The sequence below is a fragment of the Vigna angularis genome, chromosome 11 (assembly GCF_016808095.1).
Source record: "Vigna angularis cultivar LongXiaoDou No.4 chromosome 11, ASM1680809v1, whole genome shotgun sequence".
NCBI classification, from domain to species: domain Eukaryota; kingdom Viridiplantae; phylum Streptophyta; class Magnoliopsida; order Fabales; family Fabaceae; genus Vigna; species Vigna angularis.
In genome coordinates this window covers 25,717,588-25,789,089 of record NC_068980.1, presented here as the reverse complement: position 1 = coordinate 25,789,089, position 71,502 = coordinate 25,717,588, and the positions used below count along the sequence as shown (strand labels likewise).

General features: G+C 33.5%; 6 protein-coding genes across 14 annotated transcripts; 2 read left to right on the top strand and 4 right to left on the bottom strand.

The window, feature by feature from the left end:
* Positions 1-12,923: 12,923 nt before the first annotated feature.
* Positions 12,924-16,418, bottom strand: LOC108334452 (ATP synthase subunit O, mitochondrial). The gene is made up of 6 exons (XM_017570307.2): positions 16,191-16,418; positions 15,983-16,033; positions 15,351-15,594; positions 13,743-13,855; positions 13,347-13,433; positions 12,924-13,251 (listed from the first exon to the last, which is right to left on the bottom strand). Exons 1-6 carry the CDS (start codon positions 16,302-16,304, stop codon positions 13,123-13,125), a joined length of 738 nt encoding a protein of 245 aa, XP_017425796.1. The 5' UTR covers positions 16,305-16,418; the 3' UTR covers positions 12,924-13,122.
* Positions 16,419-20,477: 4,059 nt separating this feature from the next.
* LOC108333235 (uncharacterized) lies at positions 20,478-23,646 on the bottom strand. Of its 2 annotated transcripts, none has more exons than XM_017568623.2 (6): positions 23,357-23,646; positions 23,034-23,089; positions 22,804-22,859; positions 22,212-22,712; positions 21,372-21,546; positions 20,478-20,847 (listed from the first exon to the last, which is right to left on the bottom strand). In XM_017568623.2, exons 1-6 carry the CDS (start codon positions 23,508-23,510, stop codon positions 20,695-20,697), a joined length of 1,095 nt encoding a protein of 364 aa, XP_017424112.1. In that variant the 5' UTR covers positions 23,511-23,646; the 3' UTR covers positions 20,478-20,694. The 2 variants fall into 2 exon arrangements, with proteins under 2 accessions (XP_017424112.1, XP_017424111.1); XM_017568622.2 differs by having other exon boundaries at positions 20,480-20,847; positions 22,804-22,862.
* Positions 23,647-32,078: 8,432 nt separating this feature from the next.
* LOC108332547 (E3 ubiquitin-protein ligase BIG BROTHER) lies at positions 32,079-40,418 on the bottom strand. Of its 4 annotated transcripts, none has more exons than XM_017567868.2 (9): positions 39,952-40,418; positions 37,004-37,035; positions 36,643-36,832; positions 35,425-35,653; positions 35,330-35,364; positions 34,338-34,382; positions 33,221-33,348; positions 32,426-32,534; positions 32,079-32,338 (listed from the first exon to the last, which is right to left on the bottom strand). In XM_017567868.2, exons 3-9 carry the CDS (start codon positions 36,784-36,786, stop codon positions 32,297-32,299), a joined length of 732 nt encoding a protein of 243 aa, XP_017423357.1. In that variant the 5' UTR covers positions 36,787-36,832; positions 37,004-37,035; positions 39,952-40,418; the 3' UTR covers positions 32,079-32,296. The 4 variants fall into 4 exon arrangements, with proteins under 4 accessions (XP_017423357.1, XP_017423352.2, XP_017423356.1 ...); XM_017567863.2 differs by having other exon boundaries at positions 36,643-36,772; XM_017567867.2 differs by lacking the exon at positions 39,952-40,418 and having other exon boundaries at positions 36,643-36,846; positions 37,004-37,056.
* Positions 40,419-40,571: 153 nt separating this feature from the next.
* On the bottom strand, positions 40,572-44,154 carry LOC108334256 (ADP,ATP carrier protein 1, mitochondrial). The gene is made up of 4 exons (XM_017570006.2): positions 44,038-44,154; positions 42,384-42,894; positions 41,870-42,241; positions 40,572-41,188 (listed from the first exon to the last, which is right to left on the bottom strand). Exons 2-4 carry the CDS (start codon positions 42,882-42,884, stop codon positions 40,892-40,894), a joined length of 1,170 nt encoding a protein of 389 aa, XP_017425495.1. The 5' UTR covers positions 42,885-42,894; positions 44,038-44,154; the 3' UTR covers positions 40,572-40,891.
* A 4,468-nt stretch (positions 44,155-48,622) lies between these two features.
* On the top strand, positions 48,623-52,987 carry LOC108333371 (uncharacterized). Of its 4 annotated transcripts, none has more exons than XM_052870312.1 (8): positions 48,623-48,808; positions 48,912-48,979; positions 50,246-50,347; positions 51,254-51,327; positions 51,414-51,474; positions 51,550-51,651; positions 52,097-52,214; positions 52,770-52,987. In XM_052870312.1, exons 1-8 carry the CDS (start codon positions 48,720-48,722, stop codon positions 52,888-52,890), a joined length of 735 nt encoding a protein of 244 aa, XP_052726272.1. In that variant the 5' UTR covers positions 48,623-48,719; the 3' UTR covers positions 52,891-52,987. The 4 variants fall into 4 exon arrangements, with proteins under 4 accessions (XP_052726272.1, XP_017424285.1, XP_017424286.1 ...); XM_017568796.2 differs by having other exon boundaries at positions 50,228-50,347; XM_017568797.2 differs by having other exon boundaries at positions 48,624-48,808; positions 50,228-50,347; positions 52,103-52,214.
* Positions 52,988-53,789: 802 nt separating this feature from the next.
* On the top strand, positions 53,790-63,370 carry LOC108332445 (Holliday junction resolvase MOC1, chloroplastic). 2 transcript variants are annotated; one of them, XM_017567710.2, is made up of 6 exons: positions 53,790-54,268; positions 55,384-55,495; positions 56,470-56,522; positions 56,773-56,904; positions 62,530-62,602; positions 63,196-63,370. In XM_017567710.2, exons 1-6 carry the CDS (start codon positions 53,870-53,872, stop codon positions 63,291-63,293), a joined length of 867 nt encoding a protein of 288 aa, XP_017423199.1. In that variant the 5' UTR covers positions 53,790-53,869; the 3' UTR covers positions 63,294-63,370. The 2 variants fall into 2 exon arrangements, with proteins under 2 accessions (XP_017423199.1, XP_052726271.1); XM_052870311.1 differs by lacking the exon at positions 62,530-62,602.
* The last annotated feature ends 8,132 nt before the right edge of the window (positions 63,371-71,502 follow it).

Below are 71,502 nucleotides of genomic sequence, written 5' to 3'. Positions count from 1 at the left end.
GCCCTTTTTTTTTAAAATTCAAAACTTGAAATATTACAAAAATACAATTACGGTAACACCCCGAACCTCAAGCTCAAATCTATACAAAAGTTTACAGCTCAGACAAAACAGTACAGATAACATTGAATCCTTCTAATACATTCTTCCATCTCTTCCTGCACTTGCGCCAGATCACGCGACATCTCGTCATCTGCTCCCGTATAACAAAAATGTTATACGATCATCGCAAAAACATGATTTTCCAATACATGCACAAATAAGTAAGGGTGAGCTAACATGCAATATAACATTTATAAAAATATGCATAATTGTTTTGATATAAACATCATATAATATTTAGGTTAAACATCCCCATACACCAACATACCAAAATTTCTACTAGACACTCATACGGAAGATACAATGATGAGCTACTGGACAAAGCTATTCCCCAAACATTCTAACCGGATACTATTTGGACAGATGCTAACTGTTGAACACTATCTGCCGAGCGCTATCCGCCGAATGCTATCTAATGGATATTATTAGACTGAATTCCATATGAACGAACGCTAGGTGATCATGCACAATTGAGTCGAACACTAAACTCAGGAAACCATAATGACCGAACACTCTCATAATGAACACTGAGATCAAACACTAGGCCGAACGCTAGAAACCGAACGCCAGATCGAATACTGATTGCACTAACAATAAGGTTGATTACTTAGGCTCGACACTAAACACCAAACGTTATTAGACCGGATACTATTAGGTCGCACATCAAGAGACTGAATGCTTAGCAAGATCAAACACTTAGACTTCACGCTGAGACAGCGTACTCTACTAGAACAATTACCATTATTTCGAACACTATTCAAACGATCGCTCAAAGATCAAATCTCGCACACCACAGATTAAGTACCATTCGGACGAACGCTTAATTGATCACTTTACTGGATTTAACACTATCTGAAGGTAACCTCATCGAGGCCGGATGTTCCCTACGTACTACCGCTAACCGTTAACAATCCTTGTATGAGACAAGCGTCCTACAGACCGAGCACTACCTATGAATGATCACTGTCTGAATCATGCATCAACACGACCAATCACTATTTATAAATAGATCGCTACCTCAACGAATATCAAGGCCGGTCACCCCCATAAATGATTGCAACCTCAAAGTAACATCACCAATAAAGATCATTCTCTAAGAACCATCGCTACAAGACAGAACACTAGAATAAAGAACGCTTGAGTCTGGGTTAAACGCCTAGAGTACTCTACTGAACACCTCAGTACAGACCGAACGTAATCAAACTAAACCACAGGGTACCAAATTAAGATCAGACGCTAGCTACCTCAGGACAACTAACATCAAGATCAACTGTTACATAATAACGCTTGCTACCTGAAAATAAATAATACCAAGACCGGACGTCACTAATAATAACGCACGCTACTACCTATAGACCCAACAAGGTTTACTTTCCGTCTCTCTCGAAGAATTATTCCAAATCCAGCTTTATCTCCATTACCATTTTTCTCGTACCAGTACGATCATCACGGTTGGAACCCACAGCCACAACGTGCAAGATGAATAATCAGAAGTATCACTTCATAAACTCATTACATATAAACTATAACAATTCCCATGATAAATCGACCCACATGACGATGCCAACTAGATTTTCATAAACTAATGTCGTTTACTTGTAATTCGTCGTCATAACCTGCTCTCAATAACAGGCGACCCGAGCCGTCTTCCATCGCGACTTCAGACCTATCTCCCCGACTCCTCAAGGACTAACGAGTAAAAACATCGATACTACGCGTAACGATGCACTATACTCAACACAAGCCGAAGTCATTGGGCGAGACATTCACCTCCTCGCGTAGAAGAAGGTGACACTCGAATCTCAGTCTCACGCGTGAGACTAGCAAAAATGCTCAAAAGACAGACGAAGTTACAAATAAATAACATTGTGTATGTACCACCTCTAATAGAATAAACGTGCTCAATCACGAATTCATACATATTCTCAATAATATGTATAAATAAACCAATATTGGATCAAGGAAATAACCAACAATTCTCAATAATTGCTTCAAAATACCCCACGGATTCATGCATTAATGCCGAACGCTATTTCCCACTCTGATGCTATCTGAACGAACGTTCTGAAATCAATCATCATCAAAGGCCGAACGCTGCCGATGAACACCAAACCTTATTAACCGAGCTCCAAGGACGAACGCTCGAGATCAAGTCCAGTCATACCTTACCTCAGACGAGTACTTCCTGAGGATTAACATCATCGAGAACGAACGCTCACAAACACAATTAAACCAAGGTCGAACGTCTAAGATCCAAACCGAACACTTAAAGCCGAACGCTCAAGATTGTTACCCAAGACTTCCATGTTAAGAACGAACGCGTCAATTCAAACACCATTAATCCGGACACGATAAGGACGAACATTTTGATACTTAGTCGAACCCCTAGGTCACTTGGCCGAACGACATTAAGAAACCAAGATAACTTAAACTACTTCCTCGTCTGAAATCAAAACGTGGTTTACATGTAACAAAAAGACGAACGACTAAGGGGAGAAGACTTACCAGCTCAAACTGGAAACCCAATCGGTTCAAGATGAAGCTTGAGACGCTGGGAATGCTTCCACGGTGCCTGAACGGTGATCAGAGTAGATGAAACGGGTGTTTTCTTAGAGGGAAGGTTAAGAAAACGCAGAGAGAAGGAGGAGAGAAAGGTTCTCTTCAGAAATCGGAAAAAGGGGTTGCGTGCAGAGAGTGGAGCGTTTTTCTGAGAAATTTCAGTTTTGCTTCCAGCGCCGAACGAACGTCCTCTCTTCGGCGGACACGTGCTTTCCACTACCGATTCCCGACTCCCATCGGCATGACACCTGGCGTTCATTAATGAAATGCCACGTTCTCCGAGTGACACGCGGACTGCACTGCGCTCGTCACTCCAGACTCCATGCAGCGTGACACTTGGCGTCCGTTGGTGAAGTGTCTCGCTCTGCGGTCGCCACGTGCGTTGCTGAGGTGTTTCGCTCTCCGGCTGCCACGCGTACTTGTACGTTATTTTCCAGGGTCTGACAAACCTTTTTCCCACTCTCTCTGCATGCACCCTTAGTCTTCCAAAAATCTGATATTTCATTTTCTCCTCCTTCTCACTAGAAATCCTATCTTCTCTGTAAGAAAACTAACCTTTCCTCTTCCCCGATCATCATTCAGAAACCGTAGAAGTGTTCCCGGCCCCAAGCTTCATCTTGAACCGAACAAGTTTCAAGTTCGAGCTGGTAAGTTTTCTCCCCTTAGTCGTTCGTTCTTTTGTTACATGCAAACCAAGTTCTGGTTGCATGCAGGGATATAGTCTAAGTTATTTTTGGTTCTTTATGTTGTTCGGTTTAGTTTGGAGAATTGTTGATCGTTAAGGGTAGAAGTTGTAGTTGGACGAACCAAAAACCCACTTTTAGACCGTTCAATCACGTATCCAGGTAAAGGAAGGAAAATCATCTATGGTAAAAGTCATGAGTGTGCACCCTCATTCTCTTATCAAGACATTTTCTGTTCTTAAAACTTCTAATTAGATACACACCTTACTATATAGACTCGGAAGAAATGGTAAATCATACCATTTACACTTAATTCTTCACAGAGAAGACACGGTAAACCCACAACACAAAGGTCATCCTAAGGATGAACTGCTCTGATACCATTAATGTAACATCCCAAAAAAAAAATTTACCCTTTTAAAATTCAAAATTTAAAATATTGCAATAATACAATTACGGTAACACCCCGAACCTCCAACTTAAATCTATACATAAGTTTTAAGCTCAGACTTAACAGTAAAGATAACATTGAATCCTTCTAATACGTTCTTCCATCTCTTCCTGCACTTGTGCCGGATCACGCGACATTCCTTCATCTGCTCCCGTATAACAAATACGTTATACGATCATTGCAAAAATATGATTTTTCCGATACATGCACAAATAAGTAAGGGTGAGCTAACATGCAATATATCATTTATAAAATATGCATAATTACTTTGATATAAACATCATATAATATTTATGTCAGACATCCTCATATACCATCATACCAAAATTTCTACTAGACACTCATACGGATGATACATTGATGAGCTACTCAACGGAAGGTTCTCCACTTGTGATACTATTCTTAGTCCCCTCAATATCCAAAATCGGCCCACAGATCAAGACATCCGACTACAGTACCCTCAACATCGATATATACACAGATACCGTAACATTACTGAATCTCTTCCCGAGACTCATACCATACTCATATCATGATCACATGTAAAATTCCATGTCAACATCATAAAATTTATTCGTCACATCCATTTTATCATATTTCATGCATTCATATATATTTTTCCCATAAACCACCTCAAAATATATATCTTCAAAACACATTGCACATTTAAACAAGAGAGAAAAACTTTGGAACCGAACCCTCTTTGCCGAGCACCATTTGGCCGAACGCTATCTGGACGGACGATACTAGACAAACGCTACTGGACAAAGCTATTCCCCAAACATTCTAAGACCGGATACTATTTGGACGGACGCTATCTGCCGAACGCTATCCGCCGAATGCTTATCTAATGAATACTATTTGGCTGGATCCCGTTTGAATGAACGCTAGGTGATCATGTACTATTGAGCCGAACGCTAAACTCAGAAAAACCATAATGACCGAACGCTCTCATAATGAACACCGAGATCAAACACTAAGCCGAACGCTAAAAACCGAACGCCAGATCGAACACTATTAGCCCGAACGTTATTTGCTTAAACGTCACAAAAACGAACGCTAACTCAACGAACTTCCTATTTATCGAATACTGTTTGCACGGGCGTTAAGATTGATCACTTAGGCTCGACACTAGACACCAAACGCTATTAGACCGGATACTAGTAGGTCGAACACCAAGAGACCGAACGCTAAGTAAGATCAAGCACTTAGACTTCACGCTGAGACAGCCCACTCTACTAGAACAATTACTATTATTTCGACACTATTCAAACGATCGCTCAAAGATCAAATCTCGCGCACCACAGATTAAGTACTATTCGGACGAACGCTTAATTGATCACTTTACTGGATTTAACAATATCTGAAGGTAACCTCATCGAGGCCGGATGTTCCCTACGTACTACCGCTAACCGTTAACAATCCTTGTATGAGACAAGCGTCCTACAGACCGAGCACTACCTATGAATGATCACTGTCTGAATCATGCATCAACACGACCAATCACTATTTATAAATAGATCGCTACCTCAACGAATATCAAGGCCGGTCACCCCCATAAATGATTGCAACCTTAGAGCAACATCACCAATAAAGATCATTCTCCAAGAACAATCGCTACGAGACAGAACACTATAATAACGAACGTTTTGAGTCTGGGTTAAACGCCTAGAGTACTTTGCTGAACACCTAAGTACTGACCGAACGTACTCAAACTAAACCTCAGGGTACCAAATTAAGACCAGACACTAGCTACCTGAGAACAACTATAATCAAGATCAACAGCTACCTAATAACGCTCACTACCTAAAAATAAATAATACCAAGACCGAACGTCACTAATAAGAACGCTCGCTACTACCTATAGACCCAACAAGTTTTACTTCTCGTCTCTCTCGAAGAATTATTCCAAATCCAACTTTATCTGCACTACCATCTCTCCCGTACCAGTACGATCATCACGGGTGGAAACCACAGCCACAACATGCAAGGTGAATAACCAGAAGTATCACATCATAAACCCCTTACATATAACTATAACAATTTCCATGATAAATCGACACACATGACATTGCAGACTAGTCTTTCATAAACTAATGTCGTTTACTTGTAATTCGTCGTCATAACCTGTTCTCAATAACAGGCGACTCGAGTCGTCCTCCATCGCGACTTCAGACCTATCTCCCCGACTCCTCAAGGACTAACGAGTAAAAACATCGATACTACGCGTAACGATGCACTATACTCAACACGAGCCGAAGTCATTGGGCGAGACATTCACCTCCTCGCGCAGAAGAAGGTGACACTCGAATCTCAATCTCAAGCGAGACTAGCAAAAATGCTCAAAAGACAGACGAAGTTACAAGTAAATAACATAGTGTATGTACCACCTCCAACAGAATAAACGTGCTCAATCACGAATTCATACATATTCTCAATAACATGTATAAATAAACCAATATTAGATCAAGAAAATAACCAACAATTCTCAATAATTGTTTAAAAATACTACCAAAGAAATTACGGATTCATACATTATCGTCGAACGCTATTTTCAACTCGAATACTGTCTGGACGAACGTTCTGGGATCAATCATCATCAAAGACCGAACGCTGCCTATGGACACCAAACGTTATTAAACCGAGCCCCAAAGGACGAACGCTCAAGATCAAGCGTAGTCGTAACAATACCTCTGACGAGTACTTCCTGAGGATTAACATCATCGAGATCGATCGTTCCCTACGAACGATCACTTTGGGACAGGACGCTATAGGGACGAACGCTAGGGTCGAAACTCATTTATTTGAATATTTAAAGATCGAACGATAGAGTCTTGGCCGAACGTCTAGATCATTTTGCCGCTCTCTTATAGTACTGGCCGAACGTCTGCAGTATTGGCCGAATGATTACAACTTAACCGAATAGTATGATATCAAAACCTGACGAACGGTATTAAGCCCATTCTGACCGTGCGGTATTAAATCAAATCCTGGGGTACTACTATTATTCGAACGCTACAATTTCTAATACACCAGAAATGTTCAAGACTTAAACTTAATAATATCCAATTAAGACTGCACGTTCCAATCACTAATACAACAAAACCGAACGTTCAAGATTCAAACCTAAGAATCCATATTAAGGACGAACGACTGCAATCACTAATACTCAATACCGAACGCCCAAGATTACTTCTTGTGGATGCCAATTTAGGGACGAACGCTCAAGTTGAAACCTAGAATACCAATTGATAACGAACGCTCATAATATGTACAATGCGAATACTAAACTAAGTACGAACGTCTAACATCTCTAATTCACTGGATAATATCTTTGACGAACGTCTAATATTTAACTAACTCAAGGACGAACGCTAACGCTCGTTACATGAGAATACAAGACCGAACGCTCATATTAGTTTGGCCGACCACTAATTGGTCGAGTAAATTGGACGAACGTCCAATTTTGACTCACCAAAATTGGACGTACGCGCGTTCTGCAGAATTCTGCAAAATCGCACCAGATTCCAGAGAAAACCCAAAAACCCCCTTTTCATCCCCTTCGGTCCAGATTTTACCCAGATTTACAGCAATTACATAATATCTCAACAATCAAGGAAATAAATCGAACTCCCCTTACCTCTTGAAGACTTCCTTTGTAAAATTTGTGATCTATCTCCTCCCAGACATGCAGCTCAAGATCTCCTAGCAACTTCAGCAGCTCTCCACTTCCTCTCCCAGATCTGGCTGCAAGGACTCCACTCTCACCAGATGCCCAACCCAAATCCTCTTCTCAGCCCTTCTAAAGTTGGTATTGCTTCCCTTGGGTGCTCTTTGGACGGTTGAAAACGGAAGAAAGGGTTCCCTCCCTCTGTGCTGCTCTCCCTCATGCCAAAAATGAGACCCTCTCCTTTGCTAAGCTTCAGTAATAATGCATCTCCAATAATTGCATTCTAATAATGCAAGAGGTGGGTGACCACCGTGTCCCCACCACTTCTAAAAAAATATAGGTTCTTACACTATCTGGGTTATAGTGGATCGATTAACAAAGAACGCCCATTTTCTAGCGGTCAACTTGAAGATGTCAATGACGAAGCTTGCTCAGCTCTACATCAACGAGATCGTTCGTTTACACGGAGTACCATCGAGCATCATCTCTGACCGAGACACAAGATTTACATCCCGGTTCTGGCAATCTTTGCAGAACGAACTGGGCAGTAAACTTCAAATGAGCTCGGCGTATCACCCTCAAACGGACGGCCAATCCGAGAGAACCATCCAGACGCTGGAAGACTTACTGAGGACGTGCGTCCTAGATCACATGGGCATTTGGGATGAAATCCTACCTTTAGTGGAGTTCACCTACAACAACAGCTTTCAGTCCAACATCGGAATGGCTCCCTTTGAAGCTCTTTATGGAAGGAAGTGTCAAACGCCACTATGTTGGTTTCAAGAAGAAGAGAAAGTGTTAACCGGACCTGAACTCATTCAACAAACGACCGAGAAGGTGAAGCTGATCCAAGAAAGGTTGAAGACGTCTCGGAGCAGACAGAAATCTTACGCAGATAAGAGAAGAAGGCCGTTGGAGTTCGCTGCAGGAGATCACGTTTTCCTTAGGCTAAATTCGACCACGGGAGTAGGCAGAGCCATGCGACCCAAGAAGTTATCCCCAAAATTCGTCGGACCTTATCAAATATTGAGGAAGATCAGACCAGTGGCGTACGAGTTATCCTTACCTCCTCAACTGTCCAACCTCCATCCAGTCTTCCACGTTTCCCAACTCCGAAAGTACATAGCCGACCCCTCTCACATACTGGAGTTGGAAGACGTTCGTCTTCGTCAAGACCGAACGCTGGAGATGCAACCAGTTCGCGTTGAAGACAGCGACACCAAGTACTACAAAAGGAAAGCTATTAGAATGGTGAAAGTGGTGTGGGACGAAAAGACAGGCGACTCTACATGGGAAGTGGAGGATGCCATGAAGGACTTGTACCCTCACTTATTTCCGGGTAAGTTTTAATTTTCGAGGACGAAAATTTTTGTAGTTAGGGGGAATGTCAGACCTCGTAAATATGCACCCAAAACCCTTATGTCAGACCTTAGAAAACGCAAACTGAAACCCCTTGTCAGTCATTTAAAACGCACCCAAACCCCTCTACGCTGACGCCAGGTGTCAAGAAACGAGGATCTGAAATCAGATAGTGGAATGTAGGTGTCAGCAAGAGAGCGGACGCTCGTTTTACGTGGGAAGAAAAATGATTTTCTGAAACCTTCTTCCCACTCTCTCTGCATGCACCCTTAGTCTTCCAAAAATCTGATCTTTCATTTTCTCCTCCTTCTCACTAGAAATCCTATCTTCTCTCTAAGAAAACTAACCTTTCCTCTTCTCCGATCATCATTCAGAGACCGTAGAAGTGTTCCCGACGACCCAAGCTTCATCTTGAACCGAACAAGTTTCAAGTTCGAGCTGGTAAGTTTTCTCCCCTTAGTCGTTCGTTCTTTTGTTACATGCAAACCAAGTTCTGGTTGCATGCAGGGATATAGTCTAAGTTATTTTTGGTTCTTTATGTTGTTCGGTTTAGTTTGGAGAATTGTTGATCGTTAAGGGTAGAAGTTGTAGTTGGACGAACCAAAAACCCACTTTTAGACCGTTCAATCACGTATCCAGGTAAGGGAAGCTTATTTAATTTAATTTGATTTGTTGTTGTTGAACTGCCTGAATGATTCGTTTAGTTGATTGGATGATTTTGATGCATGATGGTTGATATGGTTGTATGAATTGAATGTTCGTTTACTTGATGAGATGAAATGAAATATGGCTGAGTTAGGTTATGATGTATGAAATATATGAAACCTGTATGATATGTGATGTATGAGATATGAAGGTTGATCTTGATAGAAAGTTTATAAAGTTCTGAAGTTATGAAGGTATAAGTTGTGAAAACTGATTTGAAATAAATGATTCTGTATATGAGATTATACTATGATAAAATACGTTCGTTACTGGACGGTCATTGACCGTTCGGTTCTCCTGTTGAACATAGTTGAAATGGGATTCTTTCATTTGGAAAGAATTCTAGTTGAGGACGAGCGCCTCCTTATCGTAATGTTGTGCTTGAACGATCGGTCAAGCGTAGTTGCATCTGAGTATCCAGCAGTAAACCTAAATTCGGTATCTATATATATGTAATTGTATAGGTAGTTGTTTCTAAACACCATTCCTATGATATCTTATTTATAAATCTTTTATTCTAAATTTTAAGTAGTGCTCGGTCTTACACCAAGCGCTCGTATTTTTACAGTAGATCTACCCTGATAAAATAGCGTTCGTCCAATTTCAGAAGAACCTTCCTTTCCTTGTTCGGTCATTTACTGACATGAGATTTCTGTATGTGAATTATTCTAAGTTTGGTCCTTTGACGTCCTAATATGTCCACTTTATTGTCTCGGATCAAGAGTTCCCAGTTCTATGTATTCTTTGAGTTTCGATTGGAGTTCACGAGAGTCAGTTCATTTAACTGATTCAAGTTGTAGAAGACGTTCGTCACATATTGCATAGGTGTACCTGATTCCTTTCTAAAGATTTCAGTAAACCCCTTTCGGTAGTATTCTGTTCTAGGACGAGGGAGTTCCTTGCCTCGTTCCTGTCGTTCGTCCTCGTTATGAAAAGGGCTGAACGTTCGGTATTTTTTATGTTCTCATAAATGATTATGAAAATGACACTAAAGTGAAAGATTATAAAGGATGAAGAGTTTATGAGATGAATATGAGATTATGGATTTGAACGAGCGTTCCGGGGAGGAACGACTCTTGGATGAATATTGAAATTGGTAAAGTATGAATGTGGACAAAGCTTAGCTGGCGATTCATCCTGATGTTCCGTGAGTACTCGTCCTCACGTAGAGGGGAGTAGGTCATGTGTGGGAACGGCAGGAGGTCCTAGTCCTTAGGGGTACTTTGGACGGAACGGACTAACCTCGGGTGGCAGCTGATGAGAATTCCAGTTACTACATCACCCGGGTGCACGAACGTCGTAGCTACACAGAATTCATACAGTCCGGACAGTCAGTCTAGTATCAGGGTTTGGTTGACTTGTTTATGGGAATGTATTTGAATGTGCTTGCATATGAAAATGTATGTTATTACTTGAATTAAATTATATAAGCTTACCCTGTGTTTTTCCTTGTGTTGTCTCGCCTTGTGCGTTCGTCTTGTCATTGCAATGATCATCCGTGTGGATGTGAGCAGATGGGGACGCGCTACTGGAAAAGGCGCTGGAAGAAGAGAACTTGGTGGATGTCGAAGTTAAGACCGAACAGTAAGACGTTCGGTCAGTAGAGTAGTTTTTGGTAAGGTGGTCGTTCGATCACCCTTTTCCCCTCTTTTGTATGATCGTTCGGTATTGGTTTTGTAAACCGTTCGGTCAAAATTCTCTTATGTTGTACATTTGGAGTTGGAAAGTTATGTAAGGTCGTTCGGCCATATCTGTACTCTCGTTTAAATGTTAAGACTGATCTGAGTTACTATTAATTGTTAATATTCTATTATATGGTTATTGCTATATTTTTGGGATGTTACACAGTTCCTGGTCATTGTAATATATAAGACGTCAAAGGAGGAAATTCTAATATATCCAAAACATTGTAATACATCCAAAACCATACATAGTTGGCATCATTGTCATTCATTAAATTACATAGCAGTAAAACCATAAACATTGTTCCTTAGACTATTACATATTAAGATCCTTAAACTTGGCATCATTGTCATTTATACACACATCTATAGTTTCCTGGTCATTCATACACACTTCAGATAACTGTGATGATGGCATGATTGGTTCTTGGGTTGCTTTGGGGGACCACCACCGAATATTGTAGTTTCTCATCAATAAAGGACCCACACCTGATCTACCGAGACACGAACCCCTGCATGCACTCTGCCACTTCCAACTACTTCTTCTTCACCGACAAACCTTGTCGCTTCACTCGAACAAAGATCGCGATTTTTCTTCCCTCACGCGAACCCTAATAATAAAATCCCCCAATTTGTTTCCCCAATCTCAGTTGCATTCCTCAATTAAAACGCCTTGCCCTTTAATTTTTTCTTTTTTCCAAGTATACCCTTACCCAAAACTGATTATACTTATGTTCCTTCTTCTTTATTTAATACAAAAATGCTTTTAAATGCCACGTCTGCTTAGTAACTGCAATGACCATGCCACGTAACCAATACTGTAACGGCCGTTTGTCCAATTTAACGGCAAGCCTGTAATTGATTTAATTTTACAAAAAATAAGGATTCAATTGATACGCCGAAAAGAGAGAGAACCTATTTGAAATTCATGACCAAAATAGGGATCTACGGAGACATTAAACCTTAAAATATGTTTGATCATCTTTTTCTAGTACATTAATTGTTGTGTTACCACGCGCACAGATGATAGCCATAACAGGTTTGGGACTATTTCTTCCCACTTTCGTACTCTTAAAAATATCAAGTAATTTTGTTACAATATATTCTTAGTATATAACGTAATCCAAAACATTCAGATTATATAATAAAATTCCACAATCTTAAATTTAGATATTTGGAACAATATTTTAGATTCTATAATTCAAAAAGGATTATATAATTTTAGATTATGTAAATTAGAATATAAGTTACGTAATTCACAATATGATTATTCTAAATTACGTGATTTATACTTATTCTAAATATATAATGTTAAAATTAGTTATTTTGAATCATGTAATCTAAAACATTTTAAATAATTTTAAAATCTATAATTTAGCAATGTTTCAGATGATATATGAATTATAGTCTTAAACTGATTATGAATAAATATAATTCTAATTTAGCAATCTTTCTCTTTTTAAAGCAACCAGCTTGGTTTAATCTTTAACCAAATTAATATTATAGTACCCTACGAACTTTTGCACATAACAATTTAAAATTGATGAATAAATAATGTTTCGATTTATGCAAAACTAAAATCGTGAAATCTTATAATAGCAAAAAGTAGATGTTAATTTCATACTCACTAATAGTACCCATCCAATGCATACAGACTTGACTTCCTTTACTTTGTATTAGGACGCAACAATTTCAGATTGCCAGGCAACACCAACTAATAAAAACCTCTTAAAAATTCCAAATCAAAATATATTCTGTTACACTGAGATTGCGACAAGGTATAACAAGAAGTTGGAAAGAGGTAGCTTTTATTTGCAAAATGATGACATTCCATCGCATAAAAATCTGTATCCACACAATTTATAATGAACAAGAATGTAAGTTAAACCATGACAACACACAGAATGTTGTCATTTAGATGTTGGCAATGGATACGGGCTCTCGGAGGATCCTCTCCATCTGTTGTGCCCTGGTCTTAATAGACATGTCAAAGACCTTCTGGTTAAATTCCAGCACAATACCACCAAGTATGCTAGGATCAATCTGAAAAATCAAAAGGAAAAAAGTCCGAAATTAACAACTTGAATTCAGGAGACGCACGCACATAATCTCAGGTGGACAAAATTTCACACTAGTACCTTCTGTTCAAGATGAACCTTTGCTCCAGAACCCATTATTTCTTGAAGAGTGTCCTTCAAAGCCTTTTCCTCTTCAGGGGGAAGAGCCTGGCAAAAAAATATAGTTAGGTAAGGAAATAACTAATCACACTGTTGTCCAGCGACATAACTTCATATTACATCCAACTAAAGCATCCAAAAGCCAATCTCAATACAATTTTACAAAACACTAACATGCCCAACTACCGAAATTAGCATGACCATTTAGACAGTTTACAGAAGAAACTACTAACCAATAAAACAGCATTCATCTGTAGGTGTAGGGCATGCTGATATACTAGCTCTCGTTCAGAATTAGATGTTCAACGCTACAATTTTACTATGTAAAAATACTCGAAAAGGTACAACACTACTTACAACAACGGTGGTTACAGTCGCTTTCACTTCTCCCTTGTATGCCATTGCCAACGCCCTAAACTTCTTTGCAATGGTGTCTATGTTTTTAAGCCTTCCATTCTCAGCAGCAATAACTTCACAAGCAAAAAATAATAATCAATGAACAATGGTATAAAAAAAATAATGTAGCTAGCATCTAATTTAGTTCAAGATAAATGAGACAGTTTGAAGTGCTACAAAAGTGGAACCAAAGTAACTAACAGTCTCCCAAGACAAGAGTTCCAACAAAAGCCATGACACGTAGCCTTGAAGACTAACGCTATTGTAACACGTATTTTAAGTTTCAACCAGAATGCAAACAACCTTTTTTAATATTGCACCTTTTTTATTTTATTAGTAATCTATTATTCAGATTTATACATACGTTTTCTTTTTATTTATTTTATGATTAATTAAGAAATTGAGATATAGATCATTTTTACATATTATAAAGAATGATGTGACCAAATTGATAAAGGCAGTGGATGGTGAATCCACCATGCGAGAGTTCAATTCCTGTTTTTTGCCCATCTCTATCTATATTCTATTCAAATACTGATACATGCAAGAACCCTGACATAATATTTTGACAGTAATGGCTGTCATGCTTAACCAGAGACGGAGAGAGATAACTTGTTATATTTCAGACCTTTTCTTTTTGTGTAACACTCCCAAAGGCATCCTTCTTAATAGTATTATTCTAGATAAACTCCTATAATTAGCATAAAGTCACCTAAGTAGAATAGGTTCAGCTTGAGCGTCAGGGAAGTGACCTAAGATTAGCATCTATACTAGGAGAAATACAATGCGAATTAAGGAAGGAGCACATGACTAAATTCTTTTATGTTTTCCTTACTGTTTTGGCATGATTGCCATGACCCAAAAAGGGTGACAGCAAGCTTTAGAGGGGTTAACGAAGGTTAGGGGTATCTGGGCGTTCCTGTTGTTTTATACTTTTTCAGCTAAGGGTTTATTAGGCAGAGAGTATTTATTCTCTGAAGCACTTGCTCTGTGAGAGGAGGTTATAGTCTTGCAGTAATCCTCCCCAATTCCATCTGTCAGTAAATAAATATTACTATTTCAAACACTAGAAAGTGTGTTTCAATGTTTTATAACTCACATGCAGAAAAAGCTAAGTGGAAAGAGAGCTCGGAATTCTGGTGATTCACACTTAAACTGTCAATTAACAGTAAATTTAATATGACTGGAATAAACATTGGAGACAATTGGGTGATAAGGAGCTATACTTTAAGTATAATTTCCAATCATGGGAAGTAAAAAGAAGATGCAAATATAAAATCCACTGAAAGATGTGAGTGCGTAACAATAAGCTGAGATAGCTTCCACAGTAACATTAGAATGATTTCTAATTAACAACAGTACAAAGAAAGCAGAGTTGCCCACAAAAATTAGCTAAAATTCACGTTGAATAGCTAAAATGTTTAAAAAGAAAATATGTACAATAGTATGAGCATGTGAAGAGACAATATATAAGAGAAGAAATTATTACTTCTTTCAGGATTAATGCTCTACAGTCAGAAGGAAATTCACACGTGTCATGCCAACTAGAGGATTGAAGACTTATCTTACCAAGGAAGTTCTTTGTCACGTCCGAAAACTTAGCTTCTCCACAAACCTCCTGGATGACTTTTACTCTAACATCCTTAGCCACAGACAAATCCTTTATAAACTGTGAAAATTTGGAACTATTCCGTACTGCCTCAACAAATTGCAGAAGCTCAGACTCGACCTTTTCGATTGCATTAGCTTTGACAGATGCAATGTACAAAGCAGAGGCATAGTTTCCTGAACCTCCATACAAGGCCAAAGGAACCTAAAAAGCAACAGAAGAGGAAAAATACATGAAAAACTGGATCAAACCATGGAAAACAACAAGCACAACAGGGGACAGAAACTTTGTACAAACATTCAACCAGCACTAACTGAATACATGATCAAAAAGAAGATTCTTTTGGCTACCCAAAGGTATCTCCTTCAAGGAAATCCCGATCGACACACTAAATACAAGATATCACAACAGGGGTGCAAAACATGTTTCGCGGCACTGTGAAGGACTATCCCATTCTACTAAATATAACCACTCCATTCAACAAACTATACTTAGCCGAAAATACATCGACGCACACAGTTTTCCACGCATATTCGTTTCATCAATGAATCACACACAATAAATTACAACCCAAAATAATGTATTCCAATACCTTAACTTTTTGGTCCTTTTCTCCGGGCACGTTAGCATAATTTCTGGAGGCCTGCACAAGAACAGGATGAAACAAGAGCAAGTTATGAATCAAAATATAAAAATGAAGAACAATAAAAAATCGCAGATTCCAAAACTTTCAAACGAATAGAGGGCACGGAAGTGAAACTAGAAAGAAAAATTGAGATTGTTGGGTTTATGATTCTTACGAGGGAAATGGAAGGGGCAACGAGAGATCGTTGGAGATTGGAACGGTGGGAAGTGAGGGAGGTGGATTTGTTGAAGAGGGAGATTCCCGATCTGACGCGATTGCAGAGTGCCATCACTGCAGAAACCCTAATTTTGTCGAGTTTCAGTGAGCGAGTTTGGTTCTGTAGTTTGGAAGAGAAACAAAGGCAAAGGGAAACTGAATCTGAATAGGGCTAATGAAGACTCAGCAGTAAATTTTAAGAGTTATTCTTTTTATTTTTTTACTTTTTTTTCTTTTTTACACTTTCTTCTTTTTACTTTTAATGGATTATATAACATTACACATCACATCTTGAATTTATATAATATGCTTGCTGGCATGGTGTATGATTATCAACCCAAATTCATAAGTGGCATTCTTATATTAAAACATATATTTATGGTAGGTGGTAGCAAATAAAATAATAATAATAAAAAACATAAAGTTGTTGCACAATAAGAGAAATTAAGATAGAAACAAAGATTTTACTACGTAAGTCTAGGATTGAGAAAAAATTTGTATATGACCGAATCCAAAAGAATCTATAGTAAATTTTGAGTACACGCATTGAATTAGATGAAATAAACAGTTGGATAAATAATATTAAGTAAAATTGATAATTGTAATTGAATTCGAATACAAAATTAAAATTTTATGAATATTCAATTTTCAACATAAATTTATATTTTAATATATAAATTTATAAATATATTTTAAATTTTATTTGTAATATGATACTATTTTATTAAAATTTAATAAATAAATTATATAAAATCATAATATATTATAATAATCATCATTAAAATTATACATCTCATTTTCTTTATTTAAATATTCATTATATTTATCATTTATTCAAAATTAAAAATAAAAATTAATAAAAAATCATAATATGAAAAGAGACTAAATTAGTAACCCAAACAATCCATTAAATTAAATGATTGCTTATGAATTTTAAATAATAAATTTGGTTACCCCAACGTCACTAAAATGAAAATTGGAAAAACTATTAAGTTACACCTAAAATTAGAGAGCATCCATTTAAGAGAAAAAAATAACAAAAAAATAATATTTTGATACACCTAATATTTTCATATTATTTAAGAATAAATAAATTCTTTAAAATAATTTTTAAGAATAAAATAGAAAAAAAAATCCAAACAGATAATAATTTACGCAAATAAATGATTCTATCTATCAACGAGCGAGTATATATATATATATTCCTTACTTCTCTTCTCTTTGGATTTAGGTTTCTGAGCAGTTTCACACATTTTTTCTGTTAACTTTTGAAACCTTTGATCTCTCTTTTTCCTCTATTTTTTTGACATAAATCTCCCAAATTTGAATGCCCTTTTTCTGTTTGTGATAAAAGTTTTCAACTTTCGCTTTGTTTCCTTTGATGCTATTCCTCTGTGGGTGGAGGGTGTGACAGAATTCGAAGGATAAAACGAAGAACTATGTCGTCTCTGTTCTTCGCAGTGGGTTTCTCAGCTATTCCTTTGGTCCTATTTATTCCACCCATCAGAAACTTAAACCTCTTCGTAGAAACCATGGAAGACATGGAAAGAGAATTAAGAATCTACACCAACAGGATCTATCCTCGTCTGCTTGTAGCTTGGACAAGGTTTATCAGTTGCTTACTCTGCACCGGAAGGTAGATTCTCAGGTTTTTTGTGTTCTTGTTCTGATGATTCTTAAGAGTAATAAAAAAATCTTAGCAGAGAAACTAATTTGGTAGATGCATTCAACAATGGCCTTAAGAAGATCTTACTGTAAAAGTTTCAGTTTTGTTTTCAATCCTTTTGTATCTTCAAGCAGATCATCAAGGAGTTTTTTCAAACTTTTGCTTGCTCTGTTCTGGTCATTACAATTATTACAATATTTTGGCTTTTGGAAGCGTTTTTGGGTGTGTGAAATGAACTCACTTTATCAATTGGGGTATGATACACATTCACCCAATTTTCACTTTTATTTTAAACACCAATTAAATATCACTTTTATTTTAAAATGTAAAAAGAATTTATGATGAATTAACTAAAAAAAATATAAATATTATGTTTTTTTATTTGATGTTTGAAAGGGATATAAAAAGAGATAGGTGTATCAATTTTAGGCTCTCTTATCTACCATGCTTTTTTGCTTCATCCATATGTTTTTGGTAGTGTTAAGGGAGATGGGTATTTTTCATGTTATTAATATTTCGAAAATGTTAATAAACTTCCATTTAGAGTTAATAGATTTAATCAGGTACAAAAAGAAATATTTAATGTTATTAATGTATTTTTTAATTTTTTTTCTATAGAGTTCTCATGGTTCTTTATAACTTCTGCCGTTTATTTTTATCAATTATTTTATGTTTTTTAGATAATAAAAAAACATAACCATATGTTTCTTTTAATAAAAAAAGATGGTTTATTAAGTGATACCATTTTGGATATGAAATAAATTAGGGCTGTTTTTAACTTTAGTTAATTCATTTTTTTATTAAAATGTCATTCTAAATAAATATTAAAAACTAAATGTATTCCAATTTGGTTTGGATTCAATTCAATTTAATATAAATATATGAACCAAAGTAAACAAACTATTTTTCATGGGAAAATATCAAACATTTTATGATAAAAAACTCGCCGGTCTTTGCTATTATTCTTTTTCTATATAATTATTGTTGTGCTATATAACATTTTTCACTTTTTTTTCATATCCATATGGAAACTACATAATAGGTAGAAACTACAATGCAAATTATAAATATATTACAATCCAATCAAATAATAAAATAACATTTAACATTTAAGATTGTACTGTATTTAAATATAACGTTGCTTATTAATTTTAAAGATATAACATTATATTTAAATATAATAAATACAAGTAAGAGTGTACAGTATTTAAATATAACGTTGCTTATTAATTTTAAACATATAACATTATATTTAAATATAATAAATACAACAAGTAATTTGATTCCGTTTTTATTTTCAATTTAAAATCTAAATCAAAACATTTAGAAAAATAATTTTCTTATTGATTTTCAGTTTTGATTCGTTTTAACACTCTTATACTAAACAGTATTTATTCGAAGTCCCTAACAATATTAATCAATGTTTCCAACTATGAATTGTTAGTATTGAGACCATGGGTAAAACAACTTATTCTATTTATTATTTCAATATTACTTTTTTATTAAAAATAATAATTAACATTAACTATTTTGAGTTAATTACCACTTTTCTTTTTAAAATTATAAGATATTATTATCAATACAATGTTATAATTATTAATAATTTTTCAAATAGTTTCTAACGTTGAAAATAATAAACTAAATAATATAATTATAAATTAATAAAAAATATTAGTAACTGAATATAAATTAAATATCGTAAATATAAATTGATAAAGAAAATCAATAAGATAAACTAAATGTAAGCAAATGAATTAAATTGTATAAAAATAATGAAACCTTGCGTACAAAATATGCATAAAGTAATATATTTATAATAAAAAGTATACAGAGAAAAATGAACTAAGCTCAAATACACATACTATCTTAAATAATATAAGATAGTGTTATTAACAATATATAACAAATAGTAAAAATATAAAATAAAAGAACTGATGGATGTTCTACCATAATGAATCAAATAATAGAAATATAAAATAAAAAAGATAAAATGTTATTTGAAATATTTAAAAAGTAATAAAACATGTATAAATATATTAAGATTAATGTAAAAAAGATTTAGCAACACTTTTTCTTACCAATGTAAAAAAGTATAACATTTTCTCTTATTATCTTCTTATTTTATCTCTTATTCTTTCTTTATCTATGAAGAACTTTATGATAAAATTGAAATATTATTTTGAATAATTTTTCTATTAATTAATATATTTTTGTACTTCTTATTTTACCTTTTCTTATTATATCATTTTGACCTTAAAACTAGGTTTATTTTTTAATGTTTAAATTTCTTCAGAATAAAAACACCAATAACTTTTAAAATGTGCATTAGTTATGAAAGTTAAAAAAACATAATATGAAAGTTAAAATCATCGTATGAAACTTTTCAAAATAATTTGAAAATATAATTCAATCTTCCATTTTTTTGTGTGTATTTTATCTATTTTCCACAGTTTCTAACTCTTGTATATTTACAAATTAGGAAAAAGTAAACTAATAATATAATAATGTAAAAGTAGGGATGGTAGAAAATGCACAAGTGTATTTGATACAAGAAGGTGTCTGTAGTGAGTGGTCGTACTTTGATAACTTATTAATAAAATATTTGTTCCAGTTTTTGTGTATTGAATCATCATTAGAGTTTCATGTAATGAATCAATAATGGTACAAACAAGAATCTGTATGGGAAACATATGACAACAAATTAAGGAAGGATAACTACAGTTATAAAGAATGACTACATTAAAGATTACTGATATTGAAAAAACAAATGAAAGAATGACATAATAGTTTCAAAAACTCAGCTTGACAGTGTGCAAGGCTTCAGGAACCAAAACATGTCCAAGGCTTTTGTTTCTCTTCCATCAACTATCGTAGTGCTTCTCATCTTCTCTGCAGGAGACTCCTTCACATTTTCCTTCTTTAGTTCAATTTGTTCAAGTACTCCTCTCTCCTACAGAAAACAAAATCAGCAACAATTTATGGTATTAAGTTAGAGATAAGTGCAATCAAGCACATATCTCAACTTTTTTATGCAAATTTATGATTCAAAGTTTCAACTTTTTAACATATCTCAGTCAGTAGGATTGGAAAGAAAGTGTTTAAGTTAAATGCACCAGTTTGCAGCAAAACAAGAATAATTTAGTGAACAACATGTAAATTGATGTTATTAAGTATTTAACACCAAAAAAAGTGTTTTGGCTAATCAAAATTGGTACATTTGCACTATCCTTTCAAGCATATTAGACTATACAGGAAATATCATGCTCTTATATGAAAGAAATTTGTTGTGCTTAATGATTTAGTAGCAAGCAAGTAAATTGATATCGTTTAATATCAAAAGAAGTTCTTAATGATTTTTACTAATCAGGATCAAAATGTATGCAGAACAAAACAACACAGCTTGATTTTGTTTAATCAAATGTCCTCTACCAATCTGAAAAAACTGAACCTTATCAAAGTAACCTACAAACATACCATTAGCCGGGATTTGTAAGCCTTTGAAGGGGTGGGTTTGTTGAATCCACGTGCTGCAGAGAAGCACTGAGGAGAGGGAGGATTTGTTCGAATTTGCTGTAAACTCTCCTCCCTCTTGTGCTTTATATTCTCTAGGTCAATAGTTACTGGCATGTTCTCTGCCTCATCAGTTCTTCTGCAGAACACAGTAATAACAATTGATTATCCCAGGAAATGTTAGAATGTGGTGGTAACTTGCACTTCATGATAATAAGTTATAATACATTTTAAGGTCACTGAACTACAAAATAATGTTCAAATAACGTTCATGTTCAATAATTTTCCTCCCAAGGGGAGTGAGTGTACACAAAAATAGTTTTATTCATGATGCACAAATGAGGTGGGTGTGTTCTAGGTAGCTTTCTCTTTTGTGAGAAAATTAACCCTACAACAAACTTAGGCTATATGAATTATACAACTACCTACACCAAATTTGTGACTAAGTTAATAAGTGCATGAACAAAAGGCAGACCAACATTGCAATGTCACTTATTTATCAATGATATATGCAGTCCAACATCAAACAGACAATGAGTTACACTATTTACCAAAGCACTGTTTTTGTTTTAACACTGAAATTGGACAACCCCAAAGAACCATAAGTTTTTTACTATGTGTGAAAATACCTTATTTCAAGAATTAAAGTTGCTTTAAGTGTTACCTACAGAAAAATCTAGAAGCAGAAAATAATGTGCATCTTTGTAATAGAGAATTAAAATATAACAATCTTATGGTTTTGTTATCTCCAAGTAATTCTTAGAATTTCCAGTAGAAACCATCAAGGAATGATCTTATGCTTACTTTTTTCTCTGTTGCTTCCCTTTTACACACATTTCCTCCAATCTTTCAGCCTTACTTACTTCCAGCAGTGGCTTCCTTTCTGTCTCTTTTTTATCTGAGTGTGCCAAAGGTTGAACAGAACATGGGGTCTTCTCTACTACCTCTTCACTCTCTTTGGGGGTCGAATTTTCTGCATTCTCTCTCTCCCTTGCTCTTATTGCCAGTTTCCTCAATTCATTGCAGAATTCCGTGATTTGATTCAGAATTGGCCTGCCCGCAAACAAATTTTTGGCGGATAAGGTTGATCTCAAAGAAGGCACCTTGTGGTCCTCGAAGGTGTCATCAACCAAAATCTTCTTCTCCTCACTAGACTTAATTGCTTCCTTCATGGGGTTAATTTTAGAAGTTGGAGGAGTGAACACATTCGGGTCTTGGTTTTCACTGTCTTGGTTGAATCTAAATTTATCAGCTTTGGGTGAAGCTGAGGACACTGCCGGCATCCTTCTCTTGATTTTCACATCTCTGTGCCACAATACAAAACTGGTGAATTTCAATCTCTCAACACAATCTTGAATTACAAGTTAAAACAATAAAGATTGATATTTACAAGTACCTTCTATTTTTGTCACTAAATGGAAGATTCTCAGAAACACAGCCCGGACTAAAACCCTTCTAGAAAAGACAAAAGATTAAAAGAACCTCAGAACAAGATCACAAAAGACCATAATTAGAACCTCGGCATGAGAAAACCAGCTCAAGGTTAATTTTTTTATCAAATGAGGAAATACCCAAGATTGATAACCTAACAAAAAACAAGAGGATAGAGAAAAGAAAGGGAAAAACCTTGGAAGGAGTTACTGATCTGAGAAAATCCTCTGCTGTCTTGGGATGTCTGCAATCTGCAAAACCCACCAAATTAGTAAGACAAGTTTTGAGATTCGCTCCACAAGGATCATCTCGGCAACAATATCAAATCTTTTGGGGTCTAAGCAACCACAATTACATCTACACTTATCCACAATGTTTCACAACATCGACAATTACAATAAAACTGTGACTGAAAAGTTCAAAACTTTGACCACACCCATACAGAAAAAGAAGCGAATTTAGCCCCCCCTGATGCAAATTCCCTTGAAAGAAGGAGAAAAGAAGCGAAAGAACGATACCAGGCTTGCAAAACCAAGCTTCATCAGCGTGATCATTGACGGAGTGGTCAAGGGACAAGAAGTCGACCCACTTGGGCGCGTTGATGTGCTCGTAGAGTTCGTCTTCCACGAAGTTCCACTCAAGTCTCTTCCAGTCAATTTTCGCGGGTTCCATGGAGAGAGAGAGAGAGAGGGAGAGAGAGAGAGAGAGAGACGAGTGAGTTGAGAGACCCAGAGAGCTTTGGGTGAGTGTGTGCGCACGTGATACTGAAGAGTGCAAATGTGACCGTTATGGATCAGAGGGAAAGGAACAATGAACGTTAGGAACCGACATTGGATTGCTTTTGACCGTTGGAAGTCTTGGTTGATCCCTTCATCATGAGTTATAACTAATTAGTGTTTATGAGAAGATGATTATAGTATGTTTATTGTATTGTTTTGATCTTTACAACTGTTATTTTTTTTATCTATAATATAGAGTTTTACTAATTTTATTAATTGTTTTGTTGAATGATGATGCCACGTCACGTCACAACACCTACTACACCAATATGATATTTTGTATAGGAAAATATTTTTTAACAATTTTTGTATATTATCATTCAAAGGCAACACCATGAGAAAAAATAGAAAAAAAATCATGTTAAAAAAAATGATAAAATAGATGTAGTAACTATGATATAAATTTGTAAAAATTACAACAACAAAAAATCTAAAAGTAAAGAGATTTTAGTTGAAATACATAATAGATAAATCTAAAAATTTAACCACAAATTCAAGTAATTCTAAAAGTTAAGAAAATTTAGAATTATGTAGAAAATAGTTATTAGACAACCATTATTATTAGGGGATGGATGAAGTTTATTAATAAGTTATGTCACTTATTGTGACGTTGGAAACTCAATAAATTCCTTCAAATTAGTCAACATTTTTAAATTTATCTTTCACAAGATATATTTATTACATTAGTATATTCTAAACTTATATAACAAAACAACAATTACCTCCTTTATCTTTTTTATTAAAATCAAAATATAATATTCAACTTCCCCAAAATTCTTGTTATTAACAACCCAAAAAAACATGGTGGATAATATAAGAATACTTCCTTCACCTACACAACAATTATATATTTTACTAAAGTTTACTTCTAAATGAGTAAGATCTTTAGTGAATATATATATAAAACATTAAATATAATCATTGAGCATGAATGCTTTGAAGAAGAAAAAAAAACAAGAAGGGAAAGTCTAGACAATGAAAAAAGAAATTAAAATAATAAAAAATAATATTTTTTCAAACTCGTAGATTGTTTACATGAAAATCACGTCGTAAAACTTAAATGCGTTTACATAACAAAGCTCACTCTTGATGGCACAATTTAGAAATAAAAAAAAAATTTACTTGTACATAATACTTACAACACCCTATAGTTGACTATAATAAAATATTTGCTCCAATTCCTAGATACAATTAGAGCTTTAATAACTCTTGCAACACGAAAAGGTTAAAGTATTCACCAATGGAATGCCAAATTAGTAATTTTAAATGTTATTAAAGAGTGCATCAAATAATATTAAAGGTAATGAAGATAAGGTGTCAAGACTAAAATAAGCTTTATAAGGTTTAAAGCAAGTTCCTCAAAAACCATATAGTTAAATTAATGAGTACATCATCAATCAAGGATTCAAAAGGAACAAGAGTGAGTCAATACTATACACTAAGACTCAAGATTAATATGATATTCTTATTCTCTCTATATATGTAAATGATCTCATTTAAATGGGAAACAATATGAAAATGATTATCATGATGGAAACCCAAAGAAGACATGATACAAACATTCAAAACAACTAACCTTGACTTGAAAAATTACTTCTTCAACATAAAGATAAGAAAAAAAAAGGAATATTTATCTTTCATAGAATATAGAGACTTTACTAAAGAAGTTTAAGATATGTTTCTGCCGAACCGGAACGGAGAGGAATCCTTCCGCTACAGTCCCAAAACACTCCTTCTGTTGTGTTCCGCACACCTTCCTTCGCCTCTGTCTGCTTCTCTTCCTGCTGCCGGTATCTGGTGTAATGGGGGGTGGACCTGCAATGGAAAAACTCCGACGCTCAAGTCAGAAGGGGTTCTTAGTTTTTATTCAATCTGAATCAGAATAGATCTATACCTTGTCTATTTATCTGATTTTAGGGAATATTCCCTCATTATGCACAGTCCACTCAGAAGATAATAAAATGATGGTGTTTTGTAATAGCTAGCGCACCAGAGGTGGAGGGACCCTCCACTTTCTCCTTCAATTATTTGCCAATCACTCATGGGAGCATTCAATCATAGTCTTCTTATTTGGTTGTCGAGACCGAACAGCCAGCTTTGTTGAGGCCGAACGCGGATAGCTTTGTCGAGACCGACCGCGGAGAGCTGTGTCGAGGCCGAACGCAGAAGAGCTTGTCGAGGCCGAACGCGGATAGCTTTGTCGAGACCGACCGCGGAGAGCTGTGTCGAGGCCGAACGCAGAAGAGCTTGTCGAGGCCGAACGCAGAAGAGCTTGTCAAGGCCGAACGCGGATAGCTTTGTCGAGACCGACCGCGGAGAGCTTTGTCGAGACCCAAGCTTTGTCGAGACCCAGCTAAAGGCTTTGTCGTGGTCGACCGCGTGAGACCATGTCGAGACCCAAGCTTTGTCGAGACCCATAGTAACATGCCCCCCAAGTCTGAGTTAATCGTTTGGTTGTTAACCGAACGGTTCACTATAAGACTTATGAGTTTGAGGGTTTTTTCCCTTGTTTTTAAAGAGTTTGATCTAGGTACCTGAATTCAAAGTTTTCTACTTACCCGAGCGGGTTTTACCGTCGGTCTTCAAATGTTTATAGAGGAATTTACCTCTTATCTGAGCGGGTTGTACCGTCGTTCTTCAAATGTTTATAGAGGAGTTTACCTCTTATCTGAGCAGGATTTGCCGTCGGTCTTCAAATGTTTATAGAGGAGTTTACCTCTTATCCGAACGGGATTTACCGTCGGTCTTCAAATATTTATAGAGGAGTTTACCTCTTATCCGAGCGGGATTTATCGTCGTTCGGTCTTCAAATATTTATAGAGGAGTTTACCTCTTATCCGAGCGGGATTTACCGTCGGTTTTCAAATATTTATAGAGGAGTTTACCTCTTATCCGAGCGGGATTTACCATTCGGTCTTCAAATATTTATAGAGGAGTTTACCTCTTATCAATTTTCATTGAATATGATTTTATTTAGTGTTTTCGGGAGCGATTGCTCGGCCTAAATTGGGTTTAATTTATTCAATAAGATGTTGATGCCGAACTGCCAATAATAAGTTGAGGTCGAACGGCCAATATCAAGATGAGGTCGAGCGGCCGAGATCACTCTAATACCGAGCGGCTGATAATATGTCGAGGCATCATTCCACGCACTTCACCCCTGGCTTGCGAAGTCGCCTGCTACACGGTCTCTGCCGAAACTGCTGTAAGCAGGTTCCTGGAGAATTTCAATATCTTCAGCACTTCAGATTTTTATATCTTCAAATTATGAGAATAGTAGCCCGGTTGATGCAGCTCTAAATTTAAACGCCTTCATCCAGCCATGAACTGGCAATGAATATATCGGAGGTGTCGCTAGTGCCAGCATTTCCTCTCTCTGTTTCCGGATCCCTCTTTTTCATGAGGCTTTTTTGATGAAATTATTTATCCAAAGGGGAACCTGACGCTCCCTTACAGCTGTAGATATTCATTTGTCCTTTCCTAAATAATGGAGTAAAAGAAAGAAGCAAGCCAAAGCCAAAATAATGTAATGTAACCTCCACTGGAAGTTGACATAACAGTTAAAATTATTGACAACGTTATCATATATCACATTTTTAAAGATCCATGTGATTATCGTAGAACTAGAATAAGTGGTAAAATAATAAAATTTTAATGAGAAAGTTTAGAATCTTAAGGATTTTCCACTTATCTTTTTCTAAACTTCAACCGACTGCATCTATATGATGAGCCTTTCCGAAAGTAGATTCAAGTTCAATGTCCAAATACCTGGATATTCCTGAAAATTCTCAAAACAAAAGACATCAAATGTATTGTTGAACTCTTTGCTTCTTAGTGCAAAACCTGGTACTGATCCGAAGTAACCATGTTGAACTGAGCTTTTGTGTGGTTTTATGTGGTTTCATGGGGATGCCACTCGTTCCCCACAGACGGCGCCAAAATGTTTCTGCCGAACCGGAACGGAGAGGAATCCTTCCGCTACAGTCTCGAAACACTCCTTCTGTTGTGTTCCGCACACCTTCCTTCGCCTCTGTCTGCTTCTCTTCCTGCTGCCGGTATCTGGTGTAATGGGGGGTGGACCTGCAATGGAAAAACTCCGACGCTCAAGTCAGAAGGGGTTCTTAGTTTTTATTCAATCTGAATCAGAATAGATCTATACCTTGTCTATTTATCTGATTTTAGGGAATATTCCCTCATTATGCACAGTCCACTCAGAAGATAATAAAATGATGGTGTTTTGTAATAGCTGGCGCACCAGAGGTGGAGGGACCCTCCACTTTCTCCTTCAATTATTTGCCAATCACTCATGGGAGCATTCAATCACAGTCTTCTTATTTGGTTGTCGAGACCGAACAGCCAGCTTTGTTGAGGCCGAACGCGGATAGCTTTGTCGAGACCGACCGCGGAGAGCTGTGTCGAGGCCGAACGCAGAAGAGCTTGTCGAGGCCGAACGCAGAAGAGCTTGTCGAGGCCGAACGCGGATAGCTTTGTCGAGACCGACCGTGGAGAGCTTTGTCGAGACCCAAGCTTTGTCGAGACCCAGCTAAAGGCTTTGTCGTGGTCGACCGCGTGAGACCATGTCGAGACCCAAGCTTTGTCGAAACCCATAGTAACAAGATATAAGGTGCAGATTTGTTGTTACTGTAGTAGTGAAAAATGACAAGCTAAAAAAAGATGATGGACCACTAGAAGTTGGCTCATCACAACGCAAAAGATTTAGTTAGAAGCTTACTATATCTGACATGCACAAGACCATATATTATGTATGCTACAAGTCCTTTATCAAGGTTTATACAAAGGCTAAGTCAGATTCACTTCGATCAACAAAACTAATATTAAGATATCTTCAATGCATAAGAGAGTTTGATATATTGTACAAAACTATGACAAACTCAAGATTGGTTGACTACACCTTTAATAATTCGACAAAATCAATCAATGTACAAATTTGGTATATGGTACAAACCCATGACAAATTTAAGATTGATTGACTACAATGATAGTGATTAGATATGATGGAGTACATCAAGTTAGGCCTTCTCACTTAGACAGATTTTTTTTTTCATAAGCATCAAGAGAGAAACAATAGAATAATTAAGAACAAAAAGAGAATACATGACAGTTACAAAAACTACAAGTAAAAATAGTACATTTTAAAGAATACATAAACAAAAAAGAGTAACAAAATGACTCTTTTATCATTTATTATGACAAGTTTACTATAATAATAACAAAGAATTTAATCATCATAAAACAAAACAAAGCACATAAATATTAAACACGCCTCACTTGATCATTTGAGAGAAGAAACAAAATAAGAAAAATTCAACTTGAGTATTGTAAAATGAAAAATCAAGTTACAAATGTATTTACTTAAGCCCTTTTAAGAGTCAAGTTTGCGAAATTATAATTTATGCTTATAATTGATGAAATTTGAATGGAAGAAAAATGTTAAATTTTGATAAAAATCTCTAGAAGTTACAAGAAAATAAAACTCTAAAAACAAAAGATTGTGTTAAAAAAAACATGTAAATAATAGATAAGACTAGAAATTGTAACCATAAGTCTGGATGATTCTAAAAGTCGAGAAAATCTAGAATTATCTAGAAAATTATAATTAGACAACCATCATTCTTAGAAGTGGCATCATTCTTAAAAGTGGTGGATGAAGCTAATGCCACTTATTGTAATATCTATGAAAGATCAATTTAAACTCATACGCTCACTATCTTCAAAGCTACTTTCTACAACTTATATTTAGTACAATCTACTCATCCTAAACTTTCTAAAACTCACATAACAAAACAACAAGTAGCCTTTTTTATATCTCTCATAAAATTCTAACTAGAGGAAAGAAGACTAAGGAGTATTTTCCTTAGGGAGATGCCTATATACATAAGGCGTGACTAAAGAGTAACTAGAGAAACTTGTTTCAATACTTGAATCCAAACAAAGAATTAAAAGACTAAACATATAAAATAAACAAGAGTTATCCTATCCTTATCTTCATGTGAAACATATTCAAAATTGTTTTAAAACTCGACATTTCATGACGATTATTTTGATAAAAGATATTTCAGTAGATTAATGGAAAAAATATATATAAACTATCTCTTAATTTGTTTTTTTTAGCATACTAGAAATAACGTCAAATGACCAACAAGGTGTACATGCCTATTTAATTCATTTTCATATCTAAAATATTTTTTAATGTGTTTTCATATGTAAAATTATTCACATATAGCTCCTTCGAACGTTATGAGTGTTTCCTTCTAAGAAATTCAAACATGGGAGATACTTTTCCTATTTTATTTTAGTTACAACGCGAGAAAAAAAAATATTAAACAACTATTTGTATATGAAATAACGACTTTGTGTTTAAAAAAAATCTCCTAAAGAAACAATGAGTGGGAATGTTACGACATTATAGATTTCGGAGGGATTTTGCATGATCAAAAGATGAATCCCTAAAACAAAGGAATACCCTATAATTTGCTAAAACTACATATTACTCTATTTTTTGGAACTTTAATACATACTTTATAAAATAAAACATCATGCATAATATATTTGCTTTAACTAATTTTAGGTTAAACCCTTCGGAAGTCTCTATCTATGTAGGTCTTTTACTGTTAGATCTTCGTCTTATCGGTTTCGTCAATTTAGTCCTTAAAAGTGAAAAATTGACTCAATTGGACCTCTGTCGTTAAATTGACTTAACGGGGTTAAGTTTTTGATAACTTACGTGGACAATTTTTTATACGTGGTGTTACGTGGAATTTCCTAAGTTTGACGTGAAAAATGTTTGATTAAAAAATTAAAAAAAAAGGTCATCTCTCATTACAATGAAGCACCACTCAGAAATCCTTTTCCATGTCCATCACCTAGAAATCTTCTTCCCTAAACCTTGCAGAGAAATCCCAAATTTCACAACCTGAAGAACCCTAAACGTGAAACCTAGACGCAAACCATATTTTGTCGTCTCTTCTTCCAATCTCATACTTTGTATCTTCTTCAATAATCTTCTTCAATACCCTAGACGAGGAGTCCCAACAACTTCTGCATACTCTGAATACTCCATGGATTGCAAAAACAAAATATGGCACACCTCTGCCTAAACTTTGATTATCATTTGAAATGTTCGGAAACAGAAAACAAAATTGAAACGAGAAAAGGTTATCAAGATTGATTCACCTCGGTAGGAGAAATAGAATCGATCAAGTCTTGAAGTTTCTCTTGGAAACTGGCCTTATAACAGCAATTCCACCAATCAACTTTGAAACGTGGAAGTTATGCTGCAAGTTATTGTCTTTTGCGTAACTGAAGATTCAAGCTTATTATTGAACTCTCCTCCTGTACAGCAGCTGAGCCAAAATATGAGCCACACCAAACTCTTGAACCGTCATTTGCAGCATGGCTTAAGCAGTACAGTGAAATTGATTAGAAATTAGCGGGCACAGTTAATCCTAATAGGCAGTCAGTGATAAATAAACCTTGCTTCTGAGTGACATGTTCATCTAATTCTTCACTTAGAACTTTGATGCTTGACATGTTCATAAACTTAGTTGTCCCAGTTTTGATACAAATATATTTCGGTTTCTGCATACGGTTCAAAATTAATTTTTTTAATGGTTTTTCTTCTAGTTAATCTTTTAAAATTTTGTGGGGACGACAAGGATGAAAAGGAGAGTGGAAGGGGAGGTTTGGGTTGGGATGGAGAAGCGGGGAAAGGTTCAAAACAAGTGGAGTGCATCTTTACGTTCGCTGAATTTAGGGTTCTTGGATTGGGAATGGGATCGAAAGATGGTTTAGGGATCGATAACTTCAAGCACACTAGCCAAACCGGACTTCACCCCCTTCGACGTTGCGGAGAACCTGCAGGCCCAATCAACCCTAATAGAGGAGGTCATTGGCGGCGCCTGCAGTTAGATTGGTAAGGTTGAAGACGATGAACCTTGGGTTTCAATTGTCAGACTTTTTTTTAATTATATATTCCACGTATAAAGCTCTCTGACTGCCACGTTTAAGAAACTGTCCACGTCAACGTTCCAGGTCATCAAAAACTTAACTTCATTAAGCTAATTTAACGGCAAAAACCCAATTGAATCAATTTTTTACTTTTAAAGATTAAATTGGCAAAACCGATAAGACGGATCTAACTAGGAAAATTCCACATAAATAGAAACTTCCCAAGGGGTTTAACCTTAATTTTAATATCAATCATTCGTGTGAATTATTTAAACATCATTTGTTTCTCACTTTAATCAACTCGCAACATTACGAGATTCGTTCAAATTACCTCCTCTTCCCATTCATTTTTCACTACAACCATTCAGATTTTATTTTTTTTTGTTTTTCTTTTTGCAAATACTGATCAAATGCAGAGGTTTCTTTTCAACATTCTTATACTAGGATCACAAAGCTAGAAGCTCAAATAAAAAAAGAAGAATAGGATTGAAACTACATTAACCAATATAATATATTACTATTGAATGTTTCTATTATCAAAATGTACCATGTGACATGAAAGGGTTCAGGTTCTTCTGGTACAATAAATCTGCGTGTAAACAATTAAATTGGAAAAAGAGCTGGATAAAATAAGGGAAAATATTAATGGAGCAAGAAGGAAAATCAATTTGCTTCTGTATCTTCTTTTTTTTCATGTTGATGCTAATTAGATTAATCCTCACCAAATACCTCAATGTTACAAACTGGGCACTTCTGAAAAAAGACGGGGTAAAATGAGATGCTGACAAAGAGACAAATATAAGGTGTAGGCATAAAATTCAGAATAGCACATTAACTGACCTTGCTGATGTTAAGCCATCTTGTTATGCATTCACTGTGGTAAACATGGTTGCATGGTAATTTTATTTGCTGGTCACCTCTTCTATAAGACATCTGACAAATCACACACCTATTTTCCAAGCATTTAGATCAAGATAAAATATTGACCACCCAAGAAGGAGAGAAGAGACACAACAAGAAAAGTAATGGCAATTAATATATCTTGTTTTGGGTCCTGAATAATTGTACGATCTAATACATCTTATGTAGACTATGAAAAAACAATTTACAATCAAGCAGAGTGAAGAATTGCTGATGAAAAAGATCAATGTTCCTCTTGTCTTTGACTATCAATTGTAATGAAAGATGGTGATATTGCAATCACCAAAATTATCCTGGCAACAATAATGTGTGATTTGATGCCCCAATAGTAACATCACTTTTCCTTATTACTTTGCAATGTGCCTGTTTTCAGGCACTTGTTAAGGAATTAAAAGAAAAAGGTTATTGAGAACTATATGGAAGTACATTAAAAAGAATAAGAAAACATACTTCTCGACATACCAGTGTTTATTTTTTTAATTCCTTAAACAGTGAAAAAATGTTACTAGTTCCCTTAATCAATACATGGATTGGATGAGCTTAAACATTAAGTTAAATATTCTAATTTTCATTATCCGCCTATATTCTCCTCAGTCTCTTAAATAGTTAATATTCCATTTGATTCTTCCTTCATCTCAATAAAACAATTATTGCTTCGAACTTATTTCAACCAAAAAAACAAAAACAAGAGTATGAATCACAATACAATGTTACCTTTTAGCAGAACTTTTTCTTTTGAATAAGCTCCCAAAGTTGTACTTTGAGGTTGGAAGTGTATCAATAAGTTCTTGGGAAAGACCACGATTATGAGTTCCCACTGCCTCACCCAGGTCCAGTAGTTCCTGCCACATTAGATAGTATTTTTGGCCACCAAAACCTTATGGTTTCAAAAGTCTTCTAGTACTACTACCCAAACATTACACAACATAATTGAAGGTCAAAATATTAAAATTTGTTAATAATTCTGCCTATTCAACTAAGGAAAACGTGCCTTTACTTGGAAGGGGCTCTTTCTATAATCCAAACATTCTGAATTATAGGTAACACCTATTTTCTTTTTTTTTTTTGTTTATTACTTCAAATCCCTTGTAATCGCATTTTCTTGTTGAGCTAGGAAAGAAGAGCTTTATACAACAACCAATGTTTAAGACATCAATACAAAATGAGTAAAAATATAACCAATCACATGTCATTTATATAAAAATAGGGTTAAACATGTTTTTAATCCTTCAACTTAGACGTGAAATTGGAATTCGTCCCTATCTAAAATTTTGAAACATTTTGATCTCCAAACTTTAAAAGTGAATGGATATAGTCATTTTAATCCAACGATGTTAATTTTTTTTACATGTTAAATAACTATCCATGAGGACATTTAACCTAAAATTTGTCAAACAGTATAAATAAGTCAAACAGCAGTCCGAAATACCGCTTGACACAATTTTTTAATGAAATTGGGTTAGAAGGACTATATCCATTCATTTTTAGAGTTTGAGAACCAAATTATAACAAAGTATGGGATAGAGATGAATTCTAATTTTGCATAAAGTTTAAGGACTTCAAAACATATTTAATCCTAAAACAGATGATATATTCACTGTCCCTGTTGCCTCACATCAAAAGATCACATGAAAATGAATTAACAATACCAAAATCAAAGTAGAAATAAAAAAGTACAGAAACACATTTTTTACTGTGACAGATACATGTCAACTTTGTCTCGTCTTCGGCCTTAACATTTCAAAATGTTAAATGCTTTTCTTAGTAAGATATTTCTTAACCTGATATAACGCTTGAGAATATAGTATATACATTTAGCAGTGCATCTCACCTCATATGTCATATTATCGGGATCAATGTTGTCTTGCCACATGACCTACATCGCAAATAATGGATTGGAACCTTATTGCCACCTTCGTATACCAACATAACGCAGTCATTACATAAAATTAGTTCACGCAATTCAATATTCATTTCACAAATTATATTTTGCATTTTTTTAACAAAGAAAATTAGTTTCGGTGAATCAGAAGAACAGCTTTGATGCAAGAGTACCCTGCTATAGTCCATTTGGTAGAAAAATGGAGGATGCTAACAGTCATGGTTAATCTGCATAAATTATATTCGTTCCATTAATGTAGTTTCTTTGCTAACTAGTATTACCACAAGTGTTTTCTGGACAAAACCTGGTCTGAACTGACAAATGTAAAGAATTTTCTAATAACCGTGAATAAAGTAGCGATATGCAAAAATTTGCAAACACTACTTATTTCTGAGCAACACCTATTGAGCTACTTAGGACTCGGATACATGAAAGGTGGTATAGGGGAGGTCAAGTAAAGGCCACATAGGAAAAGGACGTGCATGCAACAAAGAAGCCCAATTTGATGTGTGAAATTCTGAATCGTGTAGAATTACAAATTCAAAAAAAATTATTTGTCTTATTTTTATATGACAATAATGATGGATATAACTGAAATACCAGTCTGGGTGTCAAGGTTATAATTCTGATTTCCCAAAGTACCTTATAAGTTAAAACAGAGTCCTATACCTGATCTCTAATGTAGTATAAATTGGATAGCATAGCTCAATTTCAGTTCCACAAGGTTGGGATTAAACTAACAAAGACAACTACTGCAATAAATAAGTGCAAGCAGGCCCAATTTATGATGAAAGTATACTGTATTCAGCCAAACCATGATTTAAATGGTATATCTCCCGTATAGGAAATAGTTTTTAAACCGAAGCCTGTTAATTACATGTTAAACCAAGAATTAAGTTTGAGACATTCAAATAGGACTTCTTAAAAATAAAGCCTCCTACCTGGCTACTACTGGATTCTTGATGATTTGGACTGCCTGAAAAACAAGCTTAAGAGGTTACCATAGACTACAAAAGAAAATACAGTTTCAACTAACATTCTTCTGGGATGGTCTGCATGCTTGTGACTCCATCTCTTCCAGATGGAGAGTCAGTTGGAGTAGGTTCATCCACGACTATTGTTGAAGGGTATTCCCACTCTCTCCTATCCATCTCCATTCTTGGAAAATGATCATTTATCTCGTAAGAACCATAATAGCATGTAGTTACTGGGCCAGACAATCCAAACTTGTAAGGGTTCATGTTCATTGACCAGTAGATACTTTCCTGGACAGACAGTATAAGACCAGACATGTCATTATCGGTGTTTAATTGAGAAAAAGCATATAAAACTGTGTAAAGACACATGCTAACCAGTACAGCTCAGAATTTAAAATAGAAAATTCTCTTCAAAAAATGTCATTAATGAGTTTTTAATTATAATTTTCTAAATATTTACAATGTCAATTTCAATAAGAATTCTCTATTTGGATTTTCTTGATCAATTATTTATAGTACATTAATAAGACCCTTAGCCAAATAGGAAAAGATGCAAAATAAGACAATGCAAATTTTTTATTTACTATATTTTTTTTCCGAAAGGGGATGCCAAGTCAAATAGGATAGGAGAGGTTCGATATACTAACAAATAAGACTAATGTCATATTCCTTCTCAAAAGAAAAACACTAATTTCACATTGAAGGTACAAACGGATTAAAGGGAGGCATTCTTGTGACACTTTCACTGTAACATTTGTACTGCTACTTGATCTCACTAGAAATATACTCTTTTAGTTTCATTCTTTTGGTGACATTAGTATCAGGATTTGGATTTAAATCAAACTCAGCCCTATTTTGTCAATATTATTTATCAGTGGGTGATCTGCAATGCAACACACTCCAAGCGTAAAGTTTACAAGAACAAACATCTTTCACTGTTATGATAATGATCCACAGTACGCAACTCAGTGACTCCAACGGCCATAACTAATACCAGCTTAAATACTATCAAAGTTGAGTTTGGGTCTAACTTATTTTCAAGTGTTGATTCAATGTTATATATTTGAACCATATCATTAGTAGAGGGAGATATTCCCAACCTAACAAAAACAGTGTGCGATACGGGACAAGAAAAAAATGAATGAATCCCTGCAACAACAATTCCCAATTAATTGAATAGTATGCACCTAAAAGCTCCAAACCACACTAATATCATGAGTTCTTCTCTAAAAAAGTTATGTTCAACAACAAAAATTCAGAAGCAGTAAAAACAAAACCTGATCGAGCACTGAGCCAGCGTGAGCGTAATTGACAGGCAAGTGCGTGGTGAGGCATTGGAAGAAATCCATGAAGCTTTCAGAAACAGTATAGGGAAACCCAGTATCTACATACTGCAACTCCATTTGCCTACCATCATTCATTTTGAAAGTTCAATGCAATCACCACCTCACTATGACAACAAAATTACTGCATAACACACCCTAATCACACATCACCAAGCACAACCTCTCATCACAAATTCACACCACCTTTCAATAAAGGGAGAGAAAAAAGGAGAATGGCGATAACTAGAATCGCGTTTGGATGAGATTATTGAGAGGCACAGGGAATAAGAGATGTTTGGGTGCGAGAACTGACCTTGGAACAGAATTAGAGAAGCCAGAAGGGAACTGCATTGGAGGATGAAGAAAAGGCAGAAAAAAGAAAGAGGAGAAAGAAAAAGAAGAGTGAGAAATAGCAATAAATGAATATTATAAAATATTGTGTGATAAAAATAATATATTAAACATATTTGTAGTACTAAAATTTAGAAGTGTTTTTTATTCAAAATTTTGGAAGTCGTCTAATTTTAAATTTTAAAAATAAATAAATATAATTTTTGTAACCTAATAATATTAAATTTTGCTTAGGAATTAAACATCATTCTAAATTAATATTTGACCTTGAAACGAATTAAACTTTCATCATCTTAAGTTATCTATTTTGAATCATAGAATTTTGTTATGATTTTATTATTAAAAAACGTTTCAAACAGTGGAAAAAAAATATTTAAATTGTTTTTTACTTCAATTCTTAAGTGACATAAAACTACGTGATAAAAATATCTTCGATGGTGATAAAAATATCTTCAATGAAAAGCTTAAGAAAGAGATGATTTTATCAATCTCATAATAGATGCTATTGTTCTTATCCAAATTTTTCAAGTAATATCTTAAAAGATTAACCATTATACATATAGATGTGACACAAACAGAAACTAATATCATAATTTAAAAAAAATTCTGTGCTAAAATTTAAGGGCTGAAAGTATATTTGATAGTACGAGTAATGATACCATCACACATTTTTATATTTATTTAACAAAAAATATAAGGATAAAATAATTATAAAAATATAAAATTTTATATTTTTTCAAGAAAAAAAAGAATAAAGTAAGAAATCAAATAAATATAAAAAAATTAGGTGTGTGAACGAATCATTACAACAAGAAAACTAATAATAACTAGTTAAAGTAATATTTAAAACATCAAATTTTTGCATTGAAAGCCACTCATGTTCTCATTTTTTAAACATGATTAGGAATCCTGCAAGAAAGTGATGGCATTTCAAACTTTAGAGTAACTTCATCACAATGTCTGACTCAATGTTACAAGATTCAGGAACCAGAGAAGATCTTGGTTGCAAGCAAGGAATTGTTCTTGCTTTTGCTCAGAAAATTGTATTTGGAAACACATTTGAGTGGGAGCTTCAAAAGCTGGTCAAAATTAAGCAAAGTAGAATATGTGGATCATTAAAGTGGCAGCTAAACTATTCCAAAGTGCTTCAACTTCAACTTCTTAGATTCAATGGAGTTTCCTAGTTTGAAATGAAGATGATAAAGATACTTAGTTTCCCTTTTTGAGTGAGTGATGTGATTTATTAAGTTGGAGAATGAATAATGATAATATAACAATAGAAAATGGTTAAACCAAGTCTTTTGTTCAATTTATAGTTTTTAATTTACTCGAGTTTTGATACTTGATTTGTAACTATAATGTTTGTTTAGTTTTAATTACAACAAATATATTATTTACTTTTAAAAATATTACTCTACAAAATCTAAAAACATTGTCTGAAAATTGCAAATTTTACAACAATAAAAAATAATATTTTTCAAAACTTATGATCTAGTTGGTCCAAGTCAATCCAAAACTAATTAAGAAAAGTTTGAGATGAATCATGTCTACTAAAAAAATGCAGAAAATTAACTTAATCTAACATGAGATTTATTTATTGGGTTTAGACATTGTGTCCAAACTCATAACTTAAAATAAAATAAAACAAAATCTAAAACATAAAAGAATTAAGAGAAAGTTGACAGCATTCAATCATTGAATTCAAATTTAATAATATTATAACTTGATTGTTAAAATTTCATTTCAAATGAATTCTCAATTCAAAAGGGTCACATAAAAATCCTTTAGGAATTTGATCAGCACAAAATCTATTAAAATTCAAAAGCCTCTAGAATGTAATTGAAGCATATGAATTTTCTATACCACTTAATAAACTCTAAATTCTAAATTTCGTTCATTTACTTTCATATGATTCCATATAAAATTGAAACACAATTTTGGGAATGTAAGGATTAGGAATTGAATCAATTTAAAAATTTGGAATTGAAAATAAAACTAAAAGAAAACCCTTAAAAACATGAAGGTGTCACAAATAATAAGATTTGATAAGTTTAAGAATGATTGTCACAAATAATTAATTATTTTTTTCATAAGATCACATGACACAGAAAAGAATCCTAGTAGAAATATATTCTCGTAATGTTATCAAAATCATAAGAGGATAATTAATATAGCCACTATAAGAAAAGTCAAAAAATATTTTAAACTATTTTTATTTTAATGTTAACATGACTTTTATTTGTTGATTTAGTTATCTATATTGAAAAATCAATATTAGGTCGAGTTGGGATACAATTAAGTTTACTTTTCTAATTAAAGTTTCAATTGGATCCTCATAAGAAAAAACTTTATAGGAAAGAAAAATCTTAGCAAAAGCAGTCAATTAATTTGTTAGGTACAGAATAATTATTGAAAGATACCTCACTACAACATCATAATAAAAAAATAAAGAAATAAATTGTTTTTCCTTGTTTCAATAAAAAAATATAAATAACAGATAAATATTATACCCAATGTGTTAGCTTAAAAAGATGATATTGAATTATGTTTTGAAAATTGTTTACACTTACAAATTTTTATTTTTCTGAACATATATTTTTTAAAAAAATTGAAGAGTTGTAAAAGAAAGAAAAGAAAAATTGCAAACAGTTTTATCAACACAAAATTACGTTGAATTGTTGAAAAACTTAAAAAGTCCACTGAAAATAATTTTACTACAAATATTGCTAGAAATTACTTTGGACTAAAAACTAAAGTATTTTTCTACTTAGTTTTAAGATAATCATCTCAAAGTATTATTTTAAGCGTTAAGCTCTTCAGATTTATAGTCTCTACCAAAACATAACCAAAAAGATGTTATAACCCAAAGTGTCTAAAAAATCGAATGAAAAATATGAAAGCAATTGTTACCTCAGTTATGTTTTTCATGCTTGCAGGATCTTCTACAAGTCTTCAAAACACGGTTGCTACCAGATACGATCATAACAAAGGACATATCCTCAAGTACAATCCTTCACCATAGATGTTACAATGCATTAAGTTTTTAAAAATAGTATAAAATAATATTTATTACCTTATTTAGTCTAATATATTTTATTCTGTATATATACAGGGATATAGACAATATATATAATCTGGTATAACAAATAATCTGCAGGTAATTTTGGAACAAGAGTAAAAGATTAAAACATATGTGATTTGGTACTACGATAATACCATGGTCAATTTTAACTACTTTACAATTTTCTAAACATGAATAAACCAAACAAAAAGGACCATTTATGCACCTGAGTCATATCCCACAAGCAAAGCATATTATTCAACATATTCTTCGGAGAATTTTCAAGTTACCAATTATACCAATAGTTACTTTATTCGCTTGCCCAAACAAAGATGCAATATGCTGCTTATTTAGTAATAAATTGCCACATTTTTGTAACTAAATGTCAATATATAATAGGAAAAGCAAAAGTAAAATGCAGAATCCAAATAATACTGGTATAACTAAGCTTACTTTTCACCAATATCAATAATCATTAAAGCAGAAATTTCATCTGCACTTTATTCTGAAAAAGAACCTTGAACATGTATCACATATTTTAAAATCATATAAAGAAAATGGAATTCCAAGGGACAGCCTCTTACCCCGCCACTCAAATAAATCATACTTTTTTCTGATGTAAAATCTCCACCATGAAATATGAAAAGGGTTTCTGGGACAATGTCCCATCATCTAGTAAATTTATTAAACAAAATTTGCGGCTGCAATTAGTCTAAACTCTCAGAACTGAAAGATTTTTCATCGCCATCTAGAACAAAAAAAGACTCTTTGAGCACCACCAAGGAACTCTTAGGCACCACCAGAACCATACTTCTTGCCGAACACAAGAACCTGCAACTTGTCATACCCGGCAAGCACACCAGCACCTGCAACAGCTCTGAGGATGTTGGCACCAGCACCCTTGAACAAGGACTTGGTACCCTCTTTCTTGACGATTTGTTGGAATGCATCCAAGGAATTCTTGTACTTCACTGCTTCACCAGAGGTCATCATCATTCTTCTTCTCACAGTGTCAATTGGGTATGATGCAAGACCTGCACCATTGGTGATGAGCCATCCCAGGGCAAAGCTGGCGAAAAAGCTATCCTATAATCCATACAAGGGAAATTGCATTAGACTTCACTACATAAAAGTTTCAAGAACCTTTTATTGATGCAAAAACATTAATACATCATGAACAACTTTATTATTTGAAATTTAAATGGTTATATTTGTTTTTCATCCTTAAAATTAACTCTCATTTAGAATATTGACATTTTAAAATTACTTGATAGTGTTCATACAAAATATATTTACTACAAATAAAGGACATTTTAGTCATTGAATTCAAAGAATAGACTGACTAAAGCATCTCACTTTAATAACAAGGATTGTTTGGTAACTTCAGTGTATACAGGCTGAATTATGTTAAAAATAAGTGGGGATGGATTCAATGACTTTTTCCAAGGAAAAAGTCACCGTAGCTTTAATAAATTTTCATGTGTTGAATGAATAGCCAACTTCAATTTTCAAAAACAAATAATAAAATAAACCAATTAAAAATGAATAAAGTTAACTAAAGTTACGTGTCATTTCCCAAGAAAAAGTCACTTAGTCCGTTCCCAGGTAACATGCAACTCAAATGGTTAATAACACAACACAACATATATCACCACTGAATACAACACACATTAAAGTAGAAACATATGAAATGAAAGCATGACAGACTAGCAAATATATGATTGAACTGAATATCACAAATAGAAGTAATAAGGACATAGCACCAACCTGCAATGATCCAGTGAGGACAACTGGCTTGATGGAATCATACAATCCAAAATACAGACCACGATACACAATGATTCCAACACATGAGAGGTTAAATCCACGGTAGAGACCAGCAACACCATCAGATGCCAATGTCTTCCTGTAGACATCAACAAGACCCTTGAACTGTCTCTCTCCTCCCTTCTTTGCAGCCTTAGCATCATTGGCAAGACGGGTTCGGGCATAGTCAAGGGAGTAAACAAATAAAAGCGACGATGCACCAGCAGCACCTCCAGAGGCCAAGTTGCCAGCAAACCACTTCCAGTAGCCATCTCTGTCCTTCTTGAAATTGAAAAGCCTCTTGAAATAGTCCTTGAATGCAAAGTTCAAAGCCTGATAGAATTCAAACAGCGATTTATCCAACGTTAGAAGATAGTATATTAAATGTCAACAAAGATTTCTATGGCAATGATCTAAGCTGATTGAAGAACAACGCCATTTATTTTGTCCAAACGAAAATTACGAAATAACTAACCTGGGTGGGGAAATAACGGATGACATTTGCAGTGTTTCCTCTCCATAGAGAAGCACCACCCTCATCCGCTATTGTTCTTTTAAAACAATCACCAATACCCTTGTAGGGCTCAGAAAGCCTTCCAGTTTTGAGCATCTCATCCTGGTTCTGGATCAAAAGCTTAACACGTTCAATGGGAGCAGCAGCAGTTTTTGAGACAGCTGCCGAAACCCCTCCCATGAGAAAGTCAATAAGAAAATGGCCTTTCTCTGCTGGGGCTGCAGCAAAAACAGGGGATGTTGTTGTTGCAGCAGCAGACAAATCCATTGTAGTTTTGCATGAGGGCATCACAGGATACTGCAATGCAGCATTTGAGTAGTTCCCAAAGGAGGGTCTTTGGTACATGGCAGGGTGGCGGAAAGCTCCATCGTAACTATTAATACCAGATGAAAAACCAGAACGGAGATGGAGCTGACCAGCAACCTTGTCCATGATTGAAGGGTGTTGGACCTGATCAACCATGGTGGCTTTCCTGAAAAAAGTGTCCAATGTTAAATAAAGTTAGCAAACTTAGCAATCTGACCATGGCAGTATAAAGAAAAAGCATTGACCATAAGCACTACCATTAAATAATGAAAAGCCACAATTAATCAAAAACCAATTTATGACTGTTTGTTATTCAAAAAGTATACACAGAAAGCTTGGGACCGAGGACACCCGGAGACCCAAATGTTCATCAAAAAACGACCTGGTCAAATCCAAGAGTAACGAAAAAGGAACACTTTCATTCCACATAAAAATAAGCCTATCAACACCATGTCACAAGCTAGGAGAAACCATAGGCACAGTCAGTATATTTAGTTAATAATGATAGCCATGCAAAAATAAATTTTACAGACTGAGGTTATCAGGCGGAAAGGTCAAGTAAAACATGCACTGCAATTGACTTAGAATACAAATTTCCAGTATAGTCATGATATATTTTAAAATTAGTAAAATCATAATCTGTACAAAAAAAGTAAAAAATGAAAATTGCCTTTGTGGGAGTACAAATGGAATAGATCTCAAAAGCTATATCCTTTGAGAACAGATCCACATTCTACTTCCAAAACAAGAAGGGACACTAGGACAGATAAAAAAAACACAAAAATTCACGGGTTCAAGGTAGATCCATGCAATAAGTCAGATTTATATCCAACCATAATACATAAAAAGTCAGCCTAAATTCAATAAATTCGCATGCATCTTTAAAGAAGAAAAAACCCATCAATCAAACAGGAAAAAGAAAAGACCTTTGTACTAAAACCCCACTCACAATTCTAAAACCCTACTCACAAGCAGCGTCAGCCTACAGATCAAGCCCATTCGAGATCAGATCACACGAGAACAAACCAACACAGATCTGACACCTCTTCAATTTTATGAAGAAAACAACAATGGCCGAAACACAAAAGAAAAAACTGATAAGATCGAACAGCAAAACATCAAAACACCAAAAATAAAAGACCACCCAACTGTCAAAAATCGAAAAATAAAGATCAAGGGGGAAAAAAGAACACAAGACAGCAGATAAAGCAACATGCAGCAAAAGATCTGAAGAACACATCGAGAAAAGAACAACAAAAACACTTCCGATCGAGAGCAAGAGTAGAAGAAGGAAAAGAGGTGATTTTACCTTTCACAAATCAAAAGGGTATTGAGAATGCGAAAGGATGAGAGAGTGAAACACGGCGTGCTTTGAACGGGGCAAGGATCAACATAGTAGAGTTTTTATAAGACCTAAGTCTGATGGAAGCAAGCACATGGAACACGTGTCGTTTTTTCGTTGGCCCACCTCAAGTTGGTCATATTCGGACCCTATTCACCGTCCAAAAAGACATGGGTGCTGCTAGAAACTTCCAAAGTCAAAAGTGACAATTCGATAAAAATTAAATAAAATAAAATAAAATAATTTTATGACAAAATATCTGTTATGTAATAATTGATTTAAATTTAATTGTTGGGCTAAATATTTCATTGATTAACTAATTAAAAGATAGCTTAAATATAGTTTTTAATATATTATTATAGAAATTAATCAACCATGTACATGTTAATTTATTTAATATGTTTATGATAAAAAAAATTATTATCGATTTGAATATAATTATTATATATTTTAGTGTAAAACATTTTATATTACTGATTAATTCACAAATAAGTAACTGTTGAATTAGAATAACGTTAGAGATAATAAAGATTCCCAAATTATTAAAAGTTTTATTTCTTAACTGTTACTCAATTGATTTTTTTAGATTATTGAGTTGTATTTCTTTAATTGTTATTTAATTGATTTTATTCATTGAAATTATATATATATATATATATATATATATATATATATATATATATTAATAGTTAGATAAAGGGTTAAATATCTTTGGTCTTTTAACTTTAAAAAAAATTACTCTTTTTTAAATTTTGAATTAATTTAATTTGTATGTGAATTTAATTTTTTAACTAAATTTTGTTAAATTTATTTGAAATTTAAAATACATTTATTAATTAAAAAAAAACGTGTCAAGCAGTATACATAACTCAATATAATGAATTTGAAATTTTAAATAAATTTAACAAATTTGGTTAAATAAATTAAATTTATACTGTTATGGTTAAAAAGATTAAATTTACACACGAAAGATTAAATTAATCTAAAATTTCGAAGAATAATTAATTCTAATTTTCTCTAAAGTTAATAAACTTAAAGCATATTTAAGTCATAAATAGATTATATATATATATATATATATATATATATATATATATATATATATATATGGAAATACGTATATATTTTGTTATAGTATGTGTGGCTATATTTTAGGCTGTATTTTGTATATATTTTATTATCATATTAAACATGTTTAAATATTTGAGATATTTTGAACTAGGGATAAATTTATTTCATTATCGTTTTGAGAAAGTAATTATTATCAATATTTACTCTAATTATTTGAATTTATAATTATTTAATAATAAAATAAACATATTTGTTTTATAAGAGTTTTTAATTATGTCTAAGATATGACACCGTTGTCTTAATGTTGTTAATATATTTATCTAAAATCATGTAAATCATTTAATCAGGATAATTTATATAGAGTCAAACCTTAAATTTTGTGTATACCAATAAAAATACATTTAAGATTATTAAAAAGGAATATGCCATACATCTTATATTTATATAATACTTTTCATGCATCATGTCATTCTTAAAATATGTATAAAAGCACGTAAAACAATACAACTAATATCATACAAGTGCACAAATAATTTGAGGAAATATCTCTTCCTTCAACAGCCTTTTTAATATTGATCATCTCGCTTGAATGGTACATTCACACTTAAGCAAAATTGAACTTGAAACAACATCCTTCAAGTCTTTCTTCCTTTAGCGACCATCTCATCTTTTGAGCATTATGGTCAATGTTTAAGTGACAAGATATTTAGTGGGAATAATCGAACAAATTTCAAAAGATTCTTTTAACACTTTAGGACACTTTGTCTAATCAACATTTGAATATCGAGATCACACATTTCTCACTAACACACATTTAAGACATATGTACTCTACATTTGCAATGATTAAATGTTCAACACAATGAACCATAATTCATGTCACTTTAGTATTTTTTTTTCAATACTATATGCTTCCAAAAGAGGAAAATATGTCTCAATATTTCTTTAACTCAAGTTTTAGTCACGTGTTACGCCAAATGTTCTTATAAAGTCGTGTATCTTGTAAAGACTCCAAAGATACTCCTAACACTTCAAATCTTCAATTGTGAAGATACTCGTCCACTTTATGAGTACTCGTCCTCATTGAGTTGTGTAAAGATTATACCTGCAAAAGACATTTTCACTCTAAAAATCAATAAATATGATAATTAATAAATGTCTTTTAGATACTTCATAAAATGTGTTATTTATAATCATATACCATACAAAGTCTAAATTAGACAACTCAGTAATATCCAAAATTAAAAGTTCACATCTCATAATTTACAAATTATATGAATATTTCGTGAGTTTAAATACTCACCTTTATTTATATAACCATTTAATTATATTATTCATTTTTATGAACTAAGAATGGAAAATAACATATTGGTAAAAAAGACCGTCACCATGTAAAATTAATTAAAAATAAACTAATAAGTAATTATGAATGATTAAGTTCGCATAACATTTATTTCAAAAAAAAATCTCCCTAAGTACTATTACTAACTACAAAGAAAAAGAATATTACACATGAAACTATTCAATATACATAATTAGCATATTATATTTTACACTTTAAAAAACCATTCTTAGAAAAAATATATTTGAACTCTGAAAATATTAGCAGGTGTATTTTGGTTGGTGGTAGGATTCAAATGAGGAGGCTGATGACTCTTCCACATGAAAATTTGACATTTAAATTCAAAGTACTATACTTGGCCTTTATCAATTTAAATAATAAATAAATAGCACATTCATCTGAACTAATGGAATTCATTTTTTTATAATTATTATTTTTTATTTTACTCTAACTTACAATATTTTTTTGTTATTTTATCTTGATAAAAATGAGGATAACACGTAAAGACAAAAGCAAAGCACATAATATGGAGAATGCTTAGTGATACACGTATACGTTCATTTTTTGGAATCAACTCATATTCTAGTTTATTCGTGTAAATAATATATGCTAAAACATTGACCTTAAAAACATATATTAAACTATTTTAATAAAGAATAATTATGTTTTGCTTAGATAGTCTTATAAAATAATTCTATTTGAAACTTGAAACATAAATTTGCCTTTTCCAAAAGAAATTAATGATTTAATGTTGTATTGTATATGAGAATTGGAATCTCTAGTTCAATGGTTTCATCTGTGTCATTACAAACATTTTATTTTAGTTTCTAAATAGTTAAAGATAACCTATGTAGTTAAACATTTTTAGCTTTTATATATAAAATTTTTAATTTATATATAAACACTGTCGTTACATTTCTTTTTATTAGTACTATATATAATCTAGAGTTTAATAATCTTGTTAACTTTGTTGAATTCTTTCTTCAACTCTTTAATTTTGGTCAAGGTTCTTTAGAAAGCATCCTTGATGGCTTAAACTTTTTTTCTCCCTTTCTTTTAACTTGTCTTTGCATCTAATTGTAAAGAAAAATGACTTGTAGAATCTACTCTTAAAATATTTAGAAATAAATTATGTAGTATGAAGAATATTTTTATTTCTAAATTTTACTTTAATTGGAAAAAAATACATATATTTAGTGATTGTAAATACAATGTAAACTTTTTAATGTAAATACAAACTTCACAATATCTTGAAAAGTGATTAATTTTGACGATGTTATCTAACAAACTTAAAATTTGAATATTATAAACACACGTAAGATTATTAATTTGAATTTTTATTTGAACGTTAATACTTATTTGTTGTTGATTATTATTTTATTTCTTATTTATTTTAATAAATAAACATTATTTATAAATAGATTTGTATGCTCACCTCTCATAAACGATGTGGTACCATCTAAAATATAATTCAAAGATAAAAAGGATTAGAAATTTAATTTCGTTAAAAACTCAAACTAAAAATACTAAAATTTCAAGAAAAATAGGTTTTTTTATTGAAAAAATACATTTTAATTCTCAACGTCAAATACTCGGTAACTTAAAATCAAGGAGAATAATTAGTGTGGAAACATTGAAAAAAATAAAGAAAAAAAATAGTTATCATTTAAATGTCTTGTAAGATTTTCAAATTCTGTAATATTGCATAAATTTTAACTAGTTATTTTTAAAAAGTTTATTTAAAAAATATAATTGTACTATTCATCTTGTTTTATATTTAAAAAGGTGTTGTAGTCTAGAATGAAGGCAATTCATTAAACTTAGTGAATGTTTGATGATCTCAACAACGAATAGCTTTTGAAATTTTAATAACTATATTATTAGGGTTTTACAAACTTTCTATTCCGAATTCTAATCTTATTATTTATATTTGAAACTTGTAATCCATTTACTTAAATAATGAATAACGAATAGTCTTTGTTAAGAAAGAAAAAAGAAAAAAAAATGTCATTTTATTTTTTTACTCGCAAACCAACCTTGTTAAAATGGAAGAGTAATTTTAATTTAATTTTTGGAGCTATTTTGACATTAAGTAGAAACGACATCGTTTGGACGTAAATAAAAGACAACCCAGCTTGATTCATTTTTTCCCTCTTCCTTGCAATTAGGAGGCAGAGAAACAGTAACACTACGGCAACTGAAGAGAACGCCGTCGTTTGAAGCTCCGAACACTGAATATGGAAGAAAGAGGAAATCAGCTCAAACACGAAGAAGAAGAAGAAGAAGAAATCGTTTGCTTAGACGCATCTTTCTTCGTCGATGACAAGTAATTCCTTACCTTTTCTCTTTTTCTCTCTACCTCGTTCTCAAATTAACGATTCTGATGATTTTTTTTTCCTTTTTTATATTTATTTATTTTGAATTTGAAGTTACCAGCTGACAAAATTCACTTTCGGTTCGCAAGATATTCAGCTCTTCTGTCTGCATTCTGCTTCTAGTGAGTAATTTTGTTAAAGTTTAATTTAACTTTTAAAATTTTAAAAAGACACGTGCTTGATTATGTGTTGTGCAACTAGTTTTGAGACAATTTGATTAAAAGGTTGTATTTTTTATTCTTAAATTTGGTTAGTGTGTGTTTCTGAATCTTAATGATCATTTATAAGAGGGTTAATAAGTAAAAAATGGTTATGTGAAGTATAAATGAAAAGTAAAGAAGAAAACCAAAACTAGGTGTTGAAAAATGTTTTTTGAGAGAAACTCTTGTATTTGTTATAGAATACAGATTTTGTATTATTTATAATGTTAATTATCGCATTCACAGTCAATTAATGAGTAATCAGGAACTAATTTGTAGCTTAGGTGTGCCTAACTAATAGCTAACAATTAGGAACCTTTGCTGTTATAATTGAGCTGACAATGCATACTCACAAATAGGGAAATATATGCATGATGTTGGTTGTGAGACCCGCATCATTTAGTGAGTCTCAAATGAATTCGGTATTTCATTCCACAACAGATACTGTGTTACCAGCATTTCTTTTCTTAGATATGTATACTCCAACACCTATATTTCAATTATTCACATATTCACTTTATGGGCATGTACTTTGTTCGGTTGGTATACTGTCTTGTGTGCATGTGTTTTTTAAATTTATTGACTTTGGTAACTTGGGATTTCTAATAGTAGGCAAGGCTATATGTTTGCTACATTGATTCCTCACGTAGGAACTTTAATGTTCTTTGAGTTTGATACATGACTATATGGCTTCTTTCAAAGTTTAAGTATTTGGTAAGCTCAATCAAATATTTTTTTTCCACCTAGTTCTTCACTGAAGATATTATTCACTTGACAGCCTTAGGCTATGAATGAACACTGATTCTCTATCTAGTCTTTCAATTCAACGGAAGACAATAAATTGGTACATGTTTTTCATCTGATAGAAAAGTTCTTATGAACTGAAATTATACTAACAAACATAATAAACCTTAAATTAAATTGTGTTTGAAAATATATGTAGCCAATGACCCCTTACGTTTCCATGCTTATTTTTGAAAGGGGTCAAATTGGGTTTATTTACGCAGGAATTGGAGTTGAACATGATGTAACAATGCGTAATTGGGACTTAGAAACTTTTGTATACAATAAACTAGAGTGAACACACCGTGTCCCTTATGGTTGGTTCCTATTTTGCTTCCTGTATGTTATATTAGCTTTGGTCAGAATACTAATTATCTTTTGAATCAGCTGATTTTGATTTGACAGGGCAGTTGGTTTGGCCTGGAGCCATGTTGTTGAATGATTATCTTTCAAAAAATGTTAAGATGCTTCAGGGTTGCACGGTTATTGAGTTAGGTTCTGGTGTTGGTATGTATGTATTCGTCTTTATAAGTAAATATCATTTATTGTATTTAGATTCTTTGATGTTTGAAGGAGATACAACGTGTCTGTAATATATTATTAGTTTTGCAAATCAGCAGTGCATCCTTAATCACTCGTTGCTCATGATTAACTTGCCTTCTACAAAATGAATTACTGACCTTTGTAGTTACTTTATTATCTTCCAAATCAAAAACAGGGTACCTAAACCCTATCACTGTAGTCAGAATCACATGATGAGTTGTTGGACTGGACAATACCACTACGCTGGTCATGTTGCTCTTTTTTAACATCCAAATTCTGAAGGCCTTAAAAGGCATACAAACCTTTTCTGTCATGCATGGGACCACTGTTCTATGACATTGGGTTCTTTCCAGGTTTGCTTGATCTCCAATCCATGGGAGCTTCCGTTATGGATAACAGCTAGACCTCTAGTGGTGGTTTGCGTTTTCAACTTCTTCTCTCCTCCAATCTGCTTCTGCTTATCGTTCAGAGGCTTGCTAGTGTATAGTTGCTGCTTCATCCAGTGTGTATACTTTGGTCATCAGTTATGGACTTTGTTCTTTCTATGAGCTGATTGTACTCATGTCTCTTGTGAAAATGTCACCTTTTAGTTTTGTGTGTGGTTGTATTTTACTTAATGAGCAATAACTTCTAACTTGTTTTCTGACATGATTTTTCAGTCGGAGTTTTATCACTTAATTCAATTTTAGTTGTAATACTAAGGTGTTTCGGTATACATACATAAAGACATTCAAGGATCCTTTAATTTGAGTACAATTTCATGTTTTATGTGTTTCTACCCCCTCCTGATCCTAAGTAGGATCTGAATCTTGATTGTTTGATAATAATGTAAAACCTTGATGCTATGAATGGTTATTCTTTGAATCTCAGGTATTACTGGAATACTTTGCAGCAGATTCTGCCATAAAGTTGTGATGACTGATCATAATGAAGAAGTGCTTAAGGTAGGCTTGTGAGAATCTGTTGGTATGACGCATGGTACACATCCCTTGTTATCTGTTATATAGTTTAATATTCTATCTCCTATCAGATCTTGAAGAAAAACATAGAACTGCATTCATGTCCCGAGAATGTTAGCTCTATTTCTCACGGTGAGTAAAAATCCTTCTAAAGAAAGAATGGAAGGTACATGTTTAATTCACGGAATTACATCAATGTACATGCAGAACTAGTGGCAGAGAAACTAGAATGGGGGAACACTGGTCAGATAAATGAAATATTACGAAAACATCCTGGAGGTTTTGATTTCATACTTGGAGCTGATATATATATCCTTTATGTATTTTTATCACTGTTATCATACTTAAGAACTATGCATCTCTGTAGTTTCTTTTTAAAATCAGCTAAGTTCTTGTTTCTACATAGGTGACTTTTATGATAAAATCAAATATATGTTTAGTTTTATGATCATATATAATTAATTTTATGATAAAATCAATTATATATTTCACAAAATCTAAAATTAGTTATAATCACTGATTTTATTATCAATGGTTATTAAGCACTTTATCTTCTCAAGTGTGTTCCCCTCACTTTAAAAGAGCAAAATCCGATTTCAGGTATTCACTGAAACGAATTAGAAGATAAAATAACAAACATTGCAGAATATTGTGATGCTTGAATTGAAATTGAAATATGTTCATTTTATCAAGGTTTTTTGTAAAAGTATTTCAATTCCCTAAAATTTGACTTTAGAAACCTTGACAATTCAACTCATACGCTTTCAGCAGTCAAGCATACCTATGCTTTTTGATAGTGTTAGACAGCTACTGCGGGCCAGCGAGGGCAGAAAGTGCAAATTCATTCTAGCCTATGTATCAAGAGCTAAGACGTATGTATTAAAGGAGTGTCCAGTAAATATTCTTTGCTACTTTTTTGTTTGCTTGTGAACATACTCATCTCTAAGGTTGACTTTGTTCAGTTTTACCTTTTGGATTTCATGTGTAGTAACATATAGCTTTTCGAGTAGATAGTACGCGTGTGTTTTGATAACTCTAAAACAGGTTCGAAACTGATTTATGTGGTAACGAAATTTTCAAAATCAGTGCAAGTTTGTGTTGTTTCTAAATTATTCTTAGTCTGTCTAAAATTTATTTTTCAGCTACTTTCAATGCACGTACTGTTTTGTAATTTTCTGTGACTTGGTGTTATCAAATAAGAATGGGTTCGTTTCAAAGTTTGGCTGGTTAAAATTGGTCTTCTTTCGAAGTAACCCTTGTGATATCAAAATTGAATGCAGCTTCCTCTGCCTCGAACAAATTATTTACCTCAAGCACTGCATTATCTGATTTTTAGAGTGTCATAGCTTATCTAGTCTGCACAGCTATTCATTTGGTTGGTCAAAAGTATTATTACTGCTCTCACTTCTTAAATTCCCTCCTTGCAGCATGGATTCGATGATTGTCATTGAAGCTTCCAAGCTTCGGATGAAGATGAAAGAAGTAACTGGAACTCGATGCATTGTTGGGAATCTTGAAGGAGTCGTCTTTGAAGTTACTCTTGAATAAAGCATTAAATATGTTGATTTTTGTTTTTAGAAGTAGACATTACATGTGACAACGAAAATTTATTTGGGGTGAGCAATGCGTGGTGTTTCTATTGCCATTCATCTTTTAATTTCACGTTTCAAAAATCTTTTTTTCTTTATTTTTTAATTAGACATTTCTACATTTGGTTGTGTTACATCATTAAATTATTACAGTTCGCCTAAAATTTAATTTCAATTTAAGGGTAAGAAGTCAATTGTTTTAAATTTTAGAAATCCAATTAAGAAAAAAGAAAGAAAGAAACTATGAGAATAATTAAATCATGAATTTTTTATTTAAAAATGAATACGAGATAACAAAATCTATTTTCACCCTCTCTTATTATACATTAGGGTGAAGATAGATTTTATTATCTCATTTTCATTAAACTAGGTCATCATTCAGCTATTTATTTGATAATTTTTTTTCTTTCGTAATTTTTTTTCAATTTCATTGAATAAGAGATTATTTAAAAGTAATTTAATATAACTCAAAACGAATAATTAAAAAAAATACAAATTGAATTATATATTTATTACAGTATTTTTCTACATTTTAAATTTTCATTTGAGCAAATATTAGAATAAATATCACCGCATACATTTTTACTCAAATTTTATGATTAAAATGGTTTAATACATATTTTAATTATATTCAGTAGTTATAAATTATTTTTATAATAATATTTCACCTAACATAGAAGATGAAGTTAAAAAGTAATATTTTTATTTCATAAAATAGAAAACTTTACAAATAAATATTTAAACCTTTTCAATTTTATTTTTTGTAGCTTTGAGTTTTTTACTTCTCATTCTTTTTTTTACCATAAAAAATAGGTAGAAAAAGAAACTCTTGCTCAGAAAAAAAAGGGAAAGAAAATATTAATTTGATTTTGTTTTGGATCCTTTTCTTCCCTCTCTTACATCTCTCAACCATTCTTTCTGTGTATCTATGTTCTTTCATGGAATCCGTACAATTCACACGGCATTTTCACCATTCTCAATTCCATTTTATGAACAAACAATCTCCCAAACTCAAATCCAAAATTTCCTTCAGGACCTTTTGTGTTTCTTCTTCTCATTCTGCTTCTTCTTCCACTCTCACCAAAACCCAGAATCTGAGTGATTCTGCAACCGTAGTTCCTGAAAAAAAGCGCAGGGCTAAGGCTTCTAATACCCAATTCAAAGAGAATTGGTTGGCTTCACTCTCTTACCCTTTTCCAGAAAAGACCCATCTTTTGAATTGTGAGCATGACCCGACCCAACAAAATGACGGGTCCAAATGGGTCCTTGGAATTGACCCAGATGTCTCTGGTGCAGTTGCACTGTTGAAAACGAACGGTTCCGTTTGTTCAGCTCAGGTATCGTTTTTATTTTCGTCTTTGTTGGTTAAAGTTCTTTCCTTTTTCTTGCATTGATATCGTTACTCAAGGTTTTAAGTTGCTGTCATGGTAGCGATTTTGTTGCGATTCTTCATATACCTTTATGCTGTGGTTCCAATGGCAGTAGATGAGTGTTTTTTTAAATCTTATCAGGGTAAATAAGAATGAAACTTTGAAGTGCTACACGTGTGCCACTTGGGTTTTTTCCTGAAGATTTGTCGTGGTTAGGTGTGGTGGAGTAAAAGCAGTGTTAATAGAGTATCAATAAGATCTCTAACACCTATATGCTGTGTACATGTTGTGCTGGTAGATATTGTTGCAAATTGACTGGTTAAGATTGTGCTTTGTGTTTTTGGTGTTTGTAACGTTGGCTAGTTATGCTATTTACTTGTTTAATTGGAAGTTCCGTTGAGGAAGAAGGTATACATCTGAAGTGTATAGTTGAGTTCTACCGGGGATAGTTTACTAGATATAATGCAAAAGGATCCCAGATGCTTAAGGTAGTATGAAGAATGGGATTATGGCTTTGTGCTTAAGTTTTGAGGCTTGGACAGTTTTAAGCATGCACACTCACGCATATCTGGTAGTAAGAAGAATTGGGAATGATACATAGGTATATATATGAAGAAGGGACGATGCTGATAGTAGTAGAACTGTTGTTTGGTATTAAAATTGAGAGGTTGTATTAAGGTAGTAGTACAGTGCATAAAAAAAACTTGTATCCTCAGTAGGAGTCAAAATGAGTGATCCTTTGCTATCATCATAATGTAAAAGAAACTGTCAGGAAAATATGGGCTACACATCCCTTAGATAAAGAATCTTATGAATTAAGTTTTGTGGGGAGTAATTGATAAATTACAATATGGCTGATGACTAATGGTTTGACGGTATTACACTCAAGTTTCTGCATAACAAAGAGGCAACGGAATCTGGATGAGGATTGATCTCAACAATAAATTATATTACTTTGTATTTTTGTGAACTGTTTTGGCATTAGATCCTCTAGGCCTCCTGATTCATATGTAGAAAACAGCTACTAGATTATGTTTTTGAACGTTGTCTCTGTATTCATATCATTATTCTGACATATGCAGGTATTTGACTCTCCTCATGTGAAAATACTTATTGGCCAGAAAAATAGGACCCGCAGGCGCTTAGATGCCAAGTCTGCTGTCCAGTTGGTTCGTAGTTTTGATGCTCCAATTGGTATATTGTATTTTTTCTTTTTTCTTTTTATCTCAATGTCTCCACATATGCAGACCTTTTTCTAAACTTTCTTTTTTGGGTTAAGTGCTTTTAGTAACTATTATGGTAGAAAACGAATCATTATATAATTTGGTTCAATTATATGTTCTGTCATTTTGTAACAGTTGTTAGTCTTCATGCTAAAGTCTTGACTTATTTTTTTCTATTTTCTTGTTTTTTTGGACTATTGTAACATGCTGATACTTATATTATGCTCTTGTAAGAAAGCAAGGTTACTTTGTTTATATATTGAAAAAAAAGGATCAATACAACAAATAAAATAGATTTGATATCATCTAATAGCATATATGATACGGGAATAAATAAAAACGTTTCTAATGACACATATAATCTAGATATTCTTGATTATATAGGATTATAACTGTTATTGTGGTCATACAGATTTATATTTTAGGAAGGATCTAAGCAAAGTGTGCTGTATCATAGGAAATCTCATTGATTTCTATTAGATTTAGGACCTTAGCTCTTTTTCTTTTTCCTTGTATCTGTTTATACCTGTATCACTCTGTATTTGCATCAAGTTAATAATAATCCCAGAATATCTTTCCTTTATGCTTTTCGCTGGTTTCAAGTAGAAAAGTCACTAATGGTAAAAGTCACAAGTTTATTATTTACATCTGAAAAGTTAAACTGATATTTTTCATGGGGATTTTCTGAAAATATTATTGGACCTTTGGATAAAGTAAAAAATTGATGTTATGTATCATATTTCTCAATCTGATGGTTTGTTAGTTATTCTGAGATAATGATGCTTACTCATTGCTTTTCATCCCTGGCAATGCAATTTATTATTCAGTACTAATTCTCAAGTTTGCTACAGTAAGTTTTGAATTATTTTGCACTTTTCATATTTCTTTTGAAGGTTGACACTGTTTATGGTTCGCTATTTGCAAATTGACTCTTGATTTCATCAGGAACCACTGCGTATATAGAGCAGTCGCTCCCTTTTCCACAAGATGGGAAACAGGTTGGCATGTTTGCTTTAAGTAGAACATGTTTTGTAGTTTTCTGAAGAGTTCAATATGTTCGTGTTAAAAGATCTTTACTTTCGACATTGTTAATGTTCTTTTAGGATATCATGCAATTATTTAATTATATGTTACAATCGTGTAGTGTCAAAACTGTCTTTTAGTTTTGTTGTATTAATATTTTGAAAAGTGTTTTTAATTCTTTTAACTTAAACTAATATTATATTCCCCCCATCTTTTGCATTCAAGGGCTGGTGGAGTGGAGGATTTGGATATGGGCTATGGATTGGCATCTTAGTTGCCTCAGGGTTTTCTGTTATTCCAGTGCCATCTTTCACTTGGAAAGCGAAATTTGAACTCTCTGGAAGCATGACTTCTAAGGTTGGTTTGGTCCTAACTGTACAGATTAAAGTGTATTTTTCCAATTATGTGCAATTTTGTTTTCAGTTTCAAAGTTTATTATTTCCAAAAATATGATGTTAGTTTTTAACCAAAGAAAGAAAAAAGAATGTTAGCTGAGTTTAAGTGAGTACTTAATGATTTGCACATCATATTTCTTATCATGTGGGTTTAGGACAGGGTTACCCAGTCTTTAAAAGGACTATATTGCTCATCTATCTGATCAATGTGGGATATCCAACACTTCTTTAACACTCCTTTTTCTTGTAGCCAACCCCTGTTGTTTGCAGCCTTTTACATCCACTGTCAGATCTCATCGTAACCACCAATTCATGGTCTGATTTGACTTACCGTGCTCCTATGCCACATCCCTGCAAGTTTCACCTTTTATGTCATCACAGTCTTCACAAGCCTACACATATTATTTCACTATGGTTGCCCTTGTCAGCAGTGTCCGAGCTTCATGCACTGTCCTTCTCAAGTGTCTGTCTCCAGTCCCATTGAATTTGCCAGCCTCCCCTAGTGTCCACTTTCAATTTGTGAGTTTCTTGTTTGATTCATCTTTTGGGTAGCTCTTACCATTGTTCTTCTCACAAGTGTTGCCTTCTTGTTGTAACCTATTTTGTGCTGCTGGTTTTGTTTGTTTGTTTGGGGGCATATGCTTCTGTTTGGTTCTTAAGGGAGTCTTTTTTTTTTTGAAATGTGCATGAGGTTCTTTGTAGGCAATATCAAAATCGCAAGTGCGAACACTTGCTTTTGTCCTTTTAAGACATGTGATTCTAGTTTCGAGGGGGAGCAAGGAGGAAGGAGTCTAGTTTTGTCTTGTGTCCTAGCACTGTTCCTAGTCTATTTCTACATCACTTTGGCCCAGTTGACAGTTCCAGTGAATCATTCTTGACCCTGAGGTTATTGGAGAGATTAAGACCAGAAATCCCAAAAATTTGTCTCGGTCCCATTGATCTTTGTCTCGATAAGACCTTGCTTTTGTTCAAGAATTTATCTAAGATGTGATCTTGCCCCAACTTTTCTGTACTAGTTGTAGTCTGACATGAATTTCTCTGTCTTTGTCTCCATGTTTCCCTTGTTGTCTTTTTGATGAAGCTATGTTATTATAACAATCATGCTAATTACATTCTCAAATCCTCTCTAAATGTAACATTCACATTCTCTTAAGAAGAAAATAAAATATGATGTAATGAATGTGAAGATTTTAAAGGTATTTTTCCTAACAACTTTAGAGATATTAGGATATTTTTATCCTAATAATCCCCTATTTACAGCAGAATCAATTATTCATATATTTTTACCTTTTCACCAATTCTTACGAAAAAAAGTTATAAAGTGTCGAGATTGAATTCTTAAATGAAAAGGAATTGGAAAGAACACTTGAGAACTCTATTGAGCCATTCAATTGTTTTGTTTTCATTCTTGTAAATTATGACTTCACAAACACTGATATAACTGATAATTTTGTTTAGTATGACATCCACTGGAGTTGTTTTATCAATTTCTAGTTTAAATTGTATATATTGAACTATACATAATCTATATCATACATTTGAAGTAATTTTTGTTATACCTAAATCTTAGTTTTTAATTCAATTCATGATTCAATAAATAACTGGATGATAACTGATAAAATTTGAGGGCAAGGGATCTCCTACAAAAAGAAAAGAAAAGGAAAGAGATAAACTTTTCTTTTTATTTCATTCATGTGCTTGTAACATCCCATCTTTAATAGTAAAATACTACTAAAATGAATATTACATATATGATAAACTAACTAATATAAGAAACAAACCTACGAAAGACAATATCTACACCTGTAGATTCGTCCGACTTCTTTACTGAATCCCTCGATCACCTATCGCTGAAGTAACTGAAACAGATGTCTCCCTAAGCTCACACCAATCAGGTGATCATCGCAAAAGAAAAAACATACAAGGATAGACAACAGAATAGCAAGGGTAAGTTAGTTTAAACAAAGATTAATCATACATCAATTTATTTAACTTCTTACAATCATACTATTCATTCACATCACATAAACTCTTCACACATAATACCACACTGACTTTGACTGTCCGGACTTAGAATGATTGCCGAGCTATGGCGGGTCGTGCACTCGTGGTGGCTTCTACTGCTTTGCAAAGCCATTGCCAATGGGTTGCACCCTACCACACTCATGAGGTTAGTCCGTTATCACTCACCTTGGGCCATACTGGAAGCACCCAAGACTAGGACCTCCTGCTACTCCTCACGACATGGATCAATCCTCTCTACTTGAGAATGAAAGACCATTGGAGTTCCAGGATAACCCCTAAGACTGAGCTCCTGCATTCATTCTAAACATACTTGAATCTCAACAAGAGAATTCACTTTGGATCACAACATGAGGCACCACCATGTAACCTCCCTGTGAGGTCCATGGAATTACGTCCATAACATAGGGCACCACCATGTAATCTCCCTGTGCGATCTATGGAATTACGTTCATAAACCATACTTTTAGTTTGAAATCACCAACTTACACTTTGAAATACAACATACATCAATAACCAATGATATTACATAACACAACTTCAACTTACTTCATACAACACTCAATGTTTCATTTAGAACAACTTAAGATCACAATAAAAGTGAACTAGAACAGAACCCCTCGCACAGTGCACACATTCGCATAGCGAAACTAGAGGCTTCTCGCACAGCGACTTAACTCGCTGTGGGAATCCTCAGACAAAGACCCAACCCTCTAAACCATTCGCATAGCGGTTAGACTCGCTATGCGAATAAACCGCGACTTGAATCAAACCCAGACCCCTCGCATAGCGTCCCAGCTCGCTATGCGAGAACCTTAGACAGTGGCTCATGCTCCTCAAGCACTCGCAGAGCGAAACCCATTCGCTGTTCGAATAAAAAGAATAATAACCCCAGACCCCAACCAATAGCATAGCGACTTGATTCGCTATGCGAATCATCAAACAGAGAGCAACCTTCTCAATCCATTCGCACAGCGCACCCATTCGCTGTGTGAATGCCTTGGTAGAGAGCATCTCGCCAAGGTGACTCGCTATGCGAATCCATTCGCACAGCGAGTCTGCATAATCTGCAAAACGAAATTCTGCAGAATTATGCAACTCAACCACAACTTACCAATTCTACTCAATTTTCCCAACTTCTAACACTCCTAGATTGTTGTACAAACTTAATTAGACTAGACTAAGTGATTCTAAACATTCCTAACATCAATCTAAAGTGTTTATGCACCAAATCCTACTCTAAAACCTCAATTTCATCAACTTAGAGACTCAAATCCAATTTTACCACTTTGAACCTGTTTTTGACCATTTTGATGACTCAAACAAGTCACATATGACTTATCTAGACTGCCCCAGCAGACCCTAACAACACTTGACCTTAAATACTCAAATTCACTACCTCACTTCCTCCAAATTGACTTTAAACAAGCACCATTCACTTCACTTCCTATCTCATTACTATCACAATAGATTACTCACAACCAGTACCTCCAACATGCACAATTATAACAATTAGATCCATCCAAACCAGTTCATAATCATCATTTTACAGTTTACAGAATTTGGCGTTCAATTAACACAATTAAATCTACTCAACAACTAATGTTCAACTCAAACAGCACCATAACACAAATTTTATCATACACATGCCAAACTACTAATTAAATTAATAATCTAGCTTCCCTTACCTCAGCTCAAGTTCTACACCGATTACAGAACCCCGACTGAAGCTTGCACCACAAGGAAACTCAACAGAAACCTACAACTCACCGATTGGTGATAGGAAAACAACCTTAGAACCTAATTTGAGTTAGAAATTGAAGAAGACAGCAACTCAACACATGCAACCAGAACTCTTTGCATGATTACGGTTAAAGACGTACGAGAAAAGAGGAGAAACAACTTACCGACTCAGAACAAGAAATTGATCGGTCAAGATTGTTGCCCTTGACGCCAGGATCGTTTAGGCACTTCCTGATTGTCGAACAGATAACTCAGTAGAGAGAAATCTAGAGAGAAGGCAGAGAACTCTAGGAAAGTAGTTTCTAGAGAGATGGTACGTTTTAAAATAATGAAACTCGTTTAGAACAAAACTATTTATAATAAGACCGTTTAATATTAAATTAATCGAGTCTCACTATTTTTAGACTACCACTACTTCTAAAACACCATTTTTCTAGGGTTTTACAGTGCTCATATGGCTATAAAAGGGATTACATTAGTCAAGGATCTGCAAATCCAATCAAAATCTATTGCCAAAATAGAACCATCCAAAGCATCCACACATATTGTTACGTATCCGAGTTGGAGACATAATTAAACACGATCACAATAGGTAGAAAAGACAATGAACGAATGATAATGGACAAATGAATCTCTTTTATTGATGGTAATATCTGAATAAACAAAAGTAAACAATAATTGGGAGCATAACCTCCTTCAATTACTTGGGAGCATAACCTCCCTCACAGGACGCATAGCCGCCTGTCAACAAGACTCAATAATCAAAAGCATACCTTTAACCCTAGACTCTCCCTTTATTTATATTAATTATTTCCTAAATAAAATATTTCCCTAGAATAAAATCTTTCCCTAGAATAAAATATGAATATTGTTCTAAATAAAATATTTCCCTAGAATAAAATCTTTCCCTAGAATAAAATCTTTCCCTAGAAGAAAATATAAATATTGTTCTAAATAAAATATTTCCTTAAGATATATTCTTATTTACTATAATTATTTCTAAATATTTCCCGCCTATCCTAACTGTTGTCCCAGTTAGGATAGTCACTCTTCAACCGATTGGGTCTAGCTCCCGTTCGGCTTTGCTTCCCCTGCACCTTACTGTTCGACTCCAGCTCATCACCGCCTTCCACCGTTCAGCCTTACCTTCCCATGCCTTCCACCGCACCCTACCGTTCGGCTCCAGCTCTTCACCGCCTTCCACTGTTCGGCCTAACCTTCCCATGCCTTCCACTGTTCGGCTTGATTCCCCCCTACCTCCTAGCGTTCGGCTCCCGCTCTTCACCACCTTCCACCGTTCGGCTAGACCTCTCCACGCCTTCCACCGTTCGGCCTTTACGGTCAATACCGTTTGGCCTCACTTCCCTCCTACCTTCCTTCTCCTTGTCATATACTTTCCAAACCTTATTATTACCCCTACCTTATACCGTAACACATATTTGAAGTAATTGTACCTAAATCATAGGATTCAATACAAAATTATGATTCAAGAAATAAATTTATGATCATTATTTGAAACTTGATTCGATAAAAACATTCTAGAATTATGGTTAATATAATCAAGGGTTAGGTCCTTGGTTTTATGAACACATCAAACAATACATCAATACTTTGTAATACATCTCAGTGAATATAAATGCAATTTTTCATTATCTTTAAGTATCTTCCTCTCTCTCTACCCAAAACCTAAAATTTTCATCACATGCCATCTCTCAACATTGTCAAAGTAAAGGAAGCTTGAGCAACATGTTGACATCTATCCATTCACTGTATTTTTGAGTCTGATTTGTTAGTAATAGCATTTGAATATTTTATACTGCAGGATGATAGCAGGAGACTGGCATCCACATTATTTCCATCACTGACTTCCATGTTAAGTAGGAAAAAAGATCATGGTATTTGTCTTGACTTGTTTTATATCTACTTAACTATCATGTCGCAACATGATTATCATTAATATCTTAAAAAGGGTTTTTGAAATCATGTTAAAAATTTGCTGCTAAAGTTTTGAAGATCCTACAATTTATCAAAGTGCCTTGTACTATAGATTTATTACACAACTGAAAAAAGTCCTTCCTGTGTATTGTTATTGTGGATAATATTGTTCTCGCTTGGATTCCTCTTTCGTTTAGAGAAAAATGTGTTTTTAGTCCCTTCTTTCAAATGTGATCGAGGTTTTTGTACTTCCACTTTGATGATTTTGGTCTCCAAACTTTGAAAAACATGTTATAAAACACGATGAGCTCCTAGATTAAGGAACTAAATCCATATGGCTTTTAAAGTTTGAGGATGAAGTCCATCGATATGAAAGTTGGACCTTGACTAAATTACCAATGGCTTATCAAGTGTGAAACATCAGTGAGCTATAATTGTAGATTTTCTTCTAAAGGTACACTTTTTGTGAAAATTTGTTGAAGAGATAGTGTTCTTGGTGATTGGTTCCTGCTGCTAAGTATGCTTTGATTTTAACGAACTTCTCATGTTTTAGGAAGGGCAGAGGCTTTACTAATTGCAGCATATGGTCAAGATCAAAGCAAAAGCTTGGAACCATCTTGTTGTGACAATGTTCACAATTTTGAAACATGAAAATTAGCATCTGTAATTTGACTACCATCTGTAATTTTGGCTAAAATAGTATTGTAAACTTTTTGTTTGCTGTCTTATTACAATGCCAATATTTTCTCTTCAAATAAGTGTAGGCAGATAAAGTAAAAAGCTTGGTTGATCTAAAATTCAATTGAGAGAAGAAGACTTAAGGGCATTATGTGAAGAGTTCGATGAATAGAAAATGATATGATATTAAACAAATAACACAATGATTGTTATTAATCTAATTACCTTATCATTGAACCGTGAATCATTTTAAAATATGACTTTTACCCTTTTGGATTTAAGGATCGATAGTTATGCATAGTTTGATTTGAGATTTGAATTAAATTTATTAATAATAAAATCAATATCTAAATACACAAAATTATAATTTTTATGGATAAATGAATAAAAGACAATAATAATTCAAAATCACGTGTATCACATGATATAGTAGGGGTATTTGGGATTTTTGGTTCATTGTTTTATGAAACTTTATTTACTTTTTCGACAGTAGCATGCAATTATATAAATTTTTTTATATATACAAAGTGAAAAATGGGAGACAAATACTTCTGGAATGCTATTAGAAGAGGTCACTATAATCTTGGGGAAAATTTTTCATCTAGTACAAAAATTGAAATATATATATGGATTAGGACTGAAATTAAAATAAATAAATATCATATTTAATGATTTATTAATCGAAACCTTTTTGATTTAATGTATCTGTGGAAAAATGTTTTATTTTTATACATTCTGTGTGTTCATTCAGGCTCCATCGGAGGTTTAAATTAAAATGTCCTTTTCAATCTAGAAAATGCTAAACCTAAAAGTAATTTTCACTATTCAAGATATACTTATTTATTTATTTTAGCACCTTCAAATTGATCTTCCTCGTATAACTTTTTATTTATTTATAATTTTACGGTAAAACCATGTTTAATTTTACTTCATATTAAATAGTCAATGATCAGAACCTCCGAATTAAAATTACTTATTGAATAACTATATTCTTTTATATTTGAAATGTTGTTAAAAAAATTTAAATCAAAATATACTATGCAACTCTTTTAGGTTACATCATTTATAAATATATAATGTGATGCTTAATATATTAACATAAAAAATGTATTCAAAATATCATGTCGATTAAAAATAAAATTAAATTCTGACGTACAAAAGATATAATTTCTTTTTTATCAATAAAATGAATTTATAAACCTGAGAGCATTTATGGAATTCCGTATACATTCATATAATCTATACATAAGAAAAATTGAAAACAAAACAAATTAAAAAGAAGGGTGATGTTGCTGGAAATTCACAATGTCTAAGTCTAGAAATGAGAGAGTGTCTAGTTGGAATTTTATATAAAGTATTAACTCACTGTTTAAAGTTTTAAATTGAAAGTGATATTAATTTTTCTAGTAAACCTCCTCATCGATAAATCTAACACTTCTATAACAAATATTTATAATGTTTATCACATACAACTCTCATAAACCGTAAAAAAAAACATATCACTGTATCGTCATAAAAAAAAATACAATTTTCATATTAGAAGTCAATTTTAAAAAGTTAAATTGGACTTTGGAAGCTGTCTTGAAATAAATTGGTTTGAAAATGGAATATCTTCTTTTAGACTGATAGGTCAAATTGTGTATAAGAATTTGTCAAAGTGAAGCAACATTAAGAATATTCTCTGGTTTCACACAAAATGAAAGAATAAAGATAGAATTGTGAAGAGGTAAGGTATGGCCCCATTTCCTCAACACCATCCAATCATGGAAAGTCCTTCTTCTTTAAGCTTCTCAACTTCTTAAAAGAGGTCAATTTCTCTCTGGATTTCCGGGATATGTTCATTCTTCTTTAATGCCAAACCTCTTATTTAGGTGTCGGTAACTCAATTCTACAACTTGTCATACAAAATGCATTCCCATTTATTACTTTCAATTATATTTCTCAACATCTTCATCTTAATTAATTCATGTTTGATAATGTTGAAATGCAACCAATGAACTTCATTACTTAATAAAATGTTATTTAAAAGATTAAAATTTGGAGATGAGACAACTATTCGTTATCATATTGATGACATGTGCATTGAAATATTTTTTGTGGCACTTATTTTTGAATCATGCAAAATTTTACATTATTTTTAAAATGAGTAAAATATAATACATAAACGATTGCAAAAATTATTTTATAAGTCAATTTTATCTAATTAAATTACATTTAAATTCATTTTTTAGTATGATATTAAACTCTATTTCAATCCAATTTGCTGAACTTATCACAATAATAATGTTTAAAAATATCTTAATAGATTTATCTGTGTACATAAACAAATAGAGCATCTTGTAAAAAATATATATTCATGACTTTATTTAAGATAAAAAAAATATATTCATAACTTTATTTAAGATGGTTTCGTAAAGATGACACACAATTATATTCATTTTATATTCATGTTCGTGATAAGAAAATTATGAAATTGAAGTTGAAGTGAAGGAAGGGTGTCTCTATTAGTGGTTTTATTTGAAGTTGATTTTCTGCCTAACTTTTATTTGAAGAAAGTTGCTATATGTTCTCACATAGACAATACAAACCTTCATATGCCCATGCCTACACTTTTTTCCAACTTGCACGGAACAAAAATATCAACACTTAGCACCTATCTCTTCTCATAAATATTCAATTAATACTCACTTTATTACAGGCATTCTTATCCCTTCTTAGATTTAGCAAATGTTTATGAGAGATTCCATCTTAATAAATAATGAATAAATTTATACAAGAGATCAATACCAAAACTTTAAAAAATGATTTTATGAATTTTTTTTACTTATATATTATTTATTTTACTTATTTTCAAATAAATATAAATAAAAAATAAAAACACCAAGTTTAAAATATTAGGGACATGAAAGTTATTCTTGTATCAAATAATCCATCCCTTTCTCTGATAAATCTTAGGGTGAGGTTAGACTTGTTGGATAATTGACTTTACTTACATATTTTGAGTATAACTATTTTTACTAAAGAATATAACAATTTAACATTTTTAACATTTTTTCTATTTAAGAAGATAACAACTTAACATTTATAATTTCATTGTGACTTGGTTCTTGTCAGACCTCGGAAATTTAACCCAAACCCCACCTATCAATCTCATTTAATGCGCCCAAAACCCTGTTCAGATTCTTTTAAAACCCACCCAAAACTCTGATCACTGACGCCAGGTGTCAACCAGCGAAGTTTCGAAAATCAGATAATGGAAGGCAGGTGTCAGCGAGTGAGCGGACGTTTGTTTGAACGAGAGAAGCAAACTCTAATTTTCTAAAATTCCCGTTTCACTCACTTTGCATGCACCTTCTTCCTCGAAACTCTGATCTTTTCATTTTCTCCTTCTTCTCTCTAGAAACCCTACCTTCTCTCTAAGAAAACTCACCATTCTTCTTCTCCGATCGTCATTCAGGCACCAGTTCTACACTTCCAGCGTAGAGGACGATCGTTTGAACCGATCAGTTTAAGATTCTCAACTGGTAAGTTCATCCTCTCTCCATTCGTGCCTTTCTCCGTAACATGCAAACCCAGATTTTTGGTTGCATGAGTTGAATCTATCATTCTGAGTAATTGTCTGGTCTATGTTGGTTATATTTTGTAGAAGAGTGTTGTAGAACGTTGAGACCTCTGTTAGAAGAAGAACCCTAGCACATATCTGAGAGCGTGCGTTCACTTTAAGAGGTAAGGGAAGCTTATTTAATTTAATTTGAACTGTGTGCTGTAGAACTGTTGACGTTCGTTAATTTGATGATGTTGATGCATGATGATTATTATGGTTTGATTAATTGAACGTTCGTTTACTTGATGAGTTGATATGATATATGGTTGAGTTAGGTTATGATGCATGAAATATATGAAACCTGTTTGATATGTGAAGTATGAGATATGAATGTTGATCGTGGTAGAAATTTTATAAAGTTCGGAAGTTATGAAAGTATAAGTTGAGAAAAACTGATTTGAAATAAATGATTCTGTATAAGAGGTTGTACTATGATAAAGTACGTTCGTCACCGAATGGTCATTGACCGTTCGGTTTTTCTAATAAAACTAGTTTAAACGGGATTCTTTCATTTGGAGAGAATCCTAGTATAGGACGAGCGCCCTCGTGTGGAAATACTATGTTTGAGCGTTCGGCCAAACATAGTTGTATACGAACGTCCCTTGATAGAGTAAGATATATATTTTTGGTATACCTTATTCGTTCGTAGTGCTCGGTCTTATACCAAGCGCTCGTACTATTTAGTGCTCGGTCTTACACCAAGTGCTCGTACTCGTTTCATTATATAATCTATTTTGATAAATAGTAGCGTTCGTCCAATTTTAGAAGAACTTTCCTTTCCTTGTTCGGTCATTTACTGACATGAGATTTCTGTATATGAATTATTCTAAGTTTGGTCCTTTGACGTTCTAATAGGTCCACCTTATTGTCTTGGACCAAGAGTCCCCAGTTCTTTATATTCTTTGAGTTTCGATTGGAGTTCACGAGAGTCAGTTCATTTAACTGATTCAGGTTGTAGAAGATGTTCGTCACATATTGCATATGTGTACTTGATTTTTTTTAAAGATTTCAGTAACCCTTTCTGTAGTATTCTGTTCTAGGACGAGGGAGTTCTTTGCCTCGTTCCTGTCGTTCGTCCTCGTCATGTAGGGGGCTGAACGTTCGTTATTTTTATGTTCCCAGAAATGATTAAGAGAATGACACTAAAGTGAAAGATTATAAAGGATGAAAAGTTTATGAGATGAATTTGAGAATAGTGATAATGAAAGATGGAATCGAGAATGTTATGAATGAAATAATAAGAGAATGTGATATGAATGAAATGAGGTGAAGTTGAACGAGCGTTCCGGGGAGGAACGACTCTTGGTTGATATTGTTATAGTAAAGTATGAATGTGGACAAAGCTTGGCCGACGATTCATCCTGATGTTCCGTGAGTACTCGTCCTCACGTAGAGGGGGTACGCCATGTGTGGGAACGGCAGGAGGTCCTAGTCCTTAGGAGTACTTTGGACGGAACAGACTAACCTCGGGTGGCAGCTGAGGATAATTTCAGTTACTACATCACCCGGGTGCACGAACGTAGTAGCTACACAATATTCATACAGTCCGGACAGTCAGTCTAGTATCAGGGTTTTGATGGAATTGTTTATTGGAATGTATTTGAATGTGCTTGCATATGAAAATGTATGTTATTAATTGAATTAAATTACATAAGCTTACCCTGTGTATTTCCTTGTGTTGTCTCGTTGTACGTCCGTCCTTGTCATTGCAATGATCATCCGTGTGGATGTGAGCAGGAGGAGACGCACTGCTGGAAGAGGCGTTGGAAGAGCAATACTTGGAGGAAGAGAATTTAGTAGAAGTCGAGGTGAAGACTGAACAATAGGACGTTCGGCTTGTAGTTGTTCATTTTGGTTAGGTGGCCGTTCGTCCGCCTTTTGTCTTTAAGTTTTTAAAGGACCGTTCGGTGTTGATTTTGTAAACTGTTCGGTCTTGATTTGTCTCTCGTATGGTTCAATTCGACTTAGGAAGCTATGTAAGGCCGTTCGGCCAAAACCGTACTCCTGTTTAATTAAGACTGAATTGGGTTATCATTAAATGTAATTAATTCTACTATATGGTGTTTACTGTATTTTTGGGATGTTACAGTTCTCATTTATAAGTAAATTGGATTGAGTTGGCTCATTAAGTGACCAATCTATGGTGGATCAGGTTGAATCGAACCGGATTATCCGTTTTCACAACTCTATTTTTTTATGTTACAGGAATAAGGCTCGACCTTTCATTCGTATTGGTGAATCCATCGCTTCCGACACATTTTATTTTTTGTGAGAAGAGACACTAGCTAATGTTGTCGGTGATCAAGGAGGGTACAACGTTGTAAAACTTTTTCACATGCAAAGTGAAGATTGTGTAATACGTGTGTAGGAAGAAGATGAACTTATCCAATCTTATGACGTGTAGAAACTAAACTATAATGACTTTGCATGAAAATTAGCTCTCTTTGTGTATATTATTTTGATATCTAAAATTAGTAATTAAGTTGAAAAACTACTTCCTTCTTCATTTGCATTCTTGGGACAAACTCTAAATTAGAATAAAATAGAGGGATAACTAAAGATTTGACATAGAAAATTAAAGGGTTAAATACGTTTTTAATCCCTAAACTATCAAGCGAATTTGTTTTTAGTCCTTCTTTCAAACTAAGCTACATTTTGATCCTTCTCCTTAAGGAAATGATAATTTTTCGTCCTCCAAAACTAACGGCGTTAAAAATCAGCTGAGGTGGCTAACGGTGGTATGCCACATCATTTTTTTTCAATCAATCTTTCCGGCTTTTCTCTCTCCCTCTCCCTCCTTCTCCTTCCCTGCATCTTCACGCCCAGCTTCTCCTCTTACCACTACTACGACTCGCCTTGTCGATTCGTCCCTCACCCTACACCCACACACTGTAACAACCGCTTTGCCGCTTCTTGCTTTTGAGCAGTTTGAAGATTCGAAAGATAACAAAACAAAAGGATCAAAGCCAGAAGAATAAATCGCAAATCAATTAATATATGCATAAATAAACATCGTGAGGCATGAATTTATCCAAAACCCAAAGATATGGAATTATGGCTTCGTATTTCTCGAAGGCAGAGGAAAAAGTGGCTTCGTTGCTTCGTCCAACCATGGACTTCTTAAAAGCGCCAATTCTTTTTGCATTCTTCATTTCATCCGCAAAACCTGATATCAATAATATCATTATCTTACTAGGTTAAGAAAATGTAAAAACAGTTTCTGAGATATGTGAGAAAGGAGAAGCAAAGTGAATGAATCAGAATCCTCTTGTGCCGCGTCTCCCTGGGACTGCGTGGTCTTCTGGCCTGTGATGATGTTTTTGACCTTCTCCATCCATAAACCCTGCAACTGTGCCGTAGCAAAGATTGTTCGGTGTTGGCACTTGCAACTTTGATTTCCTGCGGCGAAGGGAGTCGCCGCGCTGGGGTTCAACCTTTGTGTTAACGTTTGTGGCATCACAAGACCGAGGCTGCTGAAGTTGAGATTCTTCCTCGCCGGAAAATCGGTGTTGTCGCCGCTGGCGTGGAATTATTTTATTGAGGCAGTGAATGGAGTAAAGTGTCTCGCAGTTTAGGCAATTTCGACCGGGTTCTGGATTTTCTGTGATTGGGAATTTGATGCAGCAAGGGTACTTGTTTGAGTTCGATTTGCACCGGTCGCGGATCGAGAGGGAGAGAAACTGGACGTGTTGCGGATTGAGGAGGGAGAGAAACTGGGCATGAAGAAGGAGGGAGAGGGAGGGAGAAAAGCCAGAAAAATTGATTCAGGGTTAGAAAAAAAATGATGTGGCATAATACCGTTAACCACCTCAGCTGATTTTTAACGCCATTAGTTTTGGAGGATAAAAAATTATCATTTCCTTAAAGAGAAGGATCAAAATGTAGCTTAGTTTAAAAGAGGGACTAAAAACAAATTTGTTTGATAATTTAGGGACTAAAAACATATTTAACCCAAAATTAAATGAGATTAAAATGAAATAAAAAATCAAAGAATTAAAATAACTAATTCAAATAATAAATATTGAAACTAGAACATAATTTATTTCTTAACCTTAGAGGAAAGACGAGTGTACGATTGTTTTAATTTATTTTTAGCTTAGACAAATTTTCATATAAGCTCAATAGTAAAAGTTGAGATTGATATTAGGTTTAATATTTTTTTAATAAATAATATATTTTAAATTATATATATATATATATATATATATATATATATATATGTATATTTACTAAAAAAATTCACGGAAAGATAAACTATTCATGAATTCAAATATTAATAATTATAAAGCCTACTAAATTAAAATCTATCAAACTAAATTTATTAACCTAAATCTGCCATCTTAAATGAATCCTACGTTTTCACTAATAATTTGAGTAATTTTTTTTGTTAAAATGCTATAATTTTTATTAGATATATTAAAATTTCTACGTTACCAAGAGATTAGATTAATTCACGGTATATAATTGAAAACAAATTTTATTTTATCGAATTATAGGTTGGATCAGACTTAATTTTATTATTTTAGTATGGTATGAAAGTTATTTAGAATAAATTTTATTTAGAATAAATTTATCGTG

Coding starts and splice junctions, on each gene's coding strand:
- LOC108334452 (XM_017570307.2), bottom strand. CDS start 16,304: ATGGCACTCTGCAATCGCGTCAGATCGGGAATCTCCCTCTTCAACAAA. Junction 15,595..15,982: donor AAAAGGACCAAAAAGTTAAG/GTATTGGAATAC, acceptor GTTGCTTTTTAG/GTTCCTTTGGCCTTGTATGG. Junction 13,252..13,346: donor AGGTTCATCTTGAACAGAAG/GTACTAGTGTGA, acceptor TTGATTTTTCAG/ATTGATCCTAGCATACTTGG.
- LOC108333235 (XM_017568622.2), bottom strand. CDS start 23,510: ATGGAACCCGCGAAAATTGACTGGAAGAGACTTGAGTGGAACTTCGTG. Junction 23,090..23,356: donor AGCTTGGTTTTGCAAGCCTG/GTATCGTTCTTT, acceptor TGGGTTTTGCAG/ATTGCAGACATCCCAAGACA. Junction 21,547..22,211: donor GGGAAGCAACAGAGAAAAAA/GTAAGCATAAGA, acceptor TGTGTTCTGCAG/AAGAACTGATGAGGCAGAGA.
- LOC108332547 (XM_017567863.2), bottom strand. Junction 35,365..35,424: donor GCAGACCATCCCAGAAGAAT/GTTAGTTGAAAC, acceptor CTTGTTTTTCAG/GCAGTCCAAATCATCAAGAA. Junction 33,349..34,337: donor CCGATAATATGACATATGAG/GTGAGATGCACT, acceptor CTAATGTGGCAG/GAACTACTGGACCTGGGTGA.
- LOC108334256 (XM_017570006.2), bottom strand. CDS start 42,884: ATGGTTGATCAGGTCCAACACCCTTCAATCATGGACAAGGTTGCTGGT. Junction 42,242..42,383: donor TCCGTTATTTCCCCACCCAG/GTTAGTTATTTC, acceptor GAATTCTATCAG/GCTTTGAACTTTGCATTCAA. Junction 41,189..41,869: donor TCCTCACTGGATCATTGCAG/GTTGGTGCTATG, acceptor TATGGATTATAG/GATAGCTTTTTCGCCAGCTT.
- LOC108333371 (XM_017568796.2), top strand. CDS start 48,720: ATGGAAGAAAGAGGAAATCAGCTCAAACACGAAGAAGAAGAAGAAGAA. Junction 48,809..48,911: donor TCTTTCTTCGTCGATGACAA/GTAATTCCTTAC, acceptor TTGAATTTGAAG/TTACCAGCTGACAAAATTCA. Junction 50,348..51,253: donor TGAGTTAGGTTCTGGTGTTG/GTATGTATGTAT, acceptor TTTGAATCTCAG/GTATTACTGGAATACTTTGC.
- LOC108332445 (XM_017567710.2), top strand. CDS start 53,870: ATGGAATCCGTACAATTCACACGGCATTTTCACCATTCTCAATTCCAT. Junction 54,269..55,383: donor GTTCCGTTTGTTCAGCTCAG/GTATCGTTTTTA, acceptor TGACATATGCAG/GTATTTGACTCTCCTCATGT. Junction 62,603..63,195: donor AAGTAGGAAAAAAGATCATG/GTATTTGTCTTG, acceptor CTCATGTTTTAG/GAAGGGCAGAGGCTTTACTA.